Below are 60,948 nucleotides of genomic sequence, written 5' to 3'. Positions count from 1 at the left end.
TATATATTTGTAGTGTGAACTACACGTTAATGCTCCCATTTTTATCAATTAAATTGGCAAGGTACGAAAACTAGTGGGATCCTAATGAAATTCTCATGGAGATACTTCATGACCAAAAACATATCATCTTTGTTTAGATACAATCATATAGTCGAAACTAAATGCATTCATCAAAGAGTTAACAAAGATACAAGAAAACTCCTACAATATTCCACATCCGCACTCCCCACAAATATTTGGCAATTAAGCACAAGGCCAATTAAGTACAACACCCCCCCCCTCCCCCCCCCCCCCCCCCCCCCCCCCCCCCCCCCCCCCCCCCCCCCCCCCCCCCCCCCCCCCCCCCCCCCCCCCCTTCTTTGGACATTAACAAAATCACATGAAAAATGAATTGTATCCAAAATACTCAATTAAATTAATCACAAGAGAACCCATGATAATTAAATCGTAAATGCTCACATAAGAGAACTTACGGAGCCGCGCAGTACTTCACAAAGATGTAGATCAGGGAAAGACCAATATGCGGAATGTTCAAAAGATTCATCTATTTTTCATCAATATTTACATAGAGACATGTAATATACTTAATATTTATAGACAAAATTTCATCATATCTTCCATCAATATTTGCATAACGACATAATAGGCTTAACTTTTGTTGTCAAAAGTTCATTCCATCTTTTATCAATATTTGCATAAAGACATATGATAGACTTAACTTTTGAGAAAATATGGGACAATCACAGTTCAAGGACGCAAGCACACATATCCCATAACAAGTTGCAATATATAAAACCATAAAGATTAATACTGCAAAATCATCTCCCAAATAAACTTTAGAATTTAAATAAATAAATCAAAAAACATTGCAAGATGAAAATCTTTGGAAATATCTATGTGTACTCACAATAATTGTTATTCCAAACCCTAGTTGTCCTTCTTAAAACACAAGAATAAATTCTCATAAGAAGTTTCCTAGACATCAAAACAAACTCGTAATGCACATATAAGATGATTTGTCCTTAGAGGGTAGAATCAATCTTTTTCGCAATGATTTACACCAATAATAGCTACCAAAGGCGTATAAAAGGATTTTATTAACAAAGAAGAACATACAAAGTCATTAAGTGACCATGCACCATAGTTCACATAAGATGATTGTGAACATTCAAGAATCCCATAGCAATGCGTACTACTGCCCATTCTTGAACTTCCTTCTTTGTGATTCACCAACAACATTCTTGTAAAATATACAAATGATCTTAGAATAGTATTACTCCAAGAATCCAAGTGCCCAAGTCCAAGAGAAGTGGAACAAGTGCGACGAAACGGCGCAAAACACTCAAAAACAACATACGGGACAAATACCAATATTAACTCATCCAAATTCAATAATTATCATCTCCATTTTGAAGAGAATTTAAATAGGAAGAGAATACAAAAATAATGAGGTCATTCCGAGTTCGGACGAAGAAGTTACGGCCAAAACAAGCTTAACGAATATTGACGTCAACATGCCAGTATGCATACCGGTTTGCAAACGAATTTTCGTGACCTGGAGCAGTATGCAAATGGGTTTGCGAACTAAAATCTATGGATTTTGATTTTAAATGATGGTATGCATACCTGGTATGTGTACCATGAATTCCAAACATCACGAACTCCTATTTTCAAACCTCAACGTTTAACAACCTTAAATACAAATCAAGTTAGGTATAAATGATTGATAACCAAGGTATATGGATCATTATATAATAGAATTTCGATAGATTAATCCTCAATAAATTGATTACTTCGCTAAAATAATAAAATTCTGTGGTCCCCACTAGGCTTGGATAAGCAAATTTTTTAACTCGATAAATTAATAACTTCGCTAAATTAATAATTTTCTTTGGTCCAGCGCTATTAGTTTATCGAAGTTTTATTGTAAGTACTCTAAGAAAATGATAAAAACACAAATCTTTCTCAAGTTTATAGACATACCTTTTATATGGATCATGTCGTGAATCCTACGACTTTACCAAATACTCAATATCATACCTATCACAATATGTGCACCCCAATTCTCGTGCTTCTCTCACCGTATACATAGCAGGGAATTTCTTGGTGAGGATTCACTTCCAACACAATCAAGTTGTGTTGAGGTGAACAGTGTCTTGCTCACCATGGCACCAAGAAAGAGTTTCTTTACAATAACTCTTACATCTTACAGTATTGAGAGAAACCCAAAGGACTGTTTTTACAAGTTTCTCAAAGAACTTAAAAAGAGCACAAGACAGTTTGTGTTCCTGATTTCTTCGTTTAGAACTTATAACAAACAGTATTTGCAGATAATATCCAGTATTGCACAGGGAAACTCTTTTGATATGAAGTGACATCCTGACTTTCTCACAAAGGAGGGCAATATTATTATCTTGAAGAGGTGTATCAACGTTTTACTGATGAAATGAGTCAAGTTCATAGAAGAAACTGACTGATAGATGAGGTTCAGATACTTCTCGTATTATATCCAGTTTGTCTGGGACACATGAAGGAGAAGGATTATCCATACCGATAAGAAGATCAATACCAACCCCAACATGAATATTATTCATCGTAACTTGATTTAGCTTATAAAGAGATTCTTGCTCTTTTTGGAGATATAACTCAACATCAAGGGATAAGCTTTCAAGCCTTATTTCAAGCCCTGAAAACACTTATAGGGATTTTAAACCAGGAGGAGGTTTAGAAAGAATTTCTTCTACATATTTTGTTAAATCATACATGGAAGAGAATTCTGGAATCCCTGGATCTGGTGGTGCATTTATTGAGATAGCACTTTGTCCATAGAGTCAGATCGCAACAAACACAGACTTGTGAGGTCTTAAACGTGTTTGCATGCTCTAATACCAATTGAAAAAGCGGGGTCTAACAACCACACCCAATATTTCGCTTAGCAATCTGTGTGGACTAACTCCAACATACTTTCAAGAGAATCAACTTGACAGTCAGACTCAATCTTAAGAAAAGTATATCAAAGAGTTATATCTCAATTTCTCAATTCAAACTACAATAAAAAAAAGAAAAAATTTGCGAGCCCGACTGAATATAAGAAATAACTTGGACGGTATCAAAAACCAATATCCAAGTGTCCATCACTTCAATCAACAACCAAAGGATGGATTCACAATTGATTGAACTTACGCATTACCTGGTATATTTCAATTATATAAACAAATATAATGCAGAAAAGAAATAACACAGACACTAGAAGTTTTGTTAACGAGGAAACCGCAAATGCAGAAAAACCACGAGACCTAGTCCAGATTTGAAAACCACACTGTATTAAGCCGCTACAGACACTAGCCTACTCCAAGTTAACTTCAGACTGGAATATAATTGATACCTAACCAATCTCACACTGATCAAGATACAGTTGCGCTCCTTACGTCTCTGAATCCCAGCAGGATTCTACGCACTTGATTCTCTTAGCTGATCTCACCCACAACTAAGAGTTTCTACGACCCAAAGTCGAAGACTTGACAAAACAATCTGTTTCACACAAAAAAGTCTATTGAATAGATAAATCTGTCTCCCACAGATAAACATATGAGTTTTGTTCCATCTTTTAATAAATCAACGTGAAAAAGATCCAATTGATATACCAGACTTATATTCCCGAAGAACATCCTAAAAATATCAATCATCTCATAATAATCTTAATCGCATGGTAGCGAAATAAGATATTGTGGAATCACAAACGATGAGACGAAGATGTTTGTGACTACTTTTTAACTTGCCTATTGGAGATTAAATCTCGAGCAAATATTAGAGAAGATAGTACTCAATCACGATTGAAAACAACAAGAGCAAAACATGCAACTACAACGAAAATAGTTGGGTATGGCTTCACAATCCCAATGAAGTCTTAAAGTCGTTAACCTACAGGGTTTTGGAAAAACCTAAGGTTAAAGGAAAATTGACTCTAGTCGCAACTAGTATCACACATGAGGTGTGAGGATTAGGTTTCCCAGTTGCTAGAGTTCTCCTTTATATAGTCTTCAAATCAGGGTTTGTATTAATGTTACCTTGGTAACAAAGCATTCAATATTCACTGTTAGATGAAAACCTGATTAGACTCAAGCTAATATCTTTCAACTGTTAGATTGAACTTAGCTTGTTACACACAAATGAAAAGTGACTTCATTTATATATGAGTAACCTTACCTAAACGTGTACATCTTTGTTGGCTCAACAATAGTTAACCGAAGTTAGCCATATGAACACTTCATATCAACCTCATTCATCTTAACCATAACTAGTTCAAATGACTCAAATAAAACTAGTTCTAGAGTTGTGAAATTGTTTATATTCTCATAGAAGTATACAAGACACAATTGAAGCCAAATCGATTTTGATTCACTCGTATCAAGTCTTCAACATTATATCAACGGTTTGTAAAAGATTGCATTTCTTATTACATAAATGTATTAGTTCATGAACAAACTGATTTTCCACTCAAGTATGCAAACAGGTACGCATACCTTAGTGGTCGGACTAAGTTTGGGTTCGACAGTATAAGAACGGGTACGCATACCACCAAACTCAGTAAAGTCCCGGAACTTGAACCTCACGCCAGTACGCGTACCAGTATGCGTTCTTAGTTTTGCGACCTCTACTAAACCAATCAGTACGCATACGGGTATGCATACCATGGTTCCCGGACTTGGATCACACATATGCAAGTACGCATAATGTGCTTATATCCAATTGTTCTAAGGTCTCATTCCAACCATTGAAACATTCTCGGAAGACGACAATAGCTGTCTCACACAAACTATTAGCTTCAAATCAATTTTCAAGTGATCGAATGATCAATGCGAAACATTCCGAGTCTGGCCAGGCGATTTTCACATGATTATCTTTTGACTTTCGTCAAGAATATAATATGAACTTGGTTAAAGCGAAATCTTACCAGCACATATTTCGAGAAATATGTAAGCGAGTTATACTCAAATCGAAATATCAAATGTGCATAATTCAAGTCTATATAGCTATATGACTTTTGTCTCAAATAGGAGATAGAGTAGATAGATTTTTGAGTGATAAATGAGTTCAAGTCTCCACATAACTTTTGTTGATGAAGTTCCACAATCTCCCCTTAGTAGTTCTTCGTCTTCAATCGATGAATGCCGTGAAGTCTAATGCTTAGCTACAGTTTCTATCATAATCCTAGACTTAGTTATTAGTAGACTAGAAATTAATACTTATAGTTTTGGAAACTAAACTTGAAAAACAAGCTTGAGATAACAATGCTTGTGAGTTTGACCGAGCAGTGCTCTAATAATAATTCTTGGTGATAGCCTTATCTTTTGGAAATCTAAGAAATAACTTATTGTATATGAATCTTCTGTTGAGGCCGAATACCGAGCTTTAGCTAATTTAGCTGCTGATGTAACAACCCGAGTTCCTGACCAGGGTCAAACCCGCATAGAGATCCGAACTCAATGCATTATGGGTTGAAACGAGATTTATGCATATTTTTCTTCTAAATTAACTTTTTATATCAAACATAATTGAAATTCATATGGATGAATTTAAGCATATATATGAAATCACTACTCATCCTTAACTACATTTTCAGTCAAACATATTAATTCAAATTACAATTCAAGCAATACAAGAAAATAATAATGCCATAATTAAGTTAAGTTTTTAGTTCTTACTTCCAACTTCCAACTTCCGTGAAACCTGCCATCTCAACATAATGCATTCACATTCTCAAAAGATGTGAAGAAATATCAAAAAATCAAACATAACATACAACAAGAGATTTAAAACTTCAAGGGTACAATTATATATTTCATATACAAAGTCAAAAAAAATAATAAAGTTTTCAACAAATGATCTAGTATAGATTTCAATGCATGAGTTCCCAATACCAATAATGTTCCCAACGAACCAACTAGTTCAGTCTTCAACTCATGAGTTCACAGTATTAATAAGTTGCACGAGTTTCCTTAGTTGGTGCCCTTCTGATCCTCTTATCGAGGTCATTCCTATCAGTCGCACAAGATTCCTTAGTTCGTGCCCTTTAAATCCTCTTATTGTGATCATTCTGACAAGTTTCAAGAGTTTCGTCAGCTCGTTCCCTGCCAATCCTCTTATCGGGGTCATTCGGACAAGTTTCACGAGTTTCCTTGATTCGTTCCTAGACATTCAAACAGATTTATCAATTGACTTATAAATAATTCTCATAACAATAGCAAATCATTTCATAGCAACACACGACAAAGAAGGATGAATTCCTTTCAAGCATTTATGCAAATACAAATAAGCTCCACAAACTACATACTTCTTACATTATATGTTTCTGGGTTAACTTGGTCCAACCTTCGTAAGATTTTATAGGGACTTATATGACTCAATCAACTACAACATATCCGAAATTCACAGAGAACCAACCGTTCAAACAATAGATATAGAATTTACAATGTCATCCTAAAAATTATGCAAATCACAAAATGTTACCAAAATATTCTTGATAAATTCATACTAATCTGAAATTGAACAAATCCAAAGCACAATGAAAGATAAGACATAAATCTACAACTTTTGTTGATACCTCAAATCATTCCAATATCATCAACATTGGTGAAACACAAACAATAACAAACAAAACGAATCTGTCATGAAATTTCAGAAATCAACATCCAAGTCAACGTTCAACGGTGGATATGTGGTGAATTATCCTCAAATTTTAAATAGAAATACCTAAGAATTTTGTATAATAACACAAGAAAGATGATCATTAATTAATAGACGAATATCAACACTCCTCTCAATCTAGAAATTGCATCAGATGCTTATGATAAATCACTAGTGTTTAAATGTACAATTCGTTGTTAGCAAAATTTGGAACAACTAGTTGATTACTTCATTTTGGTGGTCTTTCTGGCTTTCTTTTTGCTTTTATTGTGGCTTGTCAGGTTCATATCAAGTGTTTTGACTTTATTTCTTGTAAACTTTAACTATAAATGAAAAATACTTAAATGTACACTTCGCTATTGGCAAGATTTGGGTATTTGATTTCTTAGTTTTTGTGGCCTTTATTTTTTTTTTCCTTTGTTCGTAGTTTTTCAGCATCATACATACATCGAGTGTTTTAACTTCATTATGTATAAACTTTAACCTACCGATCAGGAAAAAAAATATTCTATTATAATCTTGAAATGAAGAGCTAAGAACTCTGATTTCATTTCCAGTCAAGTTTTATAGGGTGTTTGGATATCAGAAGTAGAAGTCAACTCTCGAAATCAAAAGGAATTTTTTTTTTTTGCTTTTAGAATTCATTTTCAATTTTTATTGCATACCTAACTTTTGACCTGTTTTGCTTTTAGGAATTGAAAAACAACTTTTGGGAGTGCATCAGAAGATCCAGAACAACCTCGTACCCGCTTATTCTGGAAACCACACTGTTAAACGAATAATATTAGTGTAAGTAACATACACGTGGTAACATCAATCAAATTCCAGAAGTGTTTTCTTCTTCTGTCACTGTTTTTGCTTTCTAATTCACCCCACCTCTCACGTGACCGTAGACTATTTTAAACAAGAAGTGACGCTCTGTATGTTTGATTCTAAGTTTCCAACGAACTTTCGAAAACAGTCTGAAAAAACCACATATAAAAGTAACTTGAAACTTATTAAACATGATTTTTCAAATTTTCACCGCAATTTTTATAGCTTAGATTTCACCATAAAACTTACTCTTAACATCTAATTTGGCGTGGTCGTGCAAACTACACACATTGCACTTGCGATACATACTCCAATTCGAGTCAGAAAGTTTCGTTAAACTTTTACCAGTATATAATCAAGTACGAGGTGTTTCCATAACGTGTCTACGTCCTAATATTTTTCTTTGAGAAGTCAGCCAATTCTCCCCTGTGCCCGTATCCGCACGGTGTCTTTAATGCATCGTGTCGTGGACCTTAACTGAACTAGGCCTAATTTAACTACATTGGTTAACATGGGCCACACGTAACAAATACTAGGTCCAACAGTCCAAAAGAAAAGGGTTTATAAGCTCACTATATATAATCCTAAACAAAATCTAGGGTTTTGTTTTCTCTGAAACTCAATAGCTGCTGCGGGTAGAAGAAATCTTCATCGCCATCTCCAGAAGCTTCAAAACTTCAACCAGGTAATAATCAAAGCATCCACTCATCTCATCTGTACTTCAATCATCATAATCCATGATCTAAGTTGAACGATCTACTTTCTTCCCTCAGATTCTTAACAAAGTTCTCATTTTCGTTTCCCTCATTTGATTTTAACAAGAACCCTTTGCTTAAAACTCATTCCAGACTTATCTTCAGATGTTCAAAACTGTTTCTGTGTAGTTTTTGATTCCTGAAACCTCCAAAAATCGGTTGACTCGGCCGAGTTAGTACCGATTCATAGATGTAGTTCACTTTAGTTTGCCCATTAGGTTTAATTTGTGATTGAAATGGTCTTTTGATGTGTCTGTTTTGATTTATTTTGTATTGTTGAATAAGTTATGAGTTAGGGTTGAAGTATAGGATTTAATATGTGTTTATGTGGTTTTGGAAATGTTGTGTGCAGGTAAAATGGCACCCACAGCCCCCAAGAGTGGGCTCTTTGTTGGTTTGAACAAAGGTCATATTGTCACTACTAAGGAACTCGCGCCTCGCCCTTCTGCCAGAAAAGGGGTATGAATCATTGTTCTACCTCAATACTGTTCTGTTTTAACAATTTTTGTTTGATGTCTGCTTGTTGTTTGTTAGTGTTTGTGCTCCATGTTGATTGGTTGTTTTTGGTTTGTTTGAATGGTGTTGTTGCAGAAGACCAGCAAGAGAGTTCTTTTTGTTAGGAGTTTGATTAGGGAAGTTGCTGGATTTGCTCCTTATGAGAAGAGAATTACTGAGCTTCTTAAAGTTGGAAAGGACAAGCGTGCTCTTAAGGTGGCTAAGCGAAAGTTGGGTACCCACAAGAGAGCTAAGAAGAAGAGAGAGGAGATGTCCAATGTTCTCCGCAAGATGAGGTAATTTCTTAGTTCATTGTCTTTTCAATTGCTGAAGTGTAGTTATTAATAGCAACACCATGCTTGGAAATATCATAGTTGCTCGTACTGTCTTATGTTGAATAGCTTGTACAGTAGCTTAGTCAAAGTTTTGTAAATTTTATGGTTTTTGAAGACCGAAGTGGATTTGTCTGAGGAATACCATCTTCCAAAATTTATTGTCATATATGATTTACATCTTTCTTGTCCATCAATGATTCAATAATGTTTTTCAGGACATGTTTTTGAGATTTGATAACTGAAAAGAGTTCTCTGAGTGTTGAATTTCTGCTCATGAATGAGTTATATTTATTGACATCAACAAATATAGGGGCTAGGGAGAGTAGTATTCTGGAACTAAATGAACATCAAGAACATTCCCATACTTTTAGTGGGTGCTATATGATTCTGTGTTTAATGTTGAACATACAAACTTGTTGACCTAACCAGATGCACACATGAATTCACTACAAACTTTTGTTAATGCAACGTATGCTTGCTGGAGATAATGCTTTTGCGTGTATCCGTACTTACATTTATATATTAGAATCACTTTTCCTAGTTTGTGCTTTTGTTGTGTTTGACATAAGAACTAGTCTCTTATGCTCACTGAGGATAACGTTCTTCTGTTTACATATTTGGGTTTGGTGTCTCTTTTCCTAATTCTGATTTCATTGTGGGCAATTGCTGCAGGTCTGCTGGAGTGTCTGAGAAGAAGAAATGATGAAACAGTCCCAAGTGCCTATATGAAGCAGAGTACCATTTGATTTGTTTTTTACAGTCAACTTCATGAGTCCAGGTTAAACTTCAGAGTTCAGATGTAACCGTTTTCTTATCTTTGGTTAGACATGCGACAAGTAGTATATTTTGGTTGTCGACATTTAAGTGAGCTTTTGTTAGGGTAATTGACAAACTCGGTTGCATACTGACATTTTAAGTTAATGAAGTATCAATTTCACAAAAACAAAACTTATGCACTAGTCCTCTTATATCTCTCTTTAGTTGTTTTGAAATTGAATAGTTGGTTTCTTTGCCTGTAATTATCTTGTTCTACTCGTTTTGGTCTTGTATTCTTGCCTTAAAACTTTTAGTTTTAAGAGACTTGTAAATTCAGTTTATACCTTAGGGATAGAGTTCAGTTGCACTATGTTTGTCCTTGTGTAACACCAACCCCACTGGGATACTTCTGTTCTGTGTACTTCTGCTTTTTGCCATAGTTCTAGCTAGCTGGAAAAGAATTCAGAATATGATACTATTCCTTCCCTTCCAAATGAACAAAAGAATTAAGGTAGCAAGAAATGCCTTTTTTCTTGCACTAAAAAAACAGAACCTTTTTCTTGCACATATACCTAAATGATCATTCAGCCTCTGCTGAACGGGAGTCTAGTATGACAGGAATCAGCCTTTAAATTAAAAAAAATGAACACAGATAAACAATCATAAATACAGCCTAAACGGCCACATCTCCAAGTTTTAAGAAGTTTCTCATAATCAAATAGCCTCACTACTTGCAACAAGTATGGCAACATACTCATAAATAAAGGACCCTAAGTACACTTGTGACAACCAGAACCCTACAGTTAAACTGCCTTTGGTCAATCTAAAAATGTCATTACACTGCTTTCTCCTAGTGCATTCAGTGAAACAAAACTGTTGCCGTGTGAATGTGGTGTCTGCCAGCTCCCAATGCTCTTCTTGTCTGCAATCATTCTTGAAGTCCTAGTTTTAAGATTATATAGAATAACTTTCCCAAGACTTCCTAATAGAATTTCATCCCTCTTTGTAATGGCTAATATATTACAACCAGTAATGTTGTCAATGCGAATGCATCGTGTACTGAACACTATCCTCCAACTCCATGTCTTCTCGTTCTTCTCTAAAAACCACAAGTCGTGTCCAGACAATCGGCTACCACACACAAGAACCCTCTGATAGCACAAAGTTTACCCTTCCCTATAATACCTGGTGAAGGAAGCGAGTAGAATTCCTCCTCTCCCAGATCAAAGGCCACGATCTTCGAAAATCCCTTCTGGAACCAATGAAGAGCTCCATCTACACAAATGCTTGGAGAGTAGAAATTAGATAGCAAAAGGCAATTCGTTTCTCCAGCAATTCTCCACCCACTGTCACTGCCAAGTGTATATACCTCGACCTTCCCCTTGTAAGGGGGATTGTTAGTGTTTCCAAAATAGGAAATTCTAACCACCTTGTACTCGTTTGTTGGACGGTAGTAACCAAACCCACACACAATGTAAACACCATGTCTGCTTTTCTTCTCATCAATCGACACCCTTGGAAGATTCACGTATTCTCTTGTAATGGGATTACAAACGTATGAAGGCTCGTCACTGTATCTGAAACCTCTGTCGATACCGTTGCTGTCACCATAGATGGTTTTGTACTTTGACTTGACTGATAAGCAAATCAATCCATTACATGAACCAACAAATCCATGCACGGCGTCTGGAAATTTAAGGTTCATCCTCTTTGCTTGGTAGTTAGGCTGCTTATCATCAATAATCTCACTCGCGGCGTGGTACTCTGCATAGTAGAAAGCATGTCTATCCAAGCCAAAGAAACTCATCGGTTCAGAATTAGGGCAATCATGAATACTATCATGATCAAGAAACTGCTCATGTTGCTCCTGCTGCTGCATCAATTGAAGACTATGCTGGCTTTGTAGATGGAGACCCGCAAAGAAATTATCAGCACGAAACTGTAAAATATCCCTCCAAGCTTTACACACTAATATACAATCTAATACTGACTCGACCGGTAACCTAGAAAGTATATCTAATGTGACTTCTTTGGGGAGATTGTCCATGGGAATATAAACAATACAACATAAATTCCTGGCTTGCGTTTCCGGAGCTTGAACAGTCAATATTTCACCTCTGCAAACAAACAGGAATTAGTAATTAGCAGAAATACAAAAATACGGTCAAATTCTCAAGATTTGAGTCATGTAAACTAGCAAAACCGCACGAGTAATGCATTTGCTGTTCCATTCTAAATCCTGTAAATTCCACGGTTAGTCGTACTTCGTATTGAGTCATATATATATACCATTAATTGTTGTGGACTATTAAAGTATTACCCATTAGTGAATAATTAACCATTGGCGTGGCAAGTGGCATGTGAATCAGTAATAGTACCTAGTATACACAGGATGCTTCAGCCCCTTACAGATAGAAGATGGAGAAGGTTTAACCAATATAACCCATTTTGTTACACCCACAACATCAGAACTTAACCCTATCATTATCATTTCACATTAGTATAGTGTACTAGAGCAACAATGTAAAAACAACAAATCTGGTAATAGTATAAGAAGGTCATTTGACTCATTCTGCTAGGTATTTCTACAAACAGTTAAGCTGCACTACTAAGGTATTACAATCCAAGGTCATAAATCATTTGAAATTCGTAACAATTATAGAAAAGGCTACCTGCTTAGCTTATTCATCAACAACATCTGAAATTGCAATTCCAAAACCAATCATATTCACTAATTACTTCCTAAACCCCAAATTTTCATTTTGAAATCCTAAAAAACAATTAAAATGTTTAAAATCAGACAATGGAACTCAGACAAGAACTCTTAAGGAGAACAAATAACATATTCAAGCAATACATGAAAAACCTAAAAATCAAGAAGATTATTACCTGCAGAGTTCTTGTCAGAGGAGAAGGAGAGTCATGATGTTGAGATTCACTAAAATCCATTTAGAAATTTAACATAAAACCAAGGATTTCTGGGGTTCACGGTTTAATCTTGAAAACCTAGAACAACCATTGAAATCGCCAGAGAGATTTTCTACTCTCCAGATTATGAAATGAAAATTTTGGGGGATTTGTCTGGTCTTTATTGGGGTTATCTGGATATGGAGTCTCATATCCGCGTCCAGGCCCATATCTGACGATGAATTTCTAGGATGCTTCCATGCGAACGATTTTTTGGGCACCGTGGTTTCTTTGGGGACCATGATTTTATTTTGGGCGAAGACATTAGAAGTAAACCTAGGTTCCCCATATTTAGATATTTATATTAATACCTAAATTACCCCCATAATTAATTTTAGGTTATGATTAGTGAAATGACTTAGTAAAAATTAATTAGTGAAATTAAATTAAAAGATGGGTTTTTTATTAGATGAGTAGAATTATTGAGAGAGTAAAGTTAGAGAAGATGAAGGAGAAAAACATGGAAAATAATTTTTTTTTCCAATTCACTATCTTTGGGTATTCAAGTGATGATGACTCATCTGATTCTTCATCTCCATCCTCTCATAGAGTATTTGTTAATCTTCACAATGATCCGGATATGAGTTATTTCTTAGATGGTGATTCTATTCTTCCCCAAACTCAAACTCAAGATGAAAATGATGGATTTTATCAACCACAACCGGAAGAAGAGTATTTGGGTATCCAGGTATGCTCAAAACTTAGATAATGTATGTTCAATTGGTCAGAAATTTCCTAAAAATGTAAATTTCTGAACTGGATTTTGGGCAGTTCGGTTATTTATATGATGAACAGGTAATCGAACTCATCTGAAGCTACAGTTCGGTTTCCTCGTGAGATGAACAAGTAACCGAACTCATCTGAAAGTGTAGTTCGGTTACTTGTTCCAAACACGCAGGTTACCGAACTCTCTAATAATAGAATTTCTAGGAGTTACAACGTTATGTTCGGTTGGTTCGCAACCAACCGAACTTTAGTGTACGAAGTTCGGTTAGTTCGCAAACCGCATGCACTTTTGATCTAACCGAACTTTACGTAATATAAGAGTATATAAGTTTACAAAGTTTGGTTCTTTCGCAAACTTGAACCTAACAGCTAACCAACCGAACTTTGAGTTCGGTTGTTGCGATAAAATTCTGAAGTTACCGAACTTAACAAAAAAAAATGTGAATTTCCAGCGTCATGTTCGGTTACCTAGAAAAAATAGAAAGCAACCGAATTCGGAGTTCGGTTGCTGCGATAATATTTTTAAGTTACCGAACTATGTTGTAATTCCAATTGTTCTTGTTACATTTCTTGTAGATTGTTTCCCAACCTATACCAATGGATGATCAACCTTCTCCGGTCGATATGTTATTTAAAGATACATCCCATCACTATGCTAATGATTTGGTATTTGACTTTCCTATTGATGCGAAAAATTGGGCTAGAGAACATGCCAAGAGAGTCAATTGTGTCTTGGTTTTGAATGGAAAAGAAAGCAACACTCGTTTTGAAATGGTTTGTGAGAGAAGTGGAGATCCCGATGTTAGTCACAAGAGGAAAGGTTATGAGTATAAAGGAAAGACGACGAGGAAGAACACAACGTGCTCAAAGAAAATTAAATTTCCGTTCAAGCTAGTATTTAGCAAGAGCAAATTAACGAAGAAATGGTTTCTAGCTATGGATAAGGTGGTAGGTCATCATAACCACGCTCGTCCGGATGATCTTGAAGGGCATGCAATGGACGCAAGGCTCACTCCTCAAGAAATGGAAAAAATAGCTAAATATAGCAAAATGAATATTCCACCTTCCACAATGCTTCGCTTATTAAAGCAAGATAACCCGGGTAACGTATCATCTTTGTACACCATTTACAATTCAATTGAGACGATTAAAAGGAATGAATGGAAGGATAGACAAGTAATGCAACAATTGTTTTTTTTTGGCTCAAGAGAAAGGCTACGTGGTTCAAAAGAAGGTAGGTCCAGACGAAGAAATAACTCATCTCTTTATTGCCCATCCGAAGAGTGTTCAATTGGCTCAATCCTTCCATGAAGTTCTTATAATGGAATGCACTTACAAGACAAACAAATACGAGATGCCATTGTTGAACATTGTATGTCGTACGTCGACGAAGTCACTGTTTACCGTTGCTTTTTGTTTTCTAAAGGACGAGCAAGAACCAAGTTACACTTGGGCGTTACAATAAGTGAAGGAGATCTACCGAGATGATGAGATCCCCGGGGTTATCGTGACGGACAATGAAGTAGCATTGATGAACGCAATAGAGAAAGTCTTCCCATTAGCATATAATATGCTTTCTACATTTCATATATGGTGCAATGTGATGAGTAGGTGTAAGCCTCAACTTTTTCCACCTAAGAGAATAGGATTGGAAGAGATTAGTAAGCTTCCGGAAGATAAACAAGCGGATGCAAAAGAGGCATTCGATAAACAATACACCATCAATCACGCTAAATGGGTTGCCTTCTCCGGGGAATGGGAGGGTTTGACTTGGTCTCTCAACGAAGAAGAGTATTATCTTAATCTTGCCGAATTTAGAGAACATTGGTCTAGCCCCGAATATCCGTAGGATATAATAACGTATGTGGTGGAGAAATGGTTGGAACCGCACAAAGAGCGCTTTGTTTATGCTTTTACCAACAACTATAAACACTTTGAGAATCAAGCGACAAGTTTGGTAGAATCGGCTCACCACCGGTTGAAGAAAAATCTCTTTGGATGTGTCGATAATTTTGTGGTTGTGTTCAACGCAATGGAGAGTTACTTTAACCGCGACATTGAGAGAATTAAAGAGAAGTTCCAAGAAATCCGCATCATGAAGTACAAAAAGATTGTAGAAAAAGGTGGTAACATCAAGAAAATCGCGGACCTTCGATTTTTTAAGGGACTCCACTATAATGTTTCACATGCTTGCATCAAGAGGTTAATGGTTGAGGTGAATTTGATTGACATGTGGGGAACCAAGCCGGACGAGGTGTGTGTTTGCAACATGATGAAGTCTATGGGACTCCCTTGTCGCCACATGATAGCTAAGTATGAACATGGCATAATCCCTTTAAGCGATATTGATCCACATTGGCAACAATTAAGTTTTGTCCCTCCTCCAAAGGGCGATGTCGGTGAAGAGTTTGGTGACAATGAAATAGGAAGAGTTGTTCTCCAAATGTACCGGAACATGAACAAACTCGAAAGGAAAATTTTTTGGTATGACATGCGGCCTATCGTTTTTCCACACACTTCGGAGAATGTGCAAGAACCGAATAAAGGCAGGGGCAAAGGTAGGCCAAAAACCAAAGAAACAAAAAAACAAGTTAGAGAATATGCAAAGGTGTTGGCTAAGAAGGCAAGAAATGATCCCTTTTACTAGAGATCCTTGTGGGCATGAACATACCGCGGCGAAGTACCTAGAAGATTCGAATAAAAGGGGAAGGAATATTATTCAAAAGGGCGAGTCAAGTGAAAGAGATATGAAGAAAAAAGGACCAATGTTACGCTCTCAACCTACTCCGTCGGAACCAAGTCAAGTGAAGTTAAAGGCTTCAATTGATGATACACCACCTCTTGTTGGTAAAAGGTACTTGGAAGAGATACCTCCTTACATTAGAGATTACGTCATATCCATCAATGATGTCCCTCCGGATGGTAATTGCGGTTTCCACGTTGTCTTGCAACAACTAGGGCCTTTCACTCAAGGTTCCAAACTATATGATGATAATCAAATCGCTTATATTCGTCAAAGGATGAAGATGAAGCTAAAGGAAAAACCGGAATTTTACAAGACAATGTTGTCCGATGGGGATGATAGTCTCAACATGCAATTCCTTAGGCATCAAATCCGTCTCCACGGGGGCAATCAAATCACAAGGGATCATTGGATGGGCATGCCTATATGTGGGCACTTAATCGCCGACGCATTCAATTGCGTGGTTCACTATTTCTCAAAAGGTGCTAGTTTCACATACACTCCCAAAACAACCATATGTTTCGAGCAACTTAGACGTAGGAGAGTGGTGATTGCATTGGTTAACAACAACCATTTTTAGTCCTACGGTTAAAATACAATTGTCCATTGCCTCCGATATGCGCATACTCTTATTGGAATGGATTTAACCCCGACACGATGTTGGGTTGGTGCATTATGTATGAACATAACATGGAGATGTGGAAAGCTTTGGAGGAATCGAACAAAATTATACACGGACATGCGATTTCCCTTGAGGATGATTAGATGTAACCTTGGCTAGAATATATGTATGCTTTTCAACATCATCATATGAATGAAAGATTGTGTTTTTTGGTATTTGGTCTTATTTTGTGTTATTTGCTCATATTTTGTTGTTTTTCACAATGCATTTTATAGAAGTTCGGTTATGAACTGAGATTACAACACAATATCGAACTAGTTCATGAAATAATTTCGGTTAGGAAATGAAAATACATGACGTTGCCGAAATGAAATTACTAAGAACTTAATACCCAAAACGCATTATGAAAAGCCTCTAAGGATGCGGAAATGATATTCATATTTGAAATCCTTTCCTTTCCATCGTCGCCATTCATTCTTTGACATCATAACGATTTCCTCGTATCTTTCAATCCTAAGTCGATTCTTCGCAACAATCCGATACAAAATCAAAAAAATCCACAACTCTTTCTCGAATCTTTTCAAATCGATTGAACAAAGGTAGTTGGTCAAGGTTATCAACGTTACCTGTATCGTCGCAGAAGTTCTCATGAATTTTATCCCAAAAACTATTAGTCATAACACCATTGACTCTTCTTTCTTCATCCCTCTTTGGAAAGCATAAAACGTAGTTTCTACAAATAGAAAGATATTCTTCAAGAATAAATTTATGACTAGGATTTGACATTTTGATTGAAAGAAATGTTAACCATGAGACACATATATATAGCATTTAGGTGTGTAACGAATATAAAAAAAGCCATTTTTTTGAGTCAGATCAAGTACAATGTTGTCTCAAAGCTTGAGTTCGGTTGCTTATAAATTTGAACTAATAACCTACTCAACCATTGAAAAAAATCAGAAGTTCCAGGCTTGAGTTCGGTTCCCTGGTAAAATTATGCAGGTAACCGAACAATGTCATGCTTTTGGAACCCTAGAGTTCGGTTACAACAGACTTTTCTGCAGGTCACCTAGCTGTTCAGTTCGGTGACCTGCCATTTTTCACCGTTAACCGAACCTGACTCTGGATGTTTTGGCATGTTTTCGTTTTTGTTCAACCCTTGATTTCGGTTACAACAGACTTTTCTGCAAGTCACCGAACTGTTCAGTTCGGTGACCTGCCATTTTTCACAGTTAACCGAACCTGACTCTGGATGTTTTGGCATGTTTTCGTTTTTGTTCAACCCTTGAGTTCGGTTACACTGCAAATTTTCGAACAAACTGAACGCAGAGTTCGGTTACACTGCAAATTTGGGATCAAACCGAACTACCTGTGTTGAATCCAAAAATTGAAAAATTGCAAAATTTTAATGTAATGACACACATGCATGACTGTAACAACAACAACATAAGAGTACCATAACTAATTGTTTTAAGTCTTCTAAACATAAGAACATAAGACTACCAACTCATAAATTAAGAAGTCTTCCCAACATAAGAAACAAACTACGAAATCCCAACTAAAAAACTCTTCAAAACATAAGAAACCAAAGTATTAATTGTTGCAATCACTCATTTGTGACGACCACTACGAGAAACTTTTCTATTCTTGCGTTTAGGAGCTCTAACATTTCCCCCGTCACTGTTAGTGTCCTCTCCACTGCTTTGTTGTTCAACCATTTGACTTGTACCTTCACCTTCTTGGCGACTCCTCTTCACCGGCATTGGATCAACAGTGGGGGGGTGCAAAAACATGAGTCAGTTCAGTGTAGAGGTCTGTTTGTTCTTTAGTGTTCATCGGGCCTCCACTCTTGATCTTTTCCATCAGTTTATTCAACATTTTAGCACTAGCCTTTTTATATTTAGAGAACAAAAACATAAATAAACGACTATTATTTCTATTTTCAATCAAATGCATAAATAAATGACTAGAAATAAAAGACGAGAGAAATATCTTACCGCCGCATTCCATAAGATCAAAGCCTCATCACCACATTTAGGCGTATTCTTCATAATTTTTTGAGCCTCTTTATCCATTATCTTCGCTTTCGATTTCTCAGCACGAGCTTGTTGGACTTTGTTTATTACCAAAGGATGAGACCATTATTCATACCATTCAATGTAACCCTCTTCAACAGCATTTGGATCATCAATGGAATCCGACAAGTCTACAGTAGGAACAATATACTCCGCAATGTTTTTCCAATGGACCACAGATGGAGTTGGATCGTATTTGGTATCAAAATTCTTTTCGGTGTTCTTGGTTCCCCGCTTCGTCACCTTGAAGTTAAATTTGTCCTCGTTTGGGATAGTTTGGATGCAAGAAAATTGTCTCAATACTCTACGAGGATTATACATTGTATAACCGCCAGGATGAAACAACGGTCCGTTGTAACCTACGATAGGTGAGAAATCAATATACTCAACATCAACATCTTCTTGATCTTCATTATAAAAGTATGAATGTAAAAACACATCTCGAAGCGTCAAAGCATCCAATTTCTCCCTCAACCTCAACACCTTCTCTTCCCTTTTCTTGTCCTGGGAGTTCAAAAATTCATATTTACCAGCTGTAGGCTTCCCATAAGGCCAAAGATCGTGAGAACGAGACAATTTCAGTTTAGGGAAGTGGTCGTACACCCAAACCTATGAGAAAACCAAGAAAAGATACATTCACAGTATGATTGAACAATACACATTAATTCAATTATAAAAAACAAAGGAAAACTTAATGGCGTACCTGAACAAGGGTGTATAACCCTCTAAAGTAAAGACTCCTTAGCCTCAAAGCTTTTCTATGCTCCGCTTGAACGAATGAAAGAACCGCAATGCCCCAACAGTAGTTGTCCACCTCATCAAGTGGGTCCAATAGCTGGAGGTAATGGGAATTTACCACATGACCTGAAGTGTCAGGGAAGAAAATGCTTCCTAGTTGGTATAAAAAATAAACAGTCACATGGTGCTTAAGCTTCTCTTCGGTCATCACCAACTTTCCTTTAAGAACCAAATCTCTCGTCCCTCCAAGCTCATCAAACAAGGTCTTCAGCTTGATCTTTTTCAACATCTTCTTGGGCGTGCGGTCTGCATTAAACGGATTATACCCATCACCTTTCTTAGGCTTTTTTGCAGCTCTTCTAAACTCACATTGTTCCTTCCTATCGCTCCATCCTAGACACCTTTCAACCAAATTTTCGAGAGATTCAAAAGTCATATTGGGATCGTAGCCATCTCGAACACTTTTTCCAGTAATTGGTAGGCCTGTGATTATAAAACAATCATCCGGAGTTATTGCCATCTCGCCAAACGGTAGAAGGAAAGTATCCGTCTCTGGATAAGCCCTCTCAACAAATGCAGTAACAGTGACAACATCAAATTTTTGGTGTGCTTGTTCTACCGCTTTCCAAAGTACACAATCATATACCACCTGCTTGACCTCATCACACTCAAGCTCTATATTCCATTTCTTGTTCTTTTGATGTTTTAAAACACGGACAACGTCATTATGGTCCTACAATAACAAGATCGTATTTTATATACAAATATGTATAGAAAAATAAAATAATGAAAAAATCTTCATGGTTAAGATTCAATACCTTGGTCGCAAAGGTCTTGGCAGTCCATGAGTTTTTGTAGCCAAACAATTTCTCCCTTCCATCTCTAGGAGTACCATAAGTTGGGTTCTTTGGAGGAAAGCACAAAGTCAGGAATGGATGCATATCTAGCACAAGGCTTTTTAGGCGTGTTTCTAACTTTTTCAACTTCCCATTCCGCTTCCTCTTCATCTTCTTCATCGTCATCATCCTCATCTTCTTCACCGTCATCATCCTCATCCTCATTTCCTTCTTCTTCTTCAGCTGGTTCCTTACCTCCTCTTTGATTATGTTCTACATTGCCCATGTCTTCCACAATATCCTCATCATGTTCTTGATTACCCATGTCTTCCACAATCTCTTGATTGACTTGTTGAATGACATTGTCAACATTATCTCTATTGACATCGTCTGGGTTGACAACATATTTGGCTCCACGCTTATTGGCACCTAAGTGTATCTTGCCTCTAGGCGGGGGAGTTATCAAATCTTCCGGTAATGGTTGGTTGGATTTCTTACCTTTGACACTAATAAAGAAAACAAAAGATATTAGGAATAACTCACGAAAAAAAGTGCAACTAAAAAAATTTATTGGTCATTCAGGGTAAGGTTCGGTTACCAGAGAATTTTTTGCGAACAAACCGAACTCATAGTTCAGAGTTCGGTTATAAGAGAAATAAAAATAATGGGAAAAACAGTAAGGTTCGGTTACATGGAATTTTTTTTTTCTTATGTCTTTAACCCTACAGTTCGGTTACATGGCAATTTTAATTTTTTTTTGCGAAACAACCGAACAAAGTTGATAGAGTTCGGTTATAAGAGAAATAAAAATAATGGGAAAAACAGTAAGGTTCGGTTACATAGCAAAAAAAATTTCTTATGTTTTTAACCCTAGAGTTCGGTTACATGGCAGTTTTAAAATTTTTGCGAAACAACCGAACAAAGTTGATAGAGTTCGGTTATAAGAGAAATAAAAATAATGGAAAATATAGTAAGGTTCAGTTACATGCAAAAAGAATTTCTTATGTTTTTAACCTTAGAGTTCGGTTACATGGCAATTTTAAATTATTTGCGAAACAACCGAACAAAGTTGATAGAGTTCGGTTATAAGAGAAATAAAAATAATGGGAAAAACAGTAAGGTTCGGTTACATGGAAAAAAAATTTCTTATGTTTTTAACCCTAGAGTTCGGTTACATGGCAAAATTTTTGCGAAAGAACCGAACTCGTCAGTTCGGTAACATAGTTATAAAGCATATAAAATAGAATTGTTCTTAGTGTTCTTCAGTTCAGGGAGTTCGGTTAAGAACCTATGGCAACTATAAAACACGTTCTAACCGAACTCAAAACTGTAACTACCATTTCAAGCCTATTTTGATGATTTCTATTCAATTGAATCTATGAAAAACAAATAAAAATGAATGGGTTTGTCGGGAAATACCACCGGATCGGTCCCATGCCAGATTCAGGGTTGTTCTTGCGACTGTTACGACGAATTAAAGCTTCACCTTCCGGTTCAAGTTCTTCCTCAATTTCATTTACTTGATTAGCTAAATGTCCTAATGGTGGACCTGTTCTTGGGAGTCTTTTGGTTTGCTTTCGAAGAACCATTATATACTTATTGATTAATGGACGATGAAAATTTTATGAATCGACGATTAATCGATGAAGACGAGTTTGAAATGAAGAAGAAGAGAAGAATTGGAGAAAACAGTTTTCCTTGCTGCAAATTTTTTTTTTTTTTTAAATTAGGTTTCACGATTTAAGGTAGGGTTAGTGTTAGGATTAATGTTAATTAGGTTAAGAAAAAATTAATAAACTCACTAAGTAGGATTAGTGTTAGGACATCCCTTATCATTATAGGGTAGATGGCCTTACATGCACTACTGTGGTTAAATGGGATTTATCTACATGTATCGACATAAAGATAGCCCAAAGTCAGCAACCCTAGCTTTGTATTTTTGGACCTAGTGTCAGCATTGTCCAATAATTGGCTGATGTAAGACTAAGAGTCTTCGTAGTGTGGTGGCTAAAATGATTCTTCTTAATCTCAAACAATAATTCTAAGCAAACATTTCTCTGAACTATTTATCTAATTATCCCTTAGCTAGGAGCTAGCCAGTTCTTTTCCTCTTCGAATGACTTATTAAATTATCTCGTTCGATTCGACGTGATTCAACTACCTAAAACTAGCTAGGTTGGTCACAATTTTTTTTTTTCATACGTACCAAGTTATAAACTACACAATATATAATACCCCCTCTCTCCACCTTACCATAATTTTAAAATATTTTGTGGTTGCTAAACGGAAGCATTAATTTGTTCTTTGAGCCACCTTAGTTTTGTGCTTGTGGGTTTTTCCTTCTCATGTTGTGTGTTTTCCTTCCTGCTTGGTGGCTTGCTGCGTTTGCATGTCAGATGATCTCTACTCTCGTAATATGTTTTGGGATGTTGGTGAAAACTAAAATATTTGGGATCCGAATTCTGTTTTGAGTCCATCCTCCTGGCTGTAAGTAACATAGACTGATCTCTAATAGCATTTATTTATTTTCATTCTCATTTATTAAATTGTAAAATTTCTTGAGGTGATGTGCAAATTCTCCTACAGCTTATTTCAGGAAAGAAAAAAAAGACCCGGAGAAGTGCTTTTCTAGCCTTAAGGAATTCGAGTGGCTCATGACACAGAAGAAAGGCGACGTTCCTTCAAGCTGTTGATACAGGAGAAGAAAATTCACATTCATCACTTCTACTTCAAAATCATTTTATTTAATAAATACTATCTCCTCCGTCTCTAATTAGATGAGCTAGTTAAAATTTATTAATAAATTTAGAAATGATTTATCTCTCAAACTATATAACGGATTTTCGTACACTTTGTATCATCAAAAAGCATTTTAAAACATCTGTCTAATGAATATAAATATGACTATCAAATTTTACATATTTTTTATAATAATACTAATCTATCACTCCACTTATTTATGGTATAGGTCATCTAATTAGGGACGGAGGGAGTAGTGACTTGTCAACGGAAAAAATGTAAGAATGATAAGAAAACATGTACATTGGGTCCTCAATTCTTATTATTAAATTGAAACGCAAAACATTCAAAAGACGAAAATGTGATGGCATATTCAATTAATGGCTAACGCGATGTGTTCTTCTGAGATTAGGACCAATCTAACCAGTAGAAAGCGCGAAAAGTCTGTGAATAACCTCTATTACCTTATAAATTCTAAATGTTTAATTTTAATCCACTGGGTTAAAAATTAGTGAGGAAGGACGATGAAAGTTTTTACTGCACATCATATGTTTTAGGATGAGACATTCTTATACCAAAATGAGGCATTCTCATGTTGGAAACAATTGTTTGAATTCTACTTTTTAATTGACAATCATATTGAGGAAATATAGGACTTGAACTCAAAAGCAGTACAACAAACATTTTAGTGCCAAGTTTTCTCTCAGTTTTTATTTTGATAGGCATATTCTTCACCTTTCTTAGAAGCCTGGTTAAGGAGTTGCAAGAACTGCAGTTCTTTCTTTTCCCAAGGAACCAAAGAATGAATGGTAACAAGAACTGCCAGTCAATGCCCACCAAATATTTATCTCATAACATAACATAGGGAAGACTGTTCTTCTTTCAAAAAGACAGGAATCAGCCGTTAAAATAAAAAAATGACCACAACTAAAACTCGTAATACCCAAGTGTATGTTAACTTGTGACATCCCGAAGCCTACAGTTCCTTAAATCTGCCTGCGGTCAATCTGAAAATATCAGTACATTGCTTTCTCCTAGCGTGTTCAGTGAAACAATACTGTTGAAGTGTGAATATGGTAGCTGCCAACTTGCATAGCCCTTCTTGTCGAAAATCATTTCTGAAGTCTCTGTTTCCAGATTATGTCGAATAACCATCCCACATTTCCCCAATAAAATTTCATTCCTTCTTGTAATGGCCAATAAAATACATCCCCTAATCCCTCCTGTAGTGAACACTAAATTCCAACTCCATGACGTATAGGGGTCCTTCCTTAAAAACCAGTGTTTCCAGAGATTCAGATAACACACACAAGAACCCTCTGATAACACAAAGTTTCCCTTCAGAATATGGAGAAGGAAGCAAGTAGAATTTCTCCACTCCCAGATCAAAGGCCATAATACTCAAAAACCGCTTCTGAAACCAATGAAGAGTTCCATCTACACAGACGCTTGCAGCGGAATTAAATAGCAAACCATAACTCGTTTTTCCTACGCTTCTCCACCCACTGTCACTACCAAGTGTATACACCTCAATCTCCCCCTTGAAAGGGGGTTTACTAGTGTTTCCAAAATAGGAGATTCTAACAACCTTGTACTCATTTGTTGGAGGGTAGTAACCAAATCCATGCACCACGCGAACACCGCATCTGCTTTTCTTCTCGTCAATCAACACTGCTGGAAGTGTCACGTATTCTCTTGTAATGGGATTACAAACGTATGAAGGTTCGTCACGATATATGAAGTTTCTCTCAATGCCATCGTTGTCATAGAAGATGGTTTTATACTTTGAGTTGACTGATAAGCAAACCAATCCATTACACGAACCAACAAATCCCTGCACGACGTCCAGAAATTTAAGGTTCATCTTCTTTGTTTGGTAATTAGGCTGCTTATCAGTAATCTCACCACTGGCATGGTACTCAGCATAGTAGAAAGCATGTCCGTCAAATCCAAAGAAACTTAGTGGTTCAGAATTAGGGAAATCATGGATACTTTCATGATCAAGACACTGCTTGTGTTGCTCCTGCGGCTGCATTAATCGAAGACCATGCTGGCTTTGTAGATGGAGATCGGCAAAGAAATTATCAGCACGGAACTGTAAAATATCCCTCCAAGCTTTACACACTAATTTACAATCTAATACTGACTCGACCGGTAACCTAGAAAATATATCTAATGTGACTTCTTTGGGGAGGTTGTCCATGGGAATATAAGCAACACAACAGAAACTCCTGGCTTGTGACCCGGAGATTGAACAGTCAAGATTTCACCTCTGCCAACAAACAGGAATTAGTTATTAGCAGAAATACAAAAATACAATCAAATTCTCAAGATTACAGTCATGTAAACTAGCAAAACTGCACAAGCGATGCACTTGCTGTCCTAAACCTGTAAATTCCATGGTTTGTCGCACTTTGTAAAGAATCATACATATACCATTAATTTTTGTGGCCTATTACCCATTAGTGAATCATAAACCATTGGTGTGGCATGTATTAGAGAAACATTCTAAAAACAACAAATCAGGTAGCAGTGTAAGAAGGTCATTTGACTCATTCTCTTAGGTATTTCTACAAACACTTAGACTGCATCACTAAGGTATTACCAATCCGACAAATCAGTTTGAAATTCATAACAATCAGGCTAAAGGTACCTGTTGAAGCTATTCATCAACAACAGATGAAATTGCAATTCCAAAACCAATCATATTCACCAATTACTTCCTAAACCCTAAATTTTCATCATTTTGAAAGCCTAAAAAACAATGAAAATGTTTAAAATTTCTTTATTCATTAGTATTGTTTGAGATTATGTAATCTGAAAATACAGACATGAATGAACTCTTAAGGAGAACAAATAACATATTTAAGCAGCTACAGACATGAAAATCCGAAAAATCAAGAAGATTGTTACCTGCAGAGTTCTTGTCAGAGGAGAAGGAGAGTCATGATGTTGAGATTCACTGAAATCCATTTAGAAATTTAACATAAAATGAAGAATTTCCAGGTTTGATCTTGAAAACCTAGAACAAGCACTGAAATCGCCAGAGAGTTTTTCTACTCTCCAAATTATGAAATGAAAACTTGGGGGTCTGGTGGGTGAGGGTCCGTTTAGTCACTTATCTAAATATCTAAATTACCCTCTTGAAAATTTTTTGGGGGTCTGGTGGGCGAGGGTCCGTTAAATCTAGTTCACCCCTTATCAATATATTTATATTAATATCTAAATTATCCTCTTGATTTATTTTTTGATAATGATTAGTTATTGTTAGTTAGTGTTAATAATAGTTAGCATAGTGATTAGTAAAATGATTAAGTTAAAAATAATTACTGAGATTAAAAAATCATTAAAAAGACGCAGAATTATTGAGAGAGTAGAGTTGGAGAAGATGAAGAAGGAAAACATGAAAAACAAAGGATTTTACCAACCACAACCGAAGGAAGAGTATTTGGGTACCCAGGTATGTTTCAAACTTAGATAATGTTGGTTGAATTGCTCCAAATTTTCAAAAAACTGTAAATTTTTAGGGTAGATTTGGGCTTGTTCGGTTACCTTATGTGAAGAACAGGTTACCGAACTCATCTGAAAGTGTAGTTCGGTTACCTTTTCCATATACGCAGGTTACCGAACTCGTTCTTTAATGGAGGTTTTTAGTTGTTCGGTTACCTTTTCTATACACGCAGGTTACCGAACTTTGTTTATAGGACTTACAGAGTAATGTTCGGTTGGTTCGCAAACTTTAACCCAACAGCATATCTAACCGAAATCCACATGTATGCAATTAGTGAAGAGTTCGATTTGTCAAGATTTTTTGCGAACAAACCGAACATAGTGGAACAAGTTCGGTTAAATTGAAACTCAACATAGTAGGCAAAACAACACAGTTCGGTTACATTGGAAAAAAATTTTCTTTTTGGAATATAAGTAGAGTTCGGTTACTAGATAGTTTTAGAAATTTTTGCGAACCAACCGAACAGGGTAGGTAAAGTTCGGTTATATCATAACTCAACATAGTAGGAAAAATAACACAATTCGGTTACATTGTTTTTTTTTTTTTTTTGGTATTATGGCTAGAGTTCGGTTACTAACTAGTTTTAGAATTTTTTGCGAACCAACCGAACTCGGAGTTCGGTTATGAAAAATTAAATTCTTGATAACCGAAGTGTTCTTCGTGTTCTTGATTTCAGAATGTTCGGTTACAAAACTAGTTTTTTTAAAACTATTCCTAACAGAACATGCCACTTTAACATCCATTTAAACCATATTTTGATGATTTCTACTCAATTTTCCTATCCAAAAACGAATTAAAAAGATTTATGGGTTTTTCAATCGAACGAGGAACGTCAAGGAAAGAGAGAAGAAGAAGAGAATAAACTTTTTTTCAAAACAAAAAATTTTCGATTGCTCTTTTAATTTTGATTTTGATTTTGATTTTGGTTAATAAATTCATTTAGATTAAATGTATATGATTAGATTTATATAGTTATTAAGTTAGTTTTAATTTAAATTAAAGTAAAGGGTAAATGGATATTTACCTAATTTTGGGACACCCCTTATAAGTATAAGGGGGTTGGCCTAATAAGACCATGGTCCCCAAAAAAACCATGATCCCTAAAAAATCGTTCCACTTTACTGGGGTTTAACTGGATATGGACTCTCGTATCCACGTCCAGGCCCATATCTGACAATGAGTTTATGGGGATAATCCACGGGGAAGGTAAGGATTTCGATGTCGTTCTGGGTTTTACTAAATATGTATGGGAAGAAAGACCAAATGATGCATATATTGATTGATGAATAATTACACCTCTCTAGATAGTTCTTTTCCTCTCTGAATGACTTATCCAATTATCTTGTTCGATTCGACGTGATTCAACTACTTAAAATTAGCTAGGTTGGTCACAATTTTTTCGTTCATACGTACCGAGTTTTAACAATTCAGAATATATAGTCCCCAGCATCCCTCTCCACCTTACCAGAATTTTAAATATTTTGTGGTTGCTAACTCGAAGCATTTGTTCTTTGAACCACCTTAGTTTGGTGTTTGTGGAGTTTTTCTTTCTCATGTTGTGTGTTTTCCTCCCTGCTCGGTGGCTTGTGTTTGCATGTCAGATAATCTCTACTCTCAGAATATGTTTTGGGATGTTGGGGAAAACTAAAAATCGGGATCCGACTCCGCCCTGCTGGATGTAAGTAACATACACAGATCTCTAATAACATTTGTTTATTTTCATTCTCATTTATTAAATTGTAAATTTTCTTGAACACGCTCAGGTACATCAAATTGGACCTGCACTACAAAACAGGTGGCTTTTAGGGACGGCCATTTTTCCAAAACCGTCACTAGAGATGGTTATTTGGGACGTTCATGGTCTGACCGTCCCTATAGATCACGGGATAATTAATTTAAGACTATTTTTAGACCGTTCCTAAAAGAAAGTATGACAAAAAAATATTAGTGACGGTAGAATAGGGGACGGACACAAAACCGTCACAAATATTTCTTGGAACGGTTTTAGGGCTTTTTGGGACGCTTTTTGGCCGTCCCAAGAAGCCTTCTATTTTGTAGTGCTGCTTCAAAAATAAAAAGCTATAAAAATCCAATTAGGCAACTTCTGTAGGATGTGGCATAGAGAGAGAGAGAGCAGAGAGGATGCATACTTTGAAACTATGCCTTTTGTAGTCTACAAAACTTAACAAGATCCTACTTAGACTGCACTAACAAGCGTTTGTTGGGCATCTAACTCCTAACTAACATTTACTGACCTAATTTCAATAGCCTTATTAGCAGATTAATGATTGACTAGTTCTTAAATTAAACTACAATAAGTTACTCGTATGTCTGTAGAAGTGCTTATACATAGTGTTTATTCGAATGGTTCATGATACAGTAGAAAGGCGAATTGGGCTCCGATCCTTCAAGCTGTTGATGATTTTTTTTTTGTTCTTTGTATGTTTTTTTACGTTTTTATAAATAGCGACTGGTCAACAGAAAATTGTAAGAATGATAATAAAAACATGTACCCCATCATTATTACTAAATTGAAAAGGGGATTTTAATAAAGTGCCACACTTCCAATATGCAGTTTCTGAAAATGCCACCGTTTTTTTGAGAGTTTATTAAATGCCATACTCTTGACTTTTATCATCCCGTTTTTTTGAGATAACGGTTAACGGCTGTTAGTCTTTGTTAGTACATACGTGGCATTAAATAACCCGTCCAAAATTACATAGAAGCCCCTGAATCAGTTAACAGGGATTGAGTTAATCAGTTCACTGGGATTGAGTTAACCGGCTATAGAGTAGTGAGTTAACTCGCGACTCCGTGCACGTGAGAAAAACGTGCAAGATTTGCTAACGGTCGGAATACACGTGGGATCAATCTAAGAGAAAAAATCGACGATCCATATTTTACCTGGATTTATAACGGTCTTATTCATCATCTTGAAGCTCTATATATACTAATGAAGATCCCAAACTCTTCATTAGTCAATTTCTTCAGAAGTTCAACACATAAAAATGAGCCAAAAGGTTATAAACTCTCCAGGTAGTAACAGTTGCAGTAGTAGTAGCAAGAGCAGCAGCAGCAGCAAATTTAGACAGCAAACTACCCCAGATCTATGTCCAACATGTGAACAAGGAAGTCATGAGTCTAAGGTTTGTCCCTGGATGTACTCTAGATGCAAACATATACCTTGTAATGGTATAAGACAACTACTAAGATCCAGCACAAGAGAAACAGATGGAGAAATGTTCTTGAAGTGTTCAAATCCTACCTGCACCTACTTTGAATGGTTTGATTCTGCCAGTCATCCACTCAAATCCAAGAATATCAAGCTACCCAAAGAGAATTGTTGTTGTGTTTGTGGAGAAGAGACCCACTGTTACAAAGAATGCCCACTGCATAAGCAAGAAATAGTCATGCTCATGAATGTCTTATCTGCACATTTAGTAACCAACCATTAAATAACTGAGCACCACTTACAAATAAATGAATCAATCATGAATGTCTTAACATAATGTATACCTCTTTTCCCATAAGTGTATTTAGCAACAGACCCTGGATTAGTATGAGCCACCATTGCACAAAAGATGGGTACATCCTTGTAGCTGTCTTCATAATTACCAAACAGATCTTCTAAAAGAAGATTTCTAGCCTTCCATGCACAAATATAAGGTATATTGATGTTATGAGTTACAAAAAAGTCTCTTGCAATGTGTTTAGGCTTTGGAATTAAGGCCCCAGCTGTCTGCTTTAACTTCTCATGTACCACATCTTTTACGAACTCAGGATCCGCGGATCTGTTAAAACTCTTTGGATCCGCAACACAAGTGTGTTCTAGATTAACCTTCCTAACAATAAAAGTAGGCTCATGCCTTTTTATGCTAGCATTTACAAACCAGTTACAGCCATACTCTTCCCTAAACCTACATCTCACTCTTAATCTTGTTTTGTCACTCTTATAGACCGTATACTGATAATTATGTTTTACACAGTAACCCCTAAGATGTTTCTTATAAGCACTCTTGTTATTAAAAGCATACTTTACCTCCATCTTAGTAGGATCAACAGGAGTCACCTCTTCTTCTACAGGGAATAATGGTTCTTCTTCTTCATCACTGTGCATATTGAACATTTCTTTCCACTTCTGGTAATCAAGCTTTGGTTTGGAATATTTATCATCATTTACTTCAGGACCATCATTATCCTTATCATTATTCTTGTCATCATTAGAAACTGCAATCAACATCAAAGTGTTAGTACATGTAAAAAATAAACAAAAAATTATAAACACTAAAGGGTCCATACCTTCTTCATTGTCTTCTTCACTACTGCTTGAATCACTGCTTTCATCTCCAACTTTGTATGTCTTGACAATATCTTCATAATCAATATCATTTTCTTCATCACTGTCAAAGATTGGTGGAGCATTTGGGTCTTCAATGGGGTGACATTCATCTACAGTAGTGTTCTCTAGCACCACATTGTCCTCATCATCACCATCACTATTGTCCCCTGCATCAGTCTTATCCCCTGTATCAGTCTTATCCCCTGCATTAGCCTTATCCCCTGCATCAGTCTTATCCCCTGTATCAGTCTTATCCCCTGCATTAGCCTTATCCCCTGCATCAGTCTTATCCCCTGCATCAGTGTTATCCCCTGCAGCAGTGTTGTTTACTTCATCAACCCAGTAATCATGATTAAAGCTATCAACTGGTGTACTGCTAGAACCAACAACAGTGGCTTGACTTAGGCAAGAAAAACCCTGAGATTCCACTTCATTTAACAGATCCATGAACAACAACTTCCTAGATGCTCCTCCATTTGAGTTTTCATTCTTTGATTGAGCATGCAACCTTGGTGATCTCCTTGTAGGTGATATCTTTACTGACTTTTCCTTTGAAACTGGCTTCTTAGCAATCCTCTTAGGTGCCTTCTTAGGAGTCTCATCAATTGTTACTACTGGTTGTTCCATTGCATCCTTAATGAAGTCATTGTCATTCCTAAATTCTGAATTCATTACACTCATTTGTAAACATGAACCCTTTATCATCAGGTACAGCATGCTCCCAAAACTTAAACAAGTCTTCATTTGTAACCAAATACTCAGGCAGACATGGGTCTATGGTCCAATATAAATTTGGAATTTCTGTTTCATCAAGATGCAACTTAACACGCAACATCTTCTCAAATTCCTTAAGGTCAATTCTATCTCTATCCATGTGAGGGAATAGCAAATTAAGTTTACTATTCACAACAAACACACTGATATCTCTATATGGATAATATGTATGGTCACTGTAAATGAACAAACAAAATAAAATTCATCAAATTCCACACTTCACACAGAAAAGCCCTAAAATAAAATTCATCAATTCATCAAACACACGAAATTAGGGTTTTAAAAATTCCACACTTCACACAGAAAACTCCTAAAATAAAACTCATCAAACACACGAAATTAGGGTTTGAAATCGTACCATATCCGCTGCTTGTGCTTCCCCTTATTCTTCTTCATCTTCAGCTCCCCAACCCTTTACTCAGACACTAAACCTAAGCAAAATCCCGCTGAAAACTGACCCAAACCCTAATTTCTTCCACTAGAGAACAGAGCGGACATAGAGCAAGAGAAAAAAAGTACAAGAAAGAGAAACAAAAACCTAAGAGAAAACCCCTAATTCAACTCAGAAAAACGAAATTAGGGTTTGCAATCATACCATATCTGCTGCTTGTCCTTCCCCTTCTTTTTCTGAATCTCGATCGCTCCCCAACCCTTTACTCAGACACTAAACCTAAGCAAAATCCCGCTGAAAACTGACCCAAACCCTAATTTCTTCCACTAGAGAACAGAGCGGACAGAGAGAACGAGCAAACCCTAGAAAAAAATGAAACGATACAAAGTTGCAAACTGTTTTCAATCCCACGAAGGATAAAATAGTCATTTAGCCTGTGCTACGTGTAATAATCTCATGCTCGACATCTTGAGCCGTCCACATAAGACACGTGTAAGTAATCTGGACAAAGTCAAAAAAGTTTGACCAATCATGTGGGTCCAAGACGTTAGTGCTAACGGTTGTGGCATTAAATAAACTCTGAAAAAAACGGTGGCAGTTTCTTGAATCGGGATTTGCAAGTGTGGCAGTTTGTTAAAATTCCCAATTGAAAACAGAACACTCCAAAGACGAAAATGTGATGACGTTTTTAATGCCTAACGGGATGTGTTCTAATGATATCAGAAACAATCTAACCAGAACTGAAGAAAATAGATAGAGAAAGGGAAGGAAATTTTTAAGAAAGCGCGAAAAATGGTACCAAAGGAACCTAAGAACAAATGGTAACAAGAACTGCCAGCCAATACCCACCAAATTTTATCTCATAATATAACATACGGAAGACTGTTCTTCTTTTTAAAAGACAGGATTCAGCCGTTAAAATCAATTTTTTTTTTGGTCAATAAAGATAAAGATTTTATAAAGAGATATTTTGTAAAAGGTTCGTATGCTTTTGGTTATATTAGGGTCTGGGTCGAAGAACATGTCAATGATGCATTTGGGTCGTTGACTCACGTTGACTGTATTTGTTTACTAGAATAACCTTATCAACGGAACAAGGAGATTAGTTTTTTATTAGTTGAAGAAGAGATTAAAACTGCAAGATCTGTTGGGGAAAATTGAAAGGTTTACTTCTTAAGAAATTATTTATAAAAGACCAAAAAATTGGTACGTATTTTCTTGTCTGTTGCTTGCAGTATGAATGAATTTGTGATATTGTGGAAGTAGATGGATAAGTGTTAATGTGAGTTTTTTAGGCAATTGATTTCTACTCCTGCTTTTTACTTTTATATCTGTAAATTTGATAAGATTTGATTCAGGTTGATCTAGTTTTGTCAGGCAACTGATAAACCGATAAGGGAGATGCCAAAATTTTGAAGATTGGTAAGGGTTGCCAGATGCAGACGAGGTATTTGTTATTAGTTCTCGGATACATGATCCTCCTTTTTGTATGTTTGGGTAAGGAAGAAGGCTCTATGGGTATTGGGTAAGCAAGGGGGCATTGCCCAAACGACACGTTGTGTCGGCTGTTGATTTCGATGAGTTGAAATGAGAGCTCGAAAGTTTGGTGATAAATTTGGGGGAAAAACAGAGCCCCTTTACCAATACTCTAATGGTCAGCACAGTCAACTAATGGTCAGGGTATTTGTGTAAATTGGAAAAGTCAGCTAACGGTTTAGTAATAGTCTTCGGTTAGTCCACGACCCAAATGCATCAACTGCATGTTCTACGATCCAGACCCTAATATGACCAAAAACATACTATCTTTTTACAAAATAACTCTTTTATATATCAAAAGGAAAGTCTAGAAAAAGGCAGAGACCAAAAAAAAAAAAAAAGGGAAAGGAAAGCCTAAAATATCAAAAAATGAACACAACTAAAACTCGTAATATCAGGACCCAAGTATACGTTAACTTGTGACATCCTGAACCACACAGTTCCTTAAAACTGCCTTCCGTGATTCCGTCGATCTAAAAATGTCAGCATATTGTTTTCTCCTAATGCATTCAGTGAAACAAAACTGTTAAGTGTGAATATGGTAGCTGCCAACTTGCATAGCCCTTCTTGTCTGAAGTACAGCCACGAATCCCTTCTGTAGTGAGCACTAAATTCCTTAAAAACTACAGTGTTTGCAGAGATTCAGATAACACACACAAGAACCCTCTGATAACACAAAGTTTCCCTGGAGAAGGGAGCAAGTAGAAATCCTCCGCTCCCAGATCAAAGGAAACCTCTTCTGGAACCGGTGAAGAGTTCCATATACACAGACGCTTGCACCGGAATTAAATTGCAAAAAGTAACTCGTTTCTCCGACACTTCTCCACCCACTGTCACTACCACCAAATCCATGCGCTAGGCGCGCTAACACCACATCTTCTTTTCTTCACGTCAATCGACACCGCTGGAAGATTAACATGTTCTCTTGTAATGGGAGTACAAACTTATGAAGGTTCGTCACGATATATGAAATTTCTCTCAACACCGTCGTTGTCGTAGAAATCCATGCACGGCATCAGGAAATTTAAGGTTCATCCTCTTTGTTCGATAATTAGGCTGCTTACCAGTAATCTCACCATCGGCATGATACTCTGCAAAGTAGAAATCCTGTCCGTCAAAGCCAAAGAAACTCAACGGTTCAGAATTAGGGAAATCATGAATACCATCATGATCAAGAAACTGCTCATGTTGCTCCTGCTGCTGCATTGATCGACGACCATGCTGGATTTGTAGATGGAGATCCACAAAGAATTTATCAGCACGAAACTGTAGAAGATCTCTCCAAGCTTTACATACTAATTTACAATCTAATACTGATTCGACAGGACAGGTAGCCTAGAAAATATGTGGATTGTGACTTCTTTGGGAAGATTATCCATGGGACTATAAGAAACACTCCTGGCTTGTGTTCCCGGAGGTTGAACAGTTAAGGTTTCACCCTGCCAGCAAATAGCATTTAGCAATTAGCAGAAGAACAGAAAAACACAATCAAATTTTCAAGATTTCAGTCATGTAAACTAGTAAAACTGCACGCGCCTTGCACTTTCTGTTCCATTCTAAAACCTACAAATTCCACGGGTTTGTCGCACTCTGTAGTGAATTGTTGCGGCCTATCACCCGTTTAATTGTTTACTCATTCTCTTCGGTATTTGTACAAACAGTTGGACTGTATTACAAACACCAGTTGGTAATTGAAATTCTTAACAAACCAAAAACACTTTCTATCCACCAATTTTAGGGTAATTTTTTATCAAACCAACTCATGGCATTTACTCATGATAAGAAGAACTAATAACATATTTAAGCGACTACAAGAAGATTATTACCTGCAGAGTTCTTATCAGAGAAGAAGAAGAGTCGTGATGTTGACAATCACTAAAAGCCATTTAGAAATCTAACTTACCTAATAAAATGAATAATTTCTGCGGTAATATTAAAAACCTAGGAGCAGCATTGAAATCGCCAGAGAGATGTTTTGGTTTTAACCGGATACGGATTCTCATACCCGGATAGGACTAATATACACATCCAGGCCCATATATGACGAAGTATAGGGCTAACCAAGATGCACAACCATATTAGTTTTTTTTTTTTTTTTATAAATGAAATCGATCAAACTGAAAAGCTCATCAAAATTTCTCTCTGTGAAATCTTCTTCTGTTTCTGTTCTAAATGGCGACTTCTTCCTTTCCTCTTATATCTGCTCTTAGATCTAGTGATTTCACTACAAGATGTCTTCCCGTACCTGATGAAATATGGCGTCATGTACCACCATCGATCCGTCGGAGGATATTGCTGAGGGATCTAATGAGCCAAAAACCTCTTAAACCTGCTCCTAATCTGAAACATTCTATAAACGTAGAGGAACTTCGTAATCGTGTGGTGGTAACCGAGAATTCTGAGGCTAAGGATAAGGCTGAGGCTGAGCTCAGCGAACTAGAACTTCAAAAGTTACGTGAAGATCTAGAGGTAATCGATGATATTGTCAATTCTGAGGCTAAGCTCCACGATCTGTTCTTGAAGTGGCTCTCATATTTCGATCACCATTTTGATGTTGAAGATGAAAAAGCTTTTAAGTTTAGGTTTGGTCTTTTTAAGGACAACGCTCGTTTTATCAACCAGTGGAACAAAAGCGGCCGTTCATCCACTTGCGGATTAAACCAGTTTTCAGATATGACTCGTAACGAGATTGCAACTTATTCGTGGAAGACCTATCCCAAGAAAGCTAACCAGGTCATACCTGGTATAGCTGACTATCTAGATAAGTATGTTGATTAATTAACCAGGTTAGCTAGTATTGTTGTGTTGTCTTAGTATTGCTGTGTTGTCTTGGACGAGTGTTGGAAGTTTCTAGTTATTTTGATTTTATGGTGCTGTTGGACGGGTACGTAGTAGTGATGCTATATTGCTATTGCTAAAAACGTCAGAACTTGAAACAGAACTGTCGGGTTGAAACTTGTTTAGCTCTAAATTGAAATATTTGGTTTGGACTTTAAATAGAACTGTTGGGTTAAAAAACAAGAAAGAAAAAAAGAACTGAGCTTATGATACCTTTCAAATCGTCTTCTTCTTCCTACTCTTTTTCTTCTTTGCTGTGATTGTAGGAGTTAAATATCGCACATGTTAATAATCACGCGAAGTGAAGAATACAACATACGCGATTAGTATCACACACATCAAATTGAGACGTCACATCAGATGATGTCAGCAAAGTCACAGGTAAGGTGTGAGGAGTTATGCGAAGATGTAAGATATGCGAAGATAAGCGATTGTATATGAGCGAATATGTCGCACAGAGATCCCAAAAATAAAGGAATTCTTAGCTGTCATCCACTATGTAAATCCCTATATAAAGGAGAGAGTAGTTGTCTGGTAAGGGATTGGAACATAAGTCTTGTAAGAGAGATTGTAAGAGAGAGAAAGTGAGTTTAGTCTACAAAAGTGTTATTGTAAGTGTCTATCAATCTTGTAAGTAATCTAAAGATATTCAATCAATAAGATAATCTCGTACAATGATCACATAGAGGAATCATTAGGTAAATTGGAGTGTAGTTGTAAGAAATCTTACAACTACATTTTTGGTGCTAGAAAACAGCTCTGGATGATAAATCCTGATATCATATAATAAAACAAAAAAAGAAAATAGTGAGATCAAAACATTTAGAAAATGGTAAGAATTGAATCCGTTGTGGAACAAGGGATGGCGACCAGAAGGAGTAACAGACTTGCTGAACGAGAAGAAGCGCGTGCAAGAAATAGACAACGAAGAAGGGAAGAGTTAGAAGAAAGAGAACTACAAAGAGATTTGCGTCACATTGAGAAGAAGGGGGCGCGAACATCATCGCATAGAACATACGAGTCAAGGTCGAATGACACCACAAGAAAGAGAAATATCAAGACATCGATATGATCGCACAGGCAATGAAGAAAGACGCGACATAATACAAATTGAAACAAATGCTGAAAGGCGTAGGCGAAGAAGAGAGGAATATGAAAAACAGGAGATACAAGAGGCAATACACCAAAATAATCATGAGAACAGTTGAGACAAGCAAGACTAAAAAGACATATGCAAGAAGATTTGGATCAATCTTTCAACAACGAAATACTCAAGGAGATGGCAGAATTAAGAGAAATGATGACTGTAAAAATAAATGATGGGAGAAGACAATTGGAAGAAGCAGTAGAAGAAGCAGGAAAGACTCCATTCACAAAAGAGATTCAAAGAGCACCGATACCATCTAAGTGCAGTTTGCCTGCATTCACAACCATTTTTGACGGAAGTGCATGCGCGATCCAACATGTGAAGGCTTACTCTAGATGTTTATTGCAGTGGGGAAATTATGATGCAGTAATGTGCAAGTATTTTGCTGCAAGCTTAGCAGGTGAAGCTCTGAAGTGGTTTGAAGGATTACCTGTAGAGTCTATTGGTTCGTTCCATCATTTACAAAACATCTTTTTGGGGCAGTACATAAGTAACAATCTATCAAGACCAGGGATTGAAACTGCATTTGGACTTCGCAGAAGAACAAATGAAAGCTTACGTCATCTAACGACTCGCTGGAGAACAATGTGTAGTGAAATGGGAAGGAGGGTGGACGAGAGACATCTTATTCTGGCATTCATAAATGCTCTTTTCGCGACAGATCTATTGTACACACAAATTTTTACGCGAATTTCAAGAAGAATATATAGCCCTCGAAGAAAAGCAGAGAGATATGGAATCTTACCCAGTCGCAGTAACAGATTCAAAAGGTGGAAATAAAATTTTACTTCCGAGACTCACGAATGCTGTTGCGAGTACATCGCAGAGAAATCAAGGAAGAAGTAACGCAGAGATAGAACAAAAATTAGTAGCTATGGGTAGTGCAGATCAAGCAGAGTTCGAAAATGAGTACAGAGATAAACAGCTTCAAAAATATGGAAATAATGATACATCTTAGCCAGGTAACTCTACAGGACATCAAACAAATTATAACAAGAAAGCTGGAAGAATAGTGTGGGAACAAGTGAATCTGCCAAAACTAAATACTACAGTAGATAAAGTATGGGAAGCTGCTCTCCTAATGGATGATATTCCAGAACCACATAATGCAGGTGAAGAACCACCACCAGGGAGGAGGAGTAAAGAGTATTTTGTTTATCACAGATTCCATGGTCATACAACTAGCAATTGCAGAAATGTGAGGAAGATTATATTGCGGATGATCGAGCAGGGGAAATTAAACCACTTTTTACTAAATCAAACAGGAAATTTTCCACCACCACCACCTCAAGGAAATAAATACGGAAAAGAAATAGATAGAAACACATTTGTTATTGAGGTGGGAGTGAAAGCAAAGAATCTGTTCTGTAACTCGATCATACATTCATTCAAAACCATAGAAGATTTTCATGATAATATCTTAAGTCGAGTATATGCAAGAGAGGATGAAGGAAGGGGAATTTTTAACCTGGAAAAAGTACCACCCTTCAAGGACTGGCAAAAGCAGAAGATTTCGTTCAGCGCAGACGAAGTCCCAGAAGGCAAAGCTTCGCATGAGTGCCTGTTAGTGGTAAGATTGGGAATCAACCCAAAACCATTATAAGAAGATGAAGAAGAAGAAGAGAAAAATACTTGGGCAATAAATAGAATTCTTATAGATACTGGAAGTTCAGTCGATATTCTATTTTATCACACATACAAAACAATGGGTGGTAGAGACGATGAACTGATCCCCTCAACATATAAGATCTATGGTTTTAATGGCTCTGCGAACAAACCAAAAGGGGAGATAACTATGAGGATTCTTCTGCAAAGCTTACCGACAGATATCACATTCTGCGTAGTTGATGTCGAGTCAGCATACAATGCTTTAATCGGAAGACCTTGGATGCATAGCATACTAGTTGTCGCATCAACTTTTCATCAGTGTATAAAGTTTCCTTTAACAAAAGGTATTGGAATTATAAGAGGGGACACAGTTGAAAGTAAAAGTTGTCAAGAAATTGATATTGATAGATGCGAAGCAAGGGAGTCTAAGCGAAGAAATTGGCAAAAGAATGCAACAGACAGTAAAAGAGCAGAGAGATTAATGGTCGATATTTGAGGAGGTATAATGAAATCGAGTAACGGAAGGAAGGAAAACAACATTTGATGGAAAGTTTATGGTGGAAGGAAATTGATAGAAGAAATCAATAAAGGGAGTAGTAATAATGGATAATAAAATACGCAGAGGAATAATAATAAAAGCAACAAAATGAATGGAAACAAAATATCATAAAGTGAAACGCAAAAGAATGTTCGCACAATACCAGTTGAATATTCGTATGGTATGTCAGACACATGCGAATTTGGAAGGAGTCAGAAATAAGGAAGATAAATGCATATAACGAATGTGTATGATTTTCTTTGAATCAAATTATTGATAACAACATTTATGTCCTACAGTTGATTGAAATGAAAAACTTTAAATTCAGATGGTAAAACCATGATAAGAAAATACAAAGAGAAATCTTTATAATAAGACCTTTATAAAAGGCTACAGAAAATGATATTTATTATCAGATTGGCTAGAAATTCAAATATGGCGTGCACCCTAGTAAGACCTAACGCACGTCATAATTGAAAAGACCTAGAAGGCATGACTCAAGTGAAGGCTACACCGACCCCGGAACTTGAGTTGTGGAGATTTGGGGTGAGAATTAAACGACAATGCCCATCTGGGAGAGATACCTTAAACTTTCAGTCTAAGATAATAATCTTAGATTGAGAAACTAAGGTGAGAAAGGCTCTCCTAAGGAGTGCAGAAACTCGAACAGGGCGCCGAGGTACACGGTTGAGTCAAGAGTGCCCGGGACGTCTGGAGCGTACCTTGCCACTCTTGAGAAGTCCTGACTATGATGCACTCGGTCCGAAGATACCCCAATTAGGGTGCGATCTTGCTGCCATAAACCCTATAGGTAGTGTACGCGAGATCGCGAAATCAACTGGTTGTTGAAAAGCTGGATGGGAAGAGCTATAATCTTAACCAGATAGAGGTAAGCTTCCTTGAAGGGGCACCAGAGGGGAAGATAAGGACGACACCCTCCATTAGGGAGCTGAATTGTGTCAAAAGACATAAATATCGCAAGGCTTTTACCCATGGGAATAATAAGACTTGAGATATTTATGCGAATTAACCTGAAGAGGAAATAATACAAAGAGAAAATGGTAATATGAGATCAATGGGTCAATACACTATGCTGTCATGACTGCCTGCGATTTCATCGCACATAAAAGAGGCAGCATAAGACCTTTGCATAGGAAGGCACAAATAAGACCTCACGAATAATATAAAGTTAATTCTCAAAAATTTCCCATATACTCACACCAATAAAATCTCTGGATAAAAGATAACAATTATATTGGTATAATCAGAGATATGGCAAATAACAAGAGGCAAGAATGGGGATGCGAAAGAAATGTTATTTGCCACATTTTGATAATATTACTTGTATACGAGGAAGAAACAAATATGAAGCGAAGAAAAGAAGAATCATATTAAAAGATAAGAGTTGAGTTTACAAGAATCTACAAGTATATTATAACAAGAAGAAGCAAATAAATTTAATCTTTCTCATTTCGCTCAGACTCAGAATCGCTGACTTCTTCTTCTTCAGAATCATCCTCTTCATCAGTAACTTGGATATCAGGGATTGGAACATTCTCAGGGATAACTGGGAATTGATACCTTAACAAAGGAATACCATTCTCGACACAAACTTGCCTAACAGCAGCCTCACGAGAACGATTGGCATCGTTGCTGTTGTTTTGGACTAAGTTAAACCAATTTTGCTTCAGTTGCAGGTACTTTGAATTACTAGCACAAGATTCTTCTTCTTTAGCAGCTAAGCGAGTTTCCAACTCTGAAATTCTCTTTTGTTGTTCCTTCTCTTTCTCTGTGAAGTAAGAGTTTGAGAAAGATTAAGGGATATAAAAATAAAGAGATGATATATAAAAACGAAGATCAAAGAACAACAGATGACCTTCATAATTGGAAATAATGTTTGCGACCAGTGTGGAATGCTCAGTATGAAGACTAACATTTTCACCTAAATTATTTCTAGCATCATTTAGAACCCTAGCAGCCCAATTGAACTCAGCTTCACTTTCTATGAGGAGTTGAGATCGAACTAAGTTTCTTTGCTCAACAAGAATGTCTCTCTCATGACGAGCCGAATCACGCTCTATCTTAATCTGAATAAGGGATACTTGAAATATTCTAATGCTTACGCACCCCTAAGAGCAATTTCATCTTTTTAGTAATAAGATCGTTCTTCTTCGCCTCCAATATTTGAACCGCTTCTTTCTCCTCATAAAAGCGTCGCTTAAAATTGTTCGCAGTTGATAATGCATTTCTATGGCGTTCCCTAAGAGTAATATATTTTGATCTTAATTCTTCTAAGCTAAAGTTTTCAAATCCTCGAGTGGGGAAATTATTTAGAGAAGAATTAATATGTTCTAAAAGAGTTTCAGCATCAGGAAGGTTAGCGGCTTCATCTGAAAAATTATACAGGTCTGCGAGGACAATCATGTAAGAAGTGCGAATTATTGAATGAATAAAAAAGGGTGAGAAAGTCTAATTACATACCAATGAGTTCATTATTTCTTTCTCGAACTTGAAGGATCAATTGATAATTAGTTGAATTCTCATTTTTAAGTTGGGTATTCTCGTTCGCAAGGATTACTTTTGCATCTGAAAGAGTAGACTTCTCATGTTTTAGTCTGGTAATCTCAGCTTGTAACTTCTGAAGTTTCATATCATTGTCCAAAGCAATTGCATAATATATGCGAGCACCCTATAAGGATAAAAATATCAGAAGTGGGTGTTATGAATAAAAAAAAATCAATCAAAGATAAATGTTATAGTATTACCAAGCCATTCATTGCAAATTGGAAGTCTGGATTTATCGCTGAGGCAACTCCGCGAAGAGATGGATCCTCTAAATCAGGAACTGTACAGATCTTTGCAACCAATTGGAAGGCATGTTCTGTTTCATTATCATCAAGAGTGGTAAAGGCATCCCCAGAAAAAAGATCAGACAACTTTTGACGATATGAATCAATTGAAACCTCTTCTTCAGAAGCTAAGGTGTTTCTCTCCGAAGATTTAGAGCCTGAGTAAGAATCATATCTCGCAAGTTTCCTAGAGACATCATCCTTCAATGAGGTTTTCTGGGGTAAATTCTTTGAAGCAGGTCTCTTAGGGATTCTCCTGCTTTTGCCTATAACTTTGTCGCTCAATGGATTCATCTGTGCGAATAAACGAGATAAGTAACAGAGGCAACAATATTGTTAAAATGAGAAGTATGTTTCTTACTCATTTATTTTGCAAAATTCATACCTTGAACGAAGTAGTAAGTTTTGAGGCATCCACTACTTTCTTTTCTTCGCTTTCAAGTAATTTGAATTCCCAAGGATGATAACCGGAAACAAAGGGTCCATGCAAGATAACCGGACAGTTGAGCCAACTGGAATCATTAGATATGCGAGCAGCACGATTCGAATTTGAATTCCAATCTACATCTCGCATTATTTTATCATCCTCAGCATACCATCTTCTCTTCTTATGTGAACAACCCATTTAGTTACATTACTCTTCATAATAGCGATGTAGTAATTCTTAAAGAAGTTATCAAGAGTGTACTCAGCAGGATTTATGACTTTGTCACGATGACCTTCTTTTCGCACCTCTTCGGGATAAGAATTTCCAAGACCAGCTGCGCGACGAGCATATTCTAAAGGTATCCTAATAGCATCGCCACTCAGTTGAAATATTCCTCATGTGAATCTCTCATCAGCAAGGATCTATAGAACAGAGGAATAGCAGGGTCGTATAAAGGAATTGGCAGAGATTGAAGTTGGCCTATTGAAACAATGATTCTTCGGCTATTCCATTCTTCAGATCTAATTAGTTCAAGGTTAAGTTTGGATGCGAAGTTGCAAGAAGAAGGATGGGAGAGTTCATAACCTCGTTGATTAAACTCGGTTTTCATTCTGTTAAATTCGATCTCCATCTTTTTACCAGCAGGAGACATTAGAGAATGGGGATGAAGAATATGAATCTGTAGAGAAGGAGAGAGAATGAAGAAGGTAAAAGGAAAGTAAAAGAGAGATATTATATGAGGAGGATAATATATATAGGGAGGACCAACCCGTTTTTCGAAATTTACTCTCTTTAATGCAAGGAAACGAACATATAAAAACTTGCGGTTAAAAAAAGACGTGTCAAGAAATGAGTGGTTAAGAGGACACGCATACATAAGAAAGAATTGAAATCCGGATAACCGTCGGCAAAGTAAAATGGAAAAAGATAAGCATGTGCGACCTTAAAAAGAAGAATTTCTCATATCGCTCATTTTGAAGAATTGAGCGACATGAGAAGAGGAAAATGTAGGAGTTAAATATCGCACATGTTAATAATCACGCGAACTGAAGAATACAACATACGTGATTAGTATCGCACACATCAAATTGAGACGTCACATCAGATGATGTCAGGAAAGTCACGGGTAAGGTGTGAGGAGTTATGCGAAGATGTAAGATATGCGAAGATAAACGATTGTATATGAGCGAATATGTCGCACAGAGATCCCGAAAATAAAGAAATTCTTAGCTGTCATCCACTATGTAAATCCCTATATAAAGGAGAGAGTAGTTGTCTTGTAAGGGATTGGAACATAAGTCTTGTAAGAAATTGTAAGAGAGAGAAAGTGAGTTTAGTCTACAAGTGTTATTGTAAGTGTCTATCAATCTTGTAAGTAATCTAAAGATATTCAATCAATAAGATAATCTCGCACAATGATCACATAGAGGAATCATTAGGTAAATTGGAGTATAGTTGTAAGAAATCTCAGAACTACAGCGGTGACACCTTTACCCTATGATATTCAAGCTCAATTCGGTTGATTATAAGGAAACCCTAATAGGGTTGTGCCTTTGGGTTAGACCTAGACACCCAACTAGGTATATTAATTGTCATCTTCTTCTAGGTGGTGCCTTTTAAGTACTTCAATTTACATTTTTAGCTCTGGAACCTCTTTTCTTTTTTCTGCCTTCTAGACCAAATTATGCCATTGATCCTAAACTCGTGGTCGACAAGAATAGCATGGACGTCTGATCGACCCTTCACTAGTACCCGAGTTTACTCTCACTATTTTTAGAATGAAATTTACAAGTCTATCGGGAAGTGATACCTTTCAACAACCATTACCAAGACACAGAGATGGGATGCTTAATGGATTCATTGATCACACAACGGGTTGCACACCCAATGCTTGTGAAGTTTGATTCATCACCAAATATACCAATCTGTAGTGGTGAGATGACACCGAAAATGTTGCAACTAAGGAGTGTAAACTTATTGAGCGTATTGGAAATGGTGAAGGGTGTTCCAAAGAATATACTACTATCCATTCTGAATGGATATATGGTGTACTTATATTAATTCCCGGACCTATCTCCGCAACCTGGCTTCGCTATGCTACTAATGCTGGTACTGTTACTTATCTTTCTTGTTGGTGCGGATGCTGCTTGTATCTTTGTTGTTGCTGCTACACCTGGTTCCAATAATATCAGCGCTAGTGGTTTACTAGCTGGACAGAATACCATGAAAAGCACAAATAAAAGAAGCTGCAGATTGCGTACAGATAATTTATTTGTTTATTTTTGACTTAAAAGGTTAAAGATCCATTGAAAAAAAATGCATTAGAAAGCTCTACAAAAGAGATGGCACAGAATCCAAACCTCAACATCAAAAGAGAAACTAAGGCAACAGAACAGCCCATCAAGAATCACAGCATAGCCAACTAAATCACTGCATCTAGCCCCTTTCTTCTAGACAGGGTGTTCTTGTTAAAGATCTCATTCTCACTTCCCCATTCTGCATCCTTAGCTTCTAACCTTGTCTCGCTTTCCTTTCTCCCCTTCTCTCTTCCCTACTCTCCCTTGGTAACTCCCTATCTTTTTCCTTCACCTTTTCATAATCTCCTCTCGTATCCAGATCACCACCATCACTCGTGATCCCGTCAGAAGTACTAGTCATACAAACAGATGAAGGAGAAGGTGGTGGAGTGGCACCACCAGCCCTTTCAGACGCCAAGGCCTGTTCCTTCCGTTGCTGTTCCTTTAACAACATTTCCTTCTGAACCTTTGCTCTCATATCCACTGATTCTCTAGCCTTCTGCTCTGCAACACACAACGCTTCTGTAAGCTTAGCAAAATTATCATTAATCGGAACTTCTTGAAGACCTCTACCATCTGCAGCCAAACGTTTATCCAGTGGAATTGTATAACCTTTTGGATTCTTCCAATTTGATACACATGGCGGGATTTTGTAGTCTTGGTAATCTTTCACGGTTAGCGGACGAGGAGGGGAATGCATAACCGGCAAAGGTGGGGATCCAGTGCGCTTGAACTTTATTGGTTGAACTGGATCGAAAGGTGGGCTAACTATCCTCTCCTTTGATCTAGAATTGAAATCTGACGGTTGTTCCTTGCTAATCTTCTCAAGAGCAGCTTTTGTTCTCCGGGTGGTTTCCTCAATCTCTTTCTGCAATCTCATGCAACATTACCATGAGCATCAACTACCACTGGTAAGATTTTAGACCCTAGCTTCTCTTGATCACTTTTCCTACCCATGCCAAGTGGGTATTGGGCAACATGAATCTCAGGAAACGCACCCCCATCACCAAAATCCTCAGGTGTAGTAGATGTTGTTGATCTTGCAGGCGGCAGAAGCATTTTCTTGTCTGACATAGCGAAACTAAGATTGAAATCACAGGGGTTTACTCAATAAATATTTTTATTGATTTCCAAAGAATTTAATGGATTTACAAAGTATTGTGTTATTGGTTGTATACTTTTAAAATCTCTTTCAAAGTTTATGTTACTCGTTGTAGATTGTCAAAAGGTCTTTTAAAGTTTGTGTTACTCGTTGTAAACTTGAAAATTCAAAGACTTTGCATACTTACCTGTTTTCAAGACTTTGAGTGACTTTTGTGCATATATTTGCCTTGATAAAAGTCTTGCAAAATATGTAAGATTTTGGAAGACTTCCAATTTTCTTATAAAGATGTTTTTTACTCTCTTTTGTTTTATTTTATGAGTACAAAATCTATATAACTCCCCGCATTACAGATGAGTATAAACTATATGATATGATTAATTATTTTAATTAAAAAATTGAACATTTTTTAATTTTAATTATTATGTACAAATGTACAATAATAAATATTTTAATTTACTGTTACATTTTATTGTATTTTATTGAACAAAAGAAATAAATTATATATATATAATAGTAATAATTAATTTTAATTTTTAGTTGAAGTTACCATAATAAATAAGCTACAATAGATTTTGTATTTATGTCTATCATGCATATTTCCATATAAAATTTGTTTTTATAACTCTTCATGACTCTACAAATGTCAAGACATTAGACAACTCCGCAAAATTTCGCTCAATTCTGTATAATTCTCGCAAAGTTATTAAGTTTCATGACTCTTTTTAAATCTCTACAAATCTACAAATGTATTTATTGAGTAAACCCCTGTAAGTTTCACACTAACCTAACTAGTGGTATTTATAGACCCCGCAAGTTAGCTATTGGAAACCTCATAAAACTCTAATTATATATAGGTCGGTTTCCTTTTTTTTTTGGCTGCTTCTCAATTCAAGAAAAAGGAATTTGTTTCCAGACTTTGTGCCAAAAAAGTCGTATGAACTTGTTAATTGCAATTATTTCCATTTTACTTATTCTTTTCCTGACTTTGTGCCACAAAAGTCGTATGAACTTGTAACTTGTAAAGTCGTAGGAATTACTGGCTAGTCCAGTTCTAACAGACCCAGTTAATGGCTAGTCCATCCGTGGAAAAGATTTACTCTCTAGTCCAAAAATTTCGTGGAGACTATAAAGTGTATTTTATAAATTTCTAAAACACCCTTCCAGGTCTAATTAGTATCAACACATGTAAATGTTACTAGTAGTATGTTACTACATACTAGTAGTATCAATACGGTGATACTACATATTAATATGTATTGTACTAGTAGTAACAAAAATATCTTATTGTTACTAGTAAATTCTGTAACTACTTTACTATACTAAACTAGTATACTAGTATACTACTATAGTATAGTATAGTATCAATACATAACAATTTTTTTTGATATGTAGTATCAATACATAACATATGTAGTATCAATACATAACAATTTTTTTTGATATGTAGTATCAATACATAACATACTACATATCAATGTGTAGTATCAATATAACATACTACATATCGATATATAACTAACTACATATCAATATGTAGTATCAATACATAACATATAATACATATCAATATGTAGTATCAATATATAACATATTACGTATTAAACATACTACATATCAATATATAACATACTACATGTCAATATGTAGTATCAATACATAACATACTACATGTCAATATGTAGTATCAATACATATATAACATATTACTACTAGTATAATCAACATGTAGTATCAATATATAACATACTACATATCAAACATACTACATATCGATATATAACATACTACATATCAATATGTAGTATCAATACATAACATATTACATATCAAACATACTACATATCAATACATAACATACTACATGTCAATATGTAGTATCAATACATAACATACTACATATCAATATGTAGTATCAATACATAACATATTACTACTAGTATACTACATATTACATATGTTATTACTACATACTAGTTACTACTAGTATATTACATACTACATATGTTATTACTACATACTACATACTAGTTACTACTAATTACTACTAGTATACTACATATGTAATATGTAGTAACATATGTATTATTATACGTAATGTTATATGCTAGGGTTAGTAGAATAATTTTATTCTTTTCAAAACTTTTTTGGACTAGGGGGTAAATATTGATACTGCTCAAGTCATCATTAATCTTGATATTCACCCCAGAGAAGAAGACAATATTCATTGGAATCTCAACATCACAGGAAAATTTTCTGTTAAAGCTCTATATAAAGCCAAAATAGAGAATCTCTATAGAAATGATCAAATAACAAGAGATTGGAGAGCTATATGGAATTTGGAAGTGGCACCAGCTGTCAAAATTTTTCTCTGGAAATGTGCTCATGAAATTATGCCAACAAATGCCAAAACTGCAAGCATTCTCCACCATATTGATCCCATATGCAAATTATGCAACCGTGGGGAGGAAAGTATGACACACATGTTCCTCAACTTCCCTGCAACCACTGAAGTCTGGCGGCAAATGTTACGTGGAAATCATGGCTTATTTGACCACCATACTGTTTTCATGGAATGGTTTAATGCCTGGTTTCACAATGCAAACAACAGTCATAATGTCTGCATCTATGCAACCACCTGTTGGTTCATTTGGAAGGCTAGATGTGATCTAGTTTTCCAAAACATCTCTCCAAATGCTAATAATACTACTCTCAGCATTCAACAACATCTCTGTGATCATAACAGAATTCACAAGTTATATTGCCATGCCTTGAATACTCAGGGGCATATCATTGAGAATGAATCCCATATAGCTACACCAGGAACTCATGTTGGTATCCAACAACACAAGCAGACCTTTGGTTTCTTAATCATAATCTGTACTATTCAGGATCCCAACACTTATCAGTTGTTCTCTGCCCTAACTATTACTGATTTTGCAGGCAACTATGTTGATAGCAGAGGACACACATGCCAGTGGGGAGCAAAAGGAGCCACAGGAGGAGAAGACTTAGCCTTTCAATGGGCAGAGGAAAAGCAACACATGAACATAGAAATACATGCTGAAACAAGTGAAATCCTGAAGCACTTCAACACTCTCTACATCCAAGCAATCAAAGGAAGATTTAGTATAAACTACCACAAGGAAAACAGACATCGAATGAAGAATCCCTATTACATATCAAACCTGTAAATTTTGTTTTACTAGGTCTTAAACTGTTACATAGAACCCAAAATCTCCAAGCTTTGAATTTGGCTATAACTTGTAAGAACCTTAGTAGTGGGTCTAATGTTTGTCTAAACAATGACCACACTTGCATTATTAGCAATCCAAATCCTTAGGCTTTGCCTAAGTGCCTGACAGTTGAGTTGGCCAGACATTATTTTTTTCTATAGAAAAATAAGAGGGTTTTTTCTGAAATCTCCGATCCGCTTAAGCGTTCGAATCCCACTTACAAAGGACTGAGTGGTTTCTCAAATGGAGTTTGGTGCTCGAAGCAATCATATCACTCAATTAGCTATCAAGCTTGACATGCCCAGGACAAACTCAGACTATATGCAATTGGCTACGAAACTGAGCAGAGAGCTATATGGATGTTACTATGCTTATTCATGAGTGGTCCAGATAACATGTGGTACATAGGAGCATCGTAGTAATATAAGTAAGATATTAAAGTCGTTGGGGGTAGAAAATTCTGCACGCCTTGTTTGTAATCAAAGACGTGTTTTATTAAAGGCTTTTTACCAACAACAAGCACTAGTTCACGAGCTCCAACTAACAACCAACTTCCTCTAAGCGTAACAAAAGGGATAAAGAAAAAACCAGATAATAAATCCAAACTAAACATTGAAAAAACTATGCAATGATGGAAAGTAAAATAAACCCTAAGAGCATCTGTCACAGTGTGACAACTAAGTAACTGCTGAAGAGTCTGCGAGTAGTAGTTCCGTAGGTGCCTAGTAATTTTAGTTAGTAATTCATTGGGTAATTGAGTCCGTCCGATTGCGACGTGTGTGTCCAATCGATTGATTCATTTTAGGGTTTAATCGTTGGGTATGTAAGAAGAAAACTTCTCTATCAATCTAAAAATTAATGAAACAAAACTCTTGGCTGCTGCTTTGATTATTGGCCTCAATCTTTCGACTTGGTAGGTGTTTACACCATTTTGTATCCATCCGATTGTTTGTTATCACAACAATTGGCTTCAGAGCCGTTCAATCCACCCTAAAAAAAAATCAATGACTCTCAAAGAAGTTAGTGATAAAGCTGAGGTTAATGCAACAACAATCACTCAACTCAGATCTGAACTCAAAAACCTATTCACAGATATTACTACTCAGATTTATTCAGTTAAAGACAGTTTCAGTACTGCTGTTTGAGGATGAAAAAGGTTTCTGCTGATTTCGGTAATTTCATGTGTTGTGGGTGAGAAACGAGCTTAAACCCTAAACAATGTACTGCATGGGAGTATTTTAGATTCGAGAGATCAATCTGTACAAATCCGGCCTAAACCAAGAAATGACCGTTCCAGACTTGCTTCGGTCACAAAGTGAAGGAGAAGCGTTGGTTTTGGGGAGGGAAGCGAAGAGAGTGTTGAGACCAGAATAATTGATTCTAGAAGAGTGGTTGTTTGACTTGTATGAGAAAGTGAAAGATAACAGATGGGAAAGCTAGCAAGTTATTTCTGAGTGTTGTATGCTTCCTGACCAAAACTTGTTCTTTGGTGGAAATAGGTAAGACCTATTTATACAAGTCGTAACAAAACGTACTCTGGTATCGTAAGAAATGGAAACGACTGAGTAAAGTGGAAGGAGGTGGTAACGGGTAACGACTGGAATTGATGTTCCATAATGAAAGAAACGTTTCCCCATTACTCCTTGTTTTTACTAACCGACTCATTATTATGACACTTTCTTGTAACGTGTGTAGTGTACGCCGCACGCTGTAAACCTCCAAACCAAAATCCTAATGAGCATCCCCCAGTTTGTGACATGTGTTGATGTCTCGAGTGTTTTCGTGGAAAACGTGTAGCATGTTGTTGTTCTTTGACAAGTTGAGCTTGGGAGACTTGACGGCTCGGTGGTGACCCTCGACGGTCGAGATTTTGCATCTTGAGAGGAAGGGTAGACGCTGATTGTTGTAACCCTTCGTTTGGTAGCCAGCGGCATGAAAGCATGGCCGGCATGGCTTTGACTTGGTTAGGCGTGGCCAAGCTAAGATTCTGGCATAGTTTAGGCGCGGCCAAGAACTACGGTTTTGGTATAGTTTAGGCATGGCCAAAGGCTGCCACACGTTAGCTGGTGACATTGGACAGCTAAGATCCGCATCTTAGATAGAAGGGCAGCCGTTGATTATTACAACCCTTCGTTTTGGAAGCCAGCGTCGTGCATGGCTTTGGCATCTGTTAAGCGTGGCCAAAATTGGGTTTTGGTGTCGTGATCAAAGAATGGGCATCGTAGCCAAGTTGGTATTGTGACCAAAAGTTTCCACAAGTTTGGTGGAGAACTTGCGCGGCTGAGATCTTGCATCTCAGGAGGAAGGATAGCCGTTGATCTCGGCCACCTTTCGTTTGGAGCCCAGCAACATGGTGGTATGGTTGGCATGCTCGTGCATGTTTTAGACGCGGTCAAAAATTAGGGTTTGGTACAAACCGTGTATTTTTGGCGTTAGGCTAGATGTTGCCACACGTTTGGTGGAGAAGTTGTACGGCTGAGATTTGCAATTCAGAATGAAGGGTAGCCGTCGATTGATGAAACCCTTCGTTTGTCTTGGAAGGGAAGCGCTTGCGGCTTGGAAGGGAAACGGGAAGCGCTTGCGGCTAGGAAGGGAAGCGCTTGCGGCTTGGAAGGGAAGTGGGAAGCGCTTGCGTCTTGGAAGGGAAGCGCTTGCGGCTTGGAAGGGAAACGGGAAGCGCTTACGTCTTGGAAGGGAAACGCTTGCGGCTTTGTCTGAATTAGGGTTTGGTATGCTGAAACCCTAATTAGCGCCCTTTACTAGAATCGTTGTAGAATTCTCGTACGAACTCGGATTTTGATGGTCCGCCCCTCTATTCTGTATGGAAAAGAATTTCCTATCTCCGTATGAGGGAATATTTAGGTTTTGATCTCGTTCCTGAAGTGGAAACAACCCGAAAGTAAAACTCAGGAAGAATTCAGGAGGGATATTGGTAGCTAGCGACATGGTGGCATGGTCGGCATGCTCGTGCACGCTTTAGGCGCGGCCAAAAATTAGGGTTTGGTACAAACCGTTTAGTTTTGCAATTGGGCCAGAAGTTTCCACGCCCTTGGTGGCGAACTTGGACGGCCGAGATCTGCATCTCAGATGGAAGGGTAGTCGTTGATTGTCGCAATCCTTCGTTTTGGCAGCCAACGTCGTGCATGGCTTTGGCATGTGTTAGGCGCGGCCGAAATTAGGGTTTGCATAAACCGTAATGTTTGGCTTTGGGCCGCAAGTTTCCATGCGTTAGGTGATGGTTTATCAAAAGTGGTTGTAGTAGTAGTGGTAAAACGGTTCTTTTCAGACTTGTGAAGGTAACAAAATTTCTAGATTTAAATAAAATTTAGGAAAATAGCAAACTGACGTAAAATTTTATGGAGAAATAGGGGTTGAGATTCCACCAATCAACAATACTTATGTGATCTAATATTTTTTTACTATGCAATTTAAATAATTGGGTTGATTCTAAATATTGCCTAAAGCAGATTTTCCAAAATATCAAATGTTAATCACAAGTATAATACATCAAGAGTCTAAAACTAAGCATGCATTATCAAGGGAAAACACAGTTGATTAATAAAAACCATTTAAATCATTTTTATCAATGCAATTAATCATATAAAAATATTGCATAAATTAATAAAATAGAGATTACCACATAATTATTGTGAGAATGGCTTCCTCTATCACCCCTGGGATTGGGTTTAGCTCCTCATCTCAAAAACACACTCACAAGATAAATTCATGGCTAAAATAGGTGTTTTTATTGATGATTATATGATGAAATAGGAATTAGCAACGCTGTAGTGGTGTTACAGCGCCACTGTTACAAAAGAGTATGGTAATTTAAGACTGCTGTAAACGATAACTATCTACTGCTGTGAAACAACGACAGTGGTATGAAAATAAGTCTGCTGAAGAACGACTGACTCTGCGAGTCTGTTCTTCGTGTTCTTCAGAAGCTTTAATGGCAGCAGCAGCAGCAGCGTTGTCTCCTCTATAATTGCTTCTCCTAGGCTCTCATCGACTCTAAACTCTCTCCTCAAGGTTTCTAACCCTTCTATGACTTGAACCCTCTCTTATATAGTCTTTTAATCCCAAAAAATCTCTACTGAATCCGACTTTTTCTTTTCTTTTTCTTCTCGGCGCTGTTGAGAGAATAATCACCTCTTCAGTGTTTGTACGCGTCTGTTAGATATAAAATAGGTACCAAACTCTTCTTAAGACGTGAACAAGACTAAATACATTAATTTCCAGCGTCAAACTCTCCCAAATATCTCTCACAAATCTTTGAAACTTGAACAGAAAGTACGTGTCCTGTTTGAACTTTGATTACTTCTCCCGGCCATTCCAGCCCAATTGGTTGGGTCCAATTGATTGTATCAGGCCTGTTTAGTCATGCAGAGTCCATACGTACCAAATACAGCAATTGAATCTCCTAAAATCACGTCCAAAATTCGATCTTCAAATCTGCCAGACGCTGCATGCATTTTCCCGCCATTTTTTTAATTCAAAACGTGAAGAAGGTGGGTGCCCTTATCCTGTGCTGTTCTCCCTTTAGCAGCTGCCTGGAAATAGGTCACCCCTTAGTAATTAGGTTACCCCTTATCCAAAATCAAGGGTCCGTATAGCAAGTGTCCTCTGAGGCATTTTCCGCACTTTTTTCGGGGTTCCTCCGGGGTATTTCTGGGATACTTCCGGTACACTTCTGAGGCGCTTCCGGTACGTTATCAACGGAGGTCCAGATGCCACATTTTTAGCCAAATTCGCCGCAAAGAGATTATTTTCCAAAAACACCTACAAATACATAAAATAACCAAATAAGTACAATATCGAGTCTTACCAAACAATATATTACAAATGAGCTATATTAGACCATAAATGCGCGTCTTCAAATACCCCCAAAACTATTATTTGCTAGTCCCGAGCAAATCAAAACTACAAAATAAAATCCTAACTCACTGTCGCAGGCATCGTCGATTGCATTTAGCGTATGCAATAAGCCTTTAAACCCCTAGGTGGCCCTAGTGGCCGAGTTAAGTCTCAGGAGGGCTTACCAGAGATATACCCAAAAAACCTGTACTCCAGACCTTAGCTATCTACGCAGAACCTTGGAAGCACTAAAGAATCTCCTTGGTGGCATACTTATTGACTACAGGAAGAAGTACCCTGATGCGATTCCAATTGTTGTACACGAGTTGGCACTCAAGCAACTAAAATTCATATAAAGTGACAGAGCTCTACTCAGATAGTTGCACTATGGACATCATATTCGGAGTCAAAACTAATCACATGGATAGATCAAGAAGATGGATATAGAAAACATAGATGGTTTTGATGTTTACTAAGTGAACGACGTTTCCCATATCTGTCTGAAGGCCTCCGCCAAAATGAACCTATCCTAATGGATTGAGATACTAGTCTGACTAATATCAACACACTGGCATATACAAGGGTACCAGTGGTCGATAACCTAACTCTAGGTCAACACAACTGGCATATACAAGGGTACCAGTGGTCGACTTTATTGAATTTATTCCTTTTGGTCAAATGGTCTGGTCTCAATTTCTTTTTTTTTTTTTTTTTTAACTACCATTTTTTTTTCATCTTTTTTTTTTATCTCTTTTTCTTTTCAACTTTTTTTTTTTTTTTTCATGGTATCTCAATCACTCTAATTCACCCTAGCATTGGTAACAACTTGAATCGTGGGCCCCACCTATCACTTAGAGAAACATAGTTTAAAAACAAAATAAAATAAAAATAGAAGTGAAAAGGACTCAACGAGATATGGTGAAACTATCATGTTATTTCTAACACCTGAGCTCTGTGCTTTTATGAATAGACTCTTTAGATGTTTCCATCTAATCAGATTGGTTCCTCAAACTCCTACAATCAAAATGCTTCCATCCACTTAGATTAGTTAGTGCAATCCTCAATAGGCATAAATTTCTAGGCTCTGGAGTTTATTTATTGCAACTAAAAGCTACAAAAAGTGTTTTTCCCCACCCCCAAACTTAAATCTTACATTGTCCTCAATGTTCTAAGGATGAAATAAAAGCATGAACAAGGAGAAACTATTACCACTGGAGGGAAAAGAAATAAGGAAGGATATTACCGTATCACATGAACGCGGGAGCCTCCCAGTAAATGCTAAATTTATAGTCATTAGCTAGACATCAAATACCTCAAAAAGAATTTTCACCTTCCAAAGTCGTATACCAATAGTCGAAATAATTGTGGGTCCATAAGACCAAATAGAACTGCCACAAATAGGAGACAAATGCTCAAGATCAGAAAAATGAGCAGATAGAGCACAACCTGATCTAAAGTTTCTCGCAAGACAACTGGATTTATCTGAGGTGCCCACTTGGGCTTCATATGAGTGTCTCGGCAAACAGATTCATCCGAAAAACGGGTCTCTAACATTTGGATTTTCTCCTGGACATTATCAGGCGGATCAGGTTGTGGAGTCTGAATACACTCAAGCGATACCTCATGCACTAGGCTTGAGTCCCAAGTTAGGGACTTCTATTGGGGATAATTGACAATCTCTACCCCCAAACTTAGAATTTTGGGTGCCTCTACAATGACTAGTCACAATGTTCCTAATTTCTAGACCATCGGGTTCTTGAAAAAGGTCAATTGCTTTCTCTAAGTCATAATCAGGTGGTTCATCCTCAGCTTGCTTCATATCTTCTATGGTCCACTCTAAGGCTTCCTTATTTTCTTGAAGCACGGTCTCTGGACTACTTTCCTGATCACTATCCAAATCGGAGGCTATAATCACAGGGAAAGACTCGGGTGGGCCTAAAAATGTATAATTAGACTCCAACTCAGGAGGCTCTTTTAAATAAGGTATTAAGATAGACTCAGAAGCTAGTAATGGTTCGAACCTATCTTTCCATATATCAATATCTAACATAGGAACAGAATCCAACAGAGCATTTACTTGTTCAATGTTACTATCATCGTCGAAATCCAGGCTAAAATGGGATAAACAACTCTCCAATGTATTTTCCGGTACGATGTTTGGTAATGACTCCTGAACTAAGGTTCCTATCATGTTCACCTCTTCAATACATGTGCTATCTAGCTCAGAATGTAGCTTGTTTACATTAAAAATATTCAGCTCAATAGTCATATTACCAAAAGATAGATTCATAATACCATTTCGACAGTTTATGATCGCATTAGACGTAGCTAAGAATGGGCGACCTAAAATCACAGGTATTTGGTTCTCTGGGTCGGGGACAGGTTGGGTATCTAGGACCACGAAATCCACTGGATAAATAAACTTGTCGACCTCAATAAGAACATCCTCGATCACACCACGAGGGATTTTAACGGACCTATCAGCTAACTGGAGTGTTATCTGGGTAGGTTTCATCTCACCAAGTCCTAGCTTAAGGTACACATGGTATGGCAGTAAGTTCACACTGGCTCCTAAGTCAAGCAACGCTTTCTCAACACGGTACTTACCTATTGTACAAGAAATGGTAGGGGACCCTGGGTCTTTATACTTAGGAGTAGTGGTATTCTGAATAATAGAACTCACATGACTAGCTATGAAGGCTTTCTTCTGGACACTGAGCTTACGCTTTCGCGTACACAAGTCCTTAAGGAACTTGGCATAAGAGGGAATCTGCCTAATTGCATCTAATAATGGAAGGTTGATATTAACCTGCTTAAAAACCTCCAATATATCATTAAAGTTGGACTCCCTCTTAGTCGGAACTAGCAGCTGGGGAAACGGGGCTCTGGGAACAAAGTGAGGCTCAACAGGACCCTCATTGGTCTCTTTGGAGACTCTATCAGTCTCCTCATTTTCTGGCTCAGCAGGGTGAACTACAGCATGTTCACTATCAGGCATGGCGACCTTGTTGTCAACTTTCTTTCCACTTCTTAGGGTTGTGACAGCATTCACATGATTGTACGATTTCTCTCCTCTAGGGTTAGGATCAGTATGACTAGGGAACCTTCCATCTCTCTCTCACTTATAAACTTAGCTATTTGTCCTACTTGAAGTTCTAACTTGGCAAGACTCTGGGAAGTATTCTTCAATTCCTGCCTAGTTTCTTGTTGAAAGCTCATGTGGTTCTTTGATAGCATGTCATGGTTACTTACTAACATAGTGATAGCTTCCTCTAAGGTAGAGATCTTTTTCTCGGAAGTGTTCTGAAACTGGGTTTGACCTGAAGAGTTCTTAAAACCAAAACCTGGGGGAGGCTGAGAATTGCTAGACTGGCCTTGATCTGGCCCTTAGACCAAGAGAAATTAGGATGGTTTCTCCAACCAGGGTTGTAGGTTTCTGAGTATGGGTCAAACTTCTGACGGTTCTCAAACCTAGAGTTGTTATAGACAGCATGGGCTTGTTCTTCACTAACTTGACCTTCCCAAAATGAATTATCGGGCTCTATTCCACAACTAGAGACTTGAGAGGCTCTATTAGGTTCAACAAGGGACCTATTTTTAGACTGACCCATTTCTAAAGCTTCTAACCTTCTAGATAAAGCAACAAACTTAGCATCTGAACCAAAACTTGTATCTACCACATTGGTGCTACTTCTATTGACCAAGAGTCTTTTTTTTGTCAGGCAACACAAGATTCCCACTGTTGGGATTTTCAGCGATAGCTCCTAAGAAGGTAAAAGCATCATCAGCATTTTTACTAGTGAACTCACCAGCGCACATAGACTCAACCATGGCTTTGGTCGAATAGTCTAAACCATCATAAATAATCTGTACAAGTTTCATATTATCAAATCCATGGTGAGGACACTGAGATAGGAGATCATTGAATCGCTCTAAAAACCTATAAAGAGACTCTCCCTCTTGTTGCACACTAGCACTAATTTTCTGCCTAACAGCTGCAGTTTTATGCTTAGGGTAGAATTCATATAGAAGGCAGCGATAAGTTCCTGCCATGTTTCTATGGATTCAGACGGTAGGTTGTTCAGCCAGGTCTTGGCTTTGTCTCTCAAAGAAAAGGAAACATCTTAAGTTTCAAGACTTCATCGGTAAGGTCCTTTATCCTAATTGTCCCACAGATTTCCTCAAAGTCCCTAATATGAAATAAGGGTTCTCATCATCTTTTCCTAAGAATATAGGGATCATGAAGAATACTAGGTTTTATCTCGAAATTAGCCGTAGTGGCTGGCAATTTATGCATGAAGCTCGGTTGGTCCTAGTTGGGAACATGTAATCTTTCAAAGTTGCCATCGCTGGCACAACAGAAGTACTAGGGGTACTATCCTCACAAAGAGACAGATTCTCAAAACAGAAGTTTCCAAAAACAGGGCTCTCCAAAGAAAGTCTTCGAGCTCCCTGCTTAAATCAGAAGAACTACTAGGTTTTTCGCTAATCAATCGACCTAGAGTATCTCTTTTCCAAGCCCTAACAAAATCGGGCATACACTAAAAAGAATTCAAAAAGAAATAAAAATCCTAACAGAAGGTTCTAGCAACACACAGCAGGCTGACTCGACTTTACCACAGCAAACCTAAAGATTTCTAGCAAACAACAAGCATGATGGCTCCACTTAGATTGTTTCTAGACCAGCTTCTAATCCTTCGAAAGGGAATTCGTTACAATTTGAGCAAACCCCTCTGGAATCAATCCGAGTTAAAGCAAGTTGAATCGAGGCGAGGGAAGCTCAGTGGAGCTTTGATACCCAAAACCTCACCGATCCAATGCGGCGCAGTCACGCATTCAACTCGCAGAAACCGTCAAGAACTTCGAGGTGTGCTTAAAAGAGTAACCAATATTTTTCGAATGATTGTCCTGTTAAGCTCGATACCCTATAGGTCTCTTTCTAGTCCAAATTTTAGGCTTAGGTTCGCTTTAGGTTTCGTTTTCCTAAGGCGGGCAAGAAGGGAGCGGTGATGAAATCCGAACCCTTATCTTATATGGTCCAGTCCTTGCCCTTTACTAGGAATTTAAAAACAGTCCATATTCAAGTCCTCAGCATATATTCACCTTAAGGAGTCCAGTAACCCGCTTGCAGGAGATTCGCGGGTGTTTAGAATTTTACCTCCCGTACCAGACGGGCGAAGAACCGCTGAAGTCGACTCGGGCCACGACTCCTATGCCGTGTGCGAACCCGAGGGGCCGAGACGATATTGTAATCGTCCTTCCTTGCAAACAGTTTATATTTAAGGGTACCCTTCCGTAGGGTTTAAAAATAAAAATAAAAATGTCCCAAAATTAATGTCCAAAGTCCATAAAAAAAAATACAAAAGAAAAGAAAGTCTAATAAAAAAAAATTAAAAAAAAATGTCTCTCTTTTTTTTTCTCTTTTTATCAAAATAAATAAATAAAATTCTTCTTCTTTCGCTCCTTTAGCTTTGCTTTTCGCTCCCAAACTTTAAGTAAATCACCACAAGCTTTGGCAAATTGTCTTCGCTCCAATCTTCAAAAATCTGCAAGGAAACAAAAAAAACCAAAAACGTAAAGAAGAACAAAATAATAAAATAAAAAAATCTAAAAAAAAAATGCTAACTAAACACAGGTCCGCGCGGCGCCAAAAATTTGATGGTTTATCAAAAGTGATTGTAGTAGTAGTGGTAAAACGGTTCTTTTCAGACTTGTGAAGGTAACAAAATTTCTAGATTTAAATAAAATTTAGGAAAATAGCAAACTGACGTAAAATTTTATGGAGAAATAGGGGTTGAGATTCCACCAATCAACAATACTTATGTGATCTAATATTTTTTTACTATGCAATTTAAATAATTGGGTTGATTCTAAATATGCCTAAAGCAGATTTTCCAAAATATCAAATGTTAATCACAAGAATACATCAAGAGTCTAAAACTAAGCATGCATTATCAAGGGAAAACACAGTTGATTAATAAAAACCATTTAAATCATTTTTATCAATGCAATTAATCATATAAAAATATTGCATAAATTAATAAAATAGAGATTACCACATAATTATTGTGAGAATGGCTTCCTCTGTCACCCCTGGGATTGGGTTTAGCTCCTCATCTCAAAAACACACTCACAAGATAAATTCATGGCTAAAATAGGTGTTTTTATTGATGATATATGATGAAATAGGAATTAGCAACGCTGTAGTGGTGTT

General features: G+C 37.0%; 5 protein-coding genes across 6 annotated transcripts; 1 reads left to right on the top strand and 4 right to left on the bottom strand.

The window, feature by feature from the left end:
* The first annotated feature begins 8,083 nt into the window (after nt 1-8,083).
* Nucleotides 8,084-10,101, top strand: LOC113308063 (60S ribosomal protein L36-1-like). The gene is made up of 4 exons (XM_026556534.1): nt 8,084-8,185; nt 8,608-8,714; nt 8,847-9,046; nt 9,758-10,101. The coding sequence occupies exons 2-4, from the start codon at nt 8,613-8,615 to the stop codon at nt 9,786-9,788; spliced, it is 333 nt and encodes a 110-aa protein (XP_026412319.1). The 5' UTR covers nt 8,084-8,185; nt 8,608-8,612; the 3' UTR covers nt 9,789-10,101.
* Nucleotides 10,102-10,453: 352 nt separating this feature from the next.
* LOC113308267 (F-box protein At3g07870-like) lies at nt 10,454-12,884 on the bottom strand. Of its 2 annotated transcripts, XM_026556753.1 has the most exons (3): nt 12,731-12,884; nt 12,514-12,611; nt 10,454-11,958 (listed from the first exon to the last, which is right to left on the bottom strand). In XM_026556753.1, the coding sequence occupies exons 2-3, from the start codon at nt 12,537-12,539 to the stop codon at nt 10,941-10,943; spliced, it is 1,044 nt and encodes a 347-aa protein (XP_026412538.1). In that variant the 5' UTR covers nt 12,540-12,611; nt 12,731-12,884; the 3' UTR covers nt 10,454-10,940. The 2 variants fall into 2 exon arrangements, with proteins under 2 accessions (XP_026412538.1, XP_026412539.1); XM_026556754.1 differs by lacking the exon at nt 12,514-12,611.
* Nucleotides 12,885-24,107: 11,223 nt separating this feature from the next.
* LOC113313346 (F-box protein At3g07870-like) lies at nt 24,108-26,373 on the bottom strand. The gene is made up of 2 exons (XM_026562110.1): nt 26,201-26,373; nt 24,108-25,559 (listed from the first exon to the last, which is right to left on the bottom strand). The coding sequence occupies exon 2, from the start codon at nt 25,488-25,490 to the stop codon at nt 24,501-24,503; it is 990 nt and encodes a 329-aa protein (XP_026417895.1). The 5' UTR covers nt 25,491-25,559; nt 26,201-26,373; the 3' UTR covers nt 24,108-24,500.
* A 3,798-nt stretch (nt 26,374-30,171) lies between these two features.
* On the bottom strand, nt 30,172-31,818 carry LOC113309922 (lisH domain-containing protein C1711.05-like). The gene is made up of 3 exons (XM_026558441.1): nt 31,098-31,818; nt 30,315-31,025; nt 30,172-30,227 (listed from the first exon to the last, which is right to left on the bottom strand). Exons 1-3 carry the CDS (start codon nt 31,816-31,818, stop codon nt 30,172-30,174), a joined length of 1,488 nt encoding a protein of 495 aa, XP_026414226.1.
* Nucleotides 31,819-45,302: 13,484 nt separating this feature from the next.
* LOC113309911 (SNW/SKI-interacting protein-like) lies at nt 45,303-46,422 on the bottom strand. The gene is made up of 2 exons (XM_026558430.1): nt 45,762-46,422; nt 45,303-45,454 (listed from the first exon to the last, which is right to left on the bottom strand). The coding sequence occupies exons 1-2, from the start codon at nt 46,420-46,422 to the stop codon at nt 45,303-45,305; spliced, it is 813 nt and encodes a 270-aa protein (XP_026414215.1).
* Between the last annotated feature and the right edge of the window lie 14,526 nt (nt 46,423-60,948).

Source organism: Papaver somniferum, chromosome 9 (genome assembly GCF_003573695.1).
Source record: "Papaver somniferum cultivar HN1 chromosome 9, ASM357369v1, whole genome shotgun sequence".
In the NCBI taxonomy this organism is placed as follows: Eukaryota; Viridiplantae; Streptophyta; class Magnoliopsida; order Ranunculales; family Papaveraceae; genus Papaver; species Papaver somniferum.
The sequence above is the reverse complement of the archived record's forward strand: the minus strand, read 5'-3'. Positions and strand labels throughout refer to the sequence as shown.

Excerpts from the sequence above, each read along its gene's own strand:
- LOC113308063 (XM_026556534.1), top strand. The coding sequence starts at position 8,613 with ATGGCACCCACAGCCCCCAAGAGTGGGCTCTTTGTTGGTTTGAACAAA. Across the intron at positions 8,715-8,846 it reads GCCCTTCTGCCAGAAAAGGG|AAGACCAGCAAGAGAGTTCT; the intron begins GTATGAATCATT and ends GTGTTGTTGCAG. Across the intron at positions 9,047-9,757 it reads AATGTTCTCCGCAAGATGAG|GTCTGCTGGAGTGTCTGAGA; the intron begins GTAATTTCTTAG and ends CAATTGCTGCAG.
- LOC113308267 (XM_026556753.1), bottom strand. The coding sequence starts at position 12,539 with ATGTTGTTGATGAATAAGCTAAGCAG. Across the intron at positions 11,959-12,513 it reads TTGATGAATAAGCTAAGCAG|AGGTGAAATATTGACTGTTC; the intron begins GTAGCCTTTTCT and ends GTTTGTTTGCAG.
- LOC113313346 (XM_026562110.1), bottom strand. The coding sequence starts at position 25,490 with ATGGACAACCTCCCCAAAGAAGTCACATTAGATATATTTTCTAGGTTA.
- LOC113309922 (XM_026558441.1), bottom strand. The coding sequence starts at position 31,818 with ATGAGTGTAATGAATTCAGAATTTAGGAATGACAATGACTTCATTAAG. Across the intron at positions 31,026-31,097 it reads TGAAGAAGACAATGAAGAAG|TTTCTAATGATGACAAGAAT; the intron begins GTATGGACCCTT and ends TGTTGATTGCAG. Across the intron at positions 30,228-30,314 it reads ATACACTTATGGGAAAAGAG|ATAAGACATTCATGAGCATG; the intron begins GTATACATTATG and ends CTAAATGTGCAG.
- LOC113309911 (XM_026558430.1), bottom strand. The coding sequence starts at position 46,422 with ATGAGATTGCAGAAAGAGATTGAGGAAACCACCCGGAGAACAAAAGCT. Across the intron at positions 45,455-45,761 it reads AGAAAGGAAAGCGAGACAAG|CTAGTAAACCACTAGCGCTG; the intron begins GTTAGAAGCTAA and ends TATTCTGTCCAG.